Source organism: Phyllostomus discolor, chromosome 12 (assembly GCF_004126475.2).
Source record: "Phyllostomus discolor isolate MPI-MPIP mPhyDis1 chromosome 12, mPhyDis1.pri.v3, whole genome shotgun sequence".
Lineage (NCBI taxonomy): Eukaryota > Metazoa > Chordata > Mammalia > Chiroptera > Phyllostomidae > Phyllostomus > Phyllostomus discolor.
Window position 1 is genome coordinate 32,972,724 of NC_040914.2, and position 72,089 is coordinate 33,044,812.

A 72,089-nucleotide genomic window follows, 5' to 3' on the forward strand; every position below is an offset into this window, starting at 1 on the left:
CAGGCCATCAGTGGACATGCATGAAGGACAGTGGCTCAGGAAAACCCCTTCAGAGGGACATAATTTCGGGCAGCTCACCTCATCACTCACTTAGCGGGGAAGGATAATGACTAGATGCACCATCATGGGCTGGTTCACGGCTCTGGGCCTCAGTCTGTATCAGTGATGAGGCACCTGAGGGAAAGAGATACTGAGCATGAGGGCACTGAGCTATGGGGGCAGGTGGGTGGACAGGGCTCCTCAGTGGGCAGTTGGACCCCGAAGACCTTGTGTCTCAGGTGATGCTGGGACAGTGCAGCCTTGGAGAAGAAGACTTGATTTATCACATGGACAGGGGGTCATAGCCTGTCATTTCACTCAGTGTGGGCTATGGCACCAAAAGCCACCAAGATAATAAACAATCAAAAACACACTCACAGATACACACATGGAATGGAGGTGGTCAGAGGGGCAGGGAGTGGAGGAGCACAAAGAGGCAGGAGGCGAAATTCAACATAATGAAACAAGATAAGACTTTGGGGTGAGCTCACATTAGAGTATTAGAGTCAGAGTTGCATACATGCAGTTGCACACCTCAAATTTATGTTATTGACCAATGTAACCCCCCAAAATTTAATTTTAAAACTTACAAAGAAGTTACTGGGCCCCTGTTTTATTTAAGAAGACTGTAGACATGGGGTTGGGGTGAAGGAAAGGAACAAAAAAAAAAAGAAGCGACAAAAACTCACGGACAGGGACAATGCTGTGGGGACTGCCGGGAAGGAGTCGGGTGGTGGAGGTGGTTACGGGGGACGAATGGTGATGGACGGAGACCTGACTAGGGGAGGTGCGCACAGGGTACAGTGGACAGATGGTGGGCTGTAGAACTGTGCGCCTGAAACCTTGTAATTTTGTAACCAGTGTCACCCCAATAAATGCAATAAAAAGAAAAAAACACAAAAAAGAAAAGTGAAGACATTCTCCCTTCATCTAAATAACACAATACCATTTTTGTTTAGTTACCTTAGTTCACTAAATCCAGTGAAACATCTGTTGAATTTGGCTGTTCAGAATGTGTTTCGTGGTGTTTCCATCAGACTTTGAGTGAGGAACAATTTCTAGAAAAATAAAAAATATGAAGATTAACAGTTAAAAAACATTTTCTGATTCCAGAGGTCAGTCAAGGGGACTCTACATGTCGGGGTGAGGCATCATCAGAGGGTGCCGTGAGAACAGCGTGAGGATCCACTGTATTTCCTGGGGCGCAGTCCCCGCATCTGTGGGGAACACAGGGAGGTTCTAGAATGGCTGCATAGTCCCACAGCAGCACGAGTGGGGTCCATGGCCTGTAATCACAGGGGCCGATCTCCTCCAAGATTCCACCCAAGTGCCCAGATTCAGCTGGAAAAGCTTCAACAGCAGAGTGGGTTTAGTTCTCAGAGATCCCAACACACAAGGGAGGGAGGTGGAAGTTCATCTGGACAGCTGTACCACATCCTGGAAAAACTTAGAATAATGCAGGACCTTTCACAGCCTGGATGAATGTGCAAGAGGAATCACACCAGTGTCATAACATTAGTGACTTCTGAGCCAGCTGCCACCTTGACCACATTCCTGTCCCAGCTGGGCCCTAAAGCTGAGGGACCAAGAGTGAACACTGACCGAGTGTGCCCCACTCCCAAAGGACTTTGTGAGCCCCCGGTTCACACAAACAGGAACATAAGGAGCATGTGTGGGATGCTGCAGGGTGGGGGATGGGGGGTGAATACGACATTGGGGAAGCAGGCCTGACCAACGGGGCTCACTGAGCAGAGAGGCTGAGTGTCTGTCTGCATCTCAGCCCATTGGAAAGGGCTCCAACAGCATGCTGGCAGGTGTGGCTGAAACAAGATCCCAAGGACAGTGGGTCTAGTGCAAGTGACATGAAAGTGCCCACTGTCCCTTGGGTTAATGGAGAGGAAGGAATTCAAGACATTGGAGACGGTGACAAGTGAGGGTGAATCTGTCATTTAAGCCTACCTGACACTGGAAGCATGCTGAAGGGACACCTTCCCCCACGTATGCAGACACACAGTGGGGAAGGCTCACTGTGCATCTCTGAGGGGCCCGAGTCACTCTTCCTTGAAGACCAGAAGTGACAGCAGGGACTACAGCAGAGCAGGGAGGAAGCTGAGTGTACAGGGGGAACATGACCTGCATAAGAACTTATGTTCTCGGTGAGATGAACAATGGCGTGACCTGCCATAAATGTGCTGTGTCAGCCTGTGAACCATTTTCACACTGGAGTCCATTCACACCCCAAGACCCCTGGAATGAAAGGGAGATACCACATCCATGTGAGGAGGGGTCCCCGCACACTGCCGAAACACTGTGTGGTTTATCTCACTTCAAACCTGTCCCCAAGGGCCCCATAGCTTTATTCAGAAATGGCAGAACACTGGTTCTGCACTGGCATTGTTCATGGGAGACCCCACATGTCTCTGTGACCCCACTCTCAGAGCAGACGCTTCTGCGGGCCAGGTGATTATTGGAGTTTTAGCTCAGATCCATTTGGCAGTGGGTCCTAATGTCCCAGACCCATCCTGTCATTGTCCCCTAGTTCTAGAATGCACAACTGAAATGGATGTGGCAGCTGAAAGATCCCCACACTGGATCACTGGCAGTGAGGTGCTGGGGTGGGGAAGCCTGAAACAGAAGCTGGGAGAACTGCCCAGACCCAGGGAACCAGTGCATCAGAGGCTGCTCACACACCTGGGTGGACAGCAGAGGGGTGTACCACCGTCAGGGATGTGAAAGGTGCAGGGGTGCTGATTCCCACCACGTCTTCATCTATTCTTCCTCTGCTTGAGTAAAATGAATAAACAATAGCCAAGTGCTGGAAACAGCCTAAGTGCCCAACCATAAATGAGTTGATGGAAGAACTCTGGTACATTTACACAAGGAATACTACACAGCAGAACGACAGAAGGAACTCTTACCCTTCACCACAGCATGGATGGAACTGGAGAGCATTATGCGAAGTGAAATAAGCCAGGTGGTGAGGGACAAATACCGTATGATCTCACCTTTAAGTGGAACCTAATCAACAAAACTAACAAGCTAGCAAAACAGAACCAGAGACATGGAAATAAAGAACAAATTGACAGTGGCCAGAAAACAGTGAGGATGAGGATAACAGGGGAAAGAGGGGTAAGGGACAAATCAAGGAACATGTATAAAGGACCCATGGACAATGACAATGGCAGGGGGGGTTGAATATGACAGGCGGGGGTGGGTAGAGCAGAGAGAGTAATGGGAAAATGAGGGCAATGATAATTGAACAACAGTAAAAAAACGAATATATAAACTGACTCAGAGAGTGACCGTCAATGATCACATAGGTCACCCAACTCCCACTGCCGCACAGTGTGGACTGCTGGGGAGCACACTCCCACCTCACCTGACAACCATGTGCAGCCACTGACCTGGAAGCTGTCTTGTCCTGCACATGTATCCAAAGTCCACCAGGGCAGTTTCCTCTCAGGTCAAGGTGAGAAATGCACCCTTAGTCTCTCACCTCAGGGATATGCCCACCTCTCAGCCCCATGTCACTGTCTGCAGAGTCCTGGCTGCCTCTCCCCTGCACAGGCCACCCCGCCCACTGCTCAGTTACAAGCAGGTGGTCACCCTGCTGGCACCCAGCAGTGAGAACGGTACTGCTCTGCTCCACACTTGACGCCTGGCCATCAAGTGGACCAGATGACACATTCTGTCATTTCCCTTCTATAAAATGTATAAATAAAAACCACAAAAAACCACAGACATGCTCACAGACACACACAGTAGTATGGTTAGTTACAGAGAAGAAGGGGGTGAAGAAGGACGAAGAGACTAAAGGGGTCACACACCAGGTGACAGAGGAGATCAGACCCTGGAGAGTGAGCTCACACAGAGTGGGCCGATGTCACATTATGAATTGTACACGTCCAGTTTATATAACATTAACCAAAGGTACCCCAACAAATTTCATTTAAAAATATTAGCCCTGGCTACTGTGGCTCAGTGAATGAGCACTGCCTTCACCCAAAGGGTCACCAGTTCAGTTCCCAGTGAGGGCACATGCCTGAGTTGTGGGCCAGGTCAGGGCCCCCAGTTGGGGATGAGCAACAGGAAAACACACATTGATGTTTCTCTCTCTCTCTTTCCCCTTCCCTTCCCCTCTCTCTAAAAATAAATACATAAAATATTTTTTAAAATATTAAAGGACCCTGAATTGGGTCACCTCTGAATCAGGAGGAGAGCTGTTTTCTCTCTTTGAGTTACAGATTTATGCTTTTGTTATTTACCTCTTGTTCCCTAAGGATCGGGTGGATCATCGGTAGACACTCGGTAGTACAAGGTGTTCTGTATGGTGTCACTGCTCAGACAGATCATGAGGAACAGTGTCCTGTGAAAATAAAGAAAAGCAATCACAGAATTCAAAACCAATTTCTGCTTCCAGAGTCCAGTCAGTCAGGACAACATCTAGGTCCTCAGCCACAGTGTCACTTGATGCAGGAGCGATGCCAACTGGGGCAGCCCATGGGCTTCCTGCTCTCTCGTTCCAGTGTCCACAGTGACCCAGAGATGTGCTGAGCAGTTTCTGAGTGGCCAACAGCTGCGGACATGGATCTGCTCTTATAGTCACTTGGATGGTCTCCCTGATCATATCCAAGACTCTAGATTCAGCTTAAGAGCTTCAGGAAAAAGAGTGTGTGGGTTCTCAATGGTTCCAGCTTGGAATGGTAATGGTGAGATGTAAACTGTACTGGAGTACACCAGAATAATTCAGGACTTGTCAAGAATGGAAAAAGGGTCCAAGAGGAAACACACAAGGGTAAGAATGGTAGTGACCTCTCCTGAGCCTGTTTGATGCCTCGACTCAGGTCCCAGCAGGGCCCTAAAGGTGAGGACAAAGAGTGAAACCAGGAGGCAGGTCTGGCCAGATGGAGCAAGCCAGTTGCACTGTCCCCTTTCTGACCCCTCCCCCACAGACAGCACCACAACACAGCAAGGAGGGTTGCCCTGTCCTGGAGAATACCTAAGGCCCTGCTCTCTTACAACATAACAGGTGTGCAGAGGACACAGAAATATGCCCCAAATGAAAGAACAGAGCAAAACTCCAGAAAAGAGCTAAGTGACAAGGAGGTAGACAATTTATCTGATGCGAGTTCAAAGCACTAGCAGTTAGGATGCTCATGGAACGGATTGAGCTTCAGTCACAAGATGAAGGAACAAATGAAGATACCTGAAGTGAAATAAAGCAAAATGATCACAGTGAATTAAGAAAACAGTACTCAAATCAGAGACCCTAGATCAAAGGAAGAAACAACCTTCCAACCAGAACAGAATGAAGCAACAAGAATTCAAACAAATGAGCAGAGGCTCAGGAACCTATGGGACAGCTTTAAACATGCCAATTTCCAAATCATAGGGTGCCGAAAAGAGAAGAGGAAGAGCAAGAAATTAAAAACTTATTTGAACAAATAATGGAGGAAAACCTCCCCATCTGGTGAAGGAAATAGACTTCCAGGAAGTCCAGGAAGCCCAGAGAGTGCCAAAGAAACTGGACCCAAGAACGAAGAGCACACCAAGGCACATCATCATTACATTACCCAAGATTAAGATAAGGGGAGAATCTTAAAAGCAGCAAGACAAAAGGAGACAGTTGCCTACAAAGGAGTGCACATAGGGCTATCAGCTGATTTCTCAAAACAAAGCTTACAGGGAAGAAGGGGCTGGATGAAATACTCAAAGTCATGAAGCAAGGACTACATCCAACATTACTCTATCCAGCAAAGTATTATGTAGAATGGAAGGGCAGATGAAGTGCTTCCCACATAAGGTCAACTTAGAGGAGTTCATCAACACCAAGCCCTTAGTATATGAAGTGATAAAGAGACTTATTTCAGAAATTAAAGAAGATCAAAAATTATGAACAGTAATGTGACAACAAACTCACAACTATCAATTACTGAACCTAAAAGAATAAGAAAAAACAATGAAAGCAAAAACTAAGTGAACAACTAGAACAGGAACAGAATCAGAGAAATGGAGATCACATGGAGGGATTTCAGTGGGGAGGGGAAGGGGAATACCATGGGAGGGACGGTACAGGAAGAAGAAGCTATTGGTAGTCATAAAATACATGGGGAGAGGTTACAATGGTATAGGAACAGAGATTTCAAAGAACTTATATGCACAACCCATGTACATGAACTAAGGAGCAGAATATTGGAGGGTTGGGGTTACAGAGCAGAGGGGATAAGGGGGTACATTGGGAAAGTGTAATAGCATAATCAATACAATATATTTTTAAAAACAAGAGTGAACCATGACCAATGAGGAGTGTGCCACTAGAAGACAACCTGTGTTTTGAAATACACACGTAAAAAATATGCAAAATGTCTGCAAATAATGATGGATAATAGTGTTAACAAGAAACATAATTTTGGTTTAAATGTTGATTAATTAGGGCCAATGAGGCAGAGATTCTGCATTTATATCTGTAGTTTGGGCAAACAACACAAGGCTCCGAATATTAGGGGACGGTTGACTCAAGAATGCATTCGGTGACGGCCCAGGAACTGTGACGTGGACAAGCTACTGCTCCTTCCTTTGATGTGGAGGTGGGAATCCAAGAGCTTAGGGACAGAGGAATGATGGAGAGGGTTTTTCTTTTAAGTCCTGTTTTGTAATCTGGGAGTGTCCAAATGACATACATTCCACCAGCACATTCAGGAGTACATTTTAGAGAAAAAAAACCAAAATATTTGAAGGCTTCCGTGTTCACTCTTCTCTCAAGGCCACACCTGACATGGGAAACTGACGCCTCTCAATGATACAATCTAATGTGACAGGGAGAGAGCAGGCTCACAGCTGTGGAGAAGGGACGGGGGACAGCAAAATGTACCCCAAAATGTACAGATGTTGTAAAATTCTGCACTGAAACCTGTATCATTTTGTTAAATAGTGTCACCATAATAAATTCAACAAAAGGGAAATAATCATCTTGGGATATATTGGGTCTCGGGGTATAGGGGGTTAGTGGGTCTTGTCTAATCACTAAACACTCAGTAGATCTGATCACCTCAGAGACAGCTACTCAAAGTCGCAGGAAATGAGTCTGCCTGGAACTGAGCTGCAGGGTTGGCTCACTAATCCTGAGGCTCCTGGAAGTGAACACTGCAAGCCCCCTGCATTCCTCCGTGATCTGTGTGACCATAAACATCCAGGCTGCAGTGAACGGTGGTGTATCTGGAACCATAAAGACACTCAGGCTGTGCCTTCATCAATAACCTGTCCTGAAACAGTTACATTTTTGGAATTCTCCAGTGAAGGAAAGACCAGATCCTCTGGACAAATCCCTAACATGGCATAGAACATTTCTACTGTCAACCTTCCTTCATGCCTTACTCCATAGCCAAGAAGATGAGAGTGTTCACCAGGGTCACTGTGTAGTGGAGAGAAAGCAGAGAAACACATAATCCACAGACCACAGGACCCTGGTTCTGAACTGCGCTTGGACAAGGAATCCAAAGTGTCACCGTGACCCTGCACTAACACTAGGAGCTTTTAGGGGACCTGACCAATGCAATTTTAGATCAGGACCATTTGGGAGTGGGTACAAAGTGGCCTGACCCAACTTGTCACTGTCCCTCAATCCAGAGTGCATGAGAGAACAGATGTAGCAGCTGACAGATTCTCCCACACCTGTTCACTGGGCAATGAGGATCATATAGTGGGAAAGTCTAAACAAAAGCCGTTAGAACTGTCCCCACTGAGGAAACTAGTGAGTCAGAATCTGTACTCACACCTGGGTGGACTGCAGAGGTGTGTGCTCTAAACACAAGGATTTAGAACATGCAGGGGTGCTGATTCCCCCCACATCAACATGTCACTTCTAATTAGACTTGTGCAAAATCAAATAAAAGGATGAAGTAGGAGGAGGAGGAGAAGAGAACAGAAAGAATAAGGAGGAAAGGGGATAAAAAACCCCTTGAAAATGACAGAAATTGAGGAGAAAAACTGTACCTATACATGACTCTAACTACTGCTGCGGCAGCCACCTGGTTACCCTGGATGAGTAACCTCAGTTCAGGCATCTCCTGGTACCCGCATCTCCTGGTACCTGTATCTATGGGTACCTGCATCTCCTGGTACCTGCATCCCCTGGTAACCTCATGAACTCAGTGATCTGGCCAATGCCTTTCCAGTCATGTGAACCAAAGGTCACTAAAGTTGTTTTCAGTCAGCTGGCAGGCCTGCACGTCCTTCCCGGTCCCACCTTTGGGCACGTCCCGTGTCCCCACGTAGTCTGCAGAGGTCCTGTTTTGTTTCCATCCACGACTGTCCCTCCCGCTGTTCCAGGGGAGAATGATGTGACGCTGCCTAGTACCAGTGAGTGGGCACAGTGCTGGTAGGACTTCCTGACAGACTCTGAGGGTCAAAATTTCAGAATAAAATAGACTCAAATTCAGGGGGCTTCTCACTCAGTGAAATATTTACAGTTCAGTGATACTGAGCAGAACAGGTAAAGGCTGCAAGGTAAGTAGTGATCTGTGGAATGAGGCCCCTCCTGAAACACAAGAGGAAGAGGCCCAGTGCTCAGGGGCCTCTGATGCCAGCACATTCCTCAGCTGTGCCGGGGTCTCCAGCCCAGGTGTGGGGGGAGCGGAGAAGATGCTCAGTTGGACACGGGCCCCAAAACCCAGAGGGATCTGTGACAGGGGCAGCCTGCTGTGCCAGCTGCCCTGTGACCTGGGCCACATGTTGCTTCAGACTTGATGGTCCTACAAGTGTCACTGGTGGACAGAGGTTCTGTTTGCAGCCCGAGGAAGACCTGGGGCTGAATCCCAGGGTGGATACTCAGACTTTTGACCAGATCTTGATATCACACAAAATAATTATGGTCCTCTTGAGTAAACACACTTGGCCTTATTTTTTTTCGGTCAAAATGGCAAACAGGATTCATGTCTGAAAATGTAGCAACAGGACTGGTACAACTACTGTCCTTTCCTCCCCCTCCAAAATCTTCTCCAGCCACAGAAAAGAATCTAAGGCTCCCCATCCTCTGTCCCTTGTGTCATGACTGAGAAAGAGACTGGAGGTCGGACCACAGGGCTGCAAACCCTCTGAGACGTCCTCACCTCTGACTCACAGAGAAAGAGCAAAACTGGACCCAGATGCTGTGGAAAGGAAAACTCGGGCATCACTGGGCTGTGGAGACCTGGGCAGGAATCTATATCCACAGGGGTCCCATCTCCACAGGATCCTGCCCATAGGGACCTGTGGGGAGGCAGGGCTTCCGGGCTCTGGCTGAGTCCATTGGGACAATCACAGGTGGGCTCATCCCCTCTGAAGACCAAAGCAGTACAAGCTGAAAAGAGCAGAAGATTCAGGGAAAGGCACATCCATTGCCCCTCAAAATGGTAGTGTGTTTTGCCCCAAAGGCTGTCCTTGGTTTCAAAGAAAGAATGTTTTGTCACAGGTCACCAGGGTACCATGGATCCCGAGCTTGTCCATTATGACCTGGGAGTGATGTCACAACAAAGGAAGACTATGATATCCAGTTAAAGTGATACACACATACAGGATTTCCGGTGATGAAGGCAGCTTAGCAGACGTGTACAATCACACTGTAGAGATGCAACTGAGACTGAGGTCAACCAGTGTAGTTCAGGACTGGGTCACAGACTGGAAACTGTGCAAGAGGAAACACACAAGGCTAAGAATGGAGTGACCTCTCCTGTGGCTGTTGCCACCTTTGACAGAGGTCCCTGCAGGGCCCTAAAGGTGAGGGACAGAGAGGGAACCATGAGGAAATGTGCTCCACTAGAAGACAACCTGCATTTTGAATCATATACAAAAAGAAAAATATGCAGTATGTGTGTGAATAATGAAGGGTGGATAATAATGTTAAAAAGAAACATAATTTTAGTTTAAATGAATTGATGAATGTGGGCCCACAAGGCAGAGATTCAGCAGTTATATCTGTACCAACGGAAAAGGCTCTGAATGTTTAGGGGATGGTGGCTCAAGAAAGCATTCAGTGAGGATCCAGAAACTGTGACAGAGCAAAGGTACTGGTCTTCCTTTGATGTGGAGTAGGAATTCAGGAGCTTAGGGCACAGGAATGATGGAGAGGGTTTTTCTTTTAAGTCCTGTTGTGTAATCTGGGAGTGTCCAAATGGCATACATTCCACCAGCACATTGATAAATACATTTTAGAGAAAAAACGAAATATTTGAGGGCCTTCGTGATCACTCTTCTCTCAAGACCACACCTGGCATGGGAAACTGACGCCTCTCAATGATAAAATCTAATCTGACAGGGAGAGAGGAATGTGAAGGATGGCGGGGGGGGGGGGGGAGGGGTTTGAGGTTGAGCAAAAAAGAGGGAAAGATTCATAGACACAGAGACATTTTGGCGACTGTTGGGGAAATCGGAAGGAGGGCAAAGGAGAGGCCTAGGGGTGATAAGTGGTGAAAACGAAGACTTGACTTAAAGTGGTAAATGCACAATAAAATGTATGAATGAATAACTGTGCACCGAAACCTGGTATCATTTCGTTAACTAGTGTTACCCCAATAAATTCAATAAAAAGCAAATAATCATCGTGGGTCCCACGGTGGTAGGGACCAAAAGACCTTGTCCTATCACTAAACACTCTGTACTTCTGATCACAGAAGACACAGCAAATCAAAGTACCAGGAAATGAGTCTGACTGGAACTGAGCTGCAGGCTTGGTAATTAAACCTGGGGCTCCCGAATGTGAAGACAGCAAGCCTCCCCGCATGACCTGTACAAGCAGAAACATGCTGGGTGCAGTGATCAGTGGTGTAGGTGGAATCATAAACACACTCAGTCTGTCCTTTAACCAATACACTGTCTTGAGACAGTTACACTTTTAGAACTCTTCGGTTCTTTAATGACCTGCCCCTCCTGACAAAATCCCAACAGAAAACAGAACATTTCTACTGTCACCCTTCCCTCATGCCCTACTTCATCCCTAGGAAAATGAGAGCCCTCACCAGGGTCACTGTGTACTGGAGAGAAAGCAGAGAAACAGATAATCCACAGAGTACGGGCCCCCTGGTTCTGAAACTGCACTTGGACTAGGAATCCAGAGTGTCACCGTGACCCTGCACTAACACTAGGAGGTTCTGAGGGCAAGCTACCTATGGAATTTTAGCTCAGGACCATTTGGAAGTGCGTCCAAATGTGGTCCGACCCAACTTGTCACTGTCCCCTCAATCTAGAAGGCACAAGAGAAATAGATGTAGCAGTTGAAATAATGTCCAAAGTTGTTCACTGGGCAGTGAGGGTCATGTGGTGGGAAATTCTAAACAGAAGCCATGACAACTGCCTGTATCCAGGAAACTGGTGACTCAGAAGCTGGACACACACCTGGGTGGACGACAGAGGTTTGTTGTCTACACACAAGGATTAAGAACATGCAGGAGTACTGATTCCCAACACATGGACATTCCACTTCTAAGTAGACTTTGACAAATAAAAGGAGGAGGAGGAAGAGGACAAGCAGAGGAACACGAAGAATGAGAAGAAGAAACTTAGAAAATGACAGTAAATTGAGGCAAACTTTAACTGCACGTGATCCAACTGCTGTGGCAGTCACTTGGTCACCCTGGTTGAGCAACCTCAGTTCAGGCATCCCCTGGTACCCCCAGCAACTACTGAGCTGGTAAATGCCTTTCCAGTCACGTGGACCATAGGTCACCACAGGTACTTTCATGGGTCCAGCAGGCCTGCACATCCCTTCACTGTCCCACCTTGCAGCATGTCCCCCTACAGCTGTGTGTCACCTCCTAGTCAGCAGAGGTCCTGCTGCCTTTTCCATCCACAGCACGTCCCTCCCGCTGTTCCAGGAGGAGGAGGACGTGATGATGCCTGGACCAGTGAGTGGGCACAGTGCTGCTAGGTCTCACTGACAGACTCTGAATTTCACAATGAATCTGACTCAAATTCAGGAGCTTCTCACTCAGTGAAATATTTACAGTCCAATGATACTGAGCAGGACAGGGAACAGCTGCAAGCTAAGCAATAATTTTGGAATGCGGCCCCTCCTACAACACAAGAGGAAGAGGCCCAGTGTCCAGGGGGCCTCTGATGCTGGAGGCAGCACATTCCTCAGCTGCGCTGGGGTCTGCAGCCCAGGTGTGGAGGGAGCTGAGATGTTCAGTTGGAGACGGGCCCAGAAACCCAGAGGGCTCTGTGACAGGGGCAGCCTGCTGTGCCAGCTGCTCAGTGACCTGGGCCATGTGTTGCTGCAGACTTGGTGGTCCTACAAGTGTCACTGATTGATAGAAGTTCTATTTGCAGCCTGAGGAAGACCTGGGACTGAATCCCAGGGTACATACTCACAACATTCAGCCAGATGTGAATATCACATATAAATTACTGTCCCCTTGAGTAAAAACAGGTGGCCTTATCTTTTGAGTCAAGTTGGGAAACATACTCAAGAATGCACTCAGTGACAGCGCAGAAAGCGTGACATGGAAAAGCTACAGCTCCTTCCTTTGATGTGGAGGTGGGAATCCAAGAGCTTAGAGGGACAGGAATGATGCAGTGGGTTAGTCTTTTAAGTCCTGCTTTGCAATCTGGGAGTGTACTCATGGCATACATTCAACCAGCACAATGAGAAACACATGTTAGAGAAAAAAGAAAAGAGTGAACAAGGCCTCTGGGTTCACTCTTCTCTCAAGGCCACACCTGGCATGGGAAACTGAGCCTCACAATAATAAAGTCTAACCTGACAGGTAGAGAGCAGGTTCACAGGTATGGGAAAGGGTTCCATGGATGGCTGAAGGTGGTGGGGTATGAGATTGAGCAAAAAAGAGAGAGAAAGGTCCACAGATACAGACATTTTGGTGACTGCTGGGAAAATGGGAAGGAGGGTGGAGGAGGAGGGCATAGGGGTGAAACTGGTGAAAATGAAGACTTGACTTAATGTAGTAAATACACAATAAAATGTACAAATGATGTAAAATTGTACACTGAAAACTGTTAAATTTTCTTAATCCTCGTGACCCCAATAAGTTCAATAAAAATCAATTAATTGTCTGGGAATAAATTGGGTCCTGAGCTATCAGGGTTCAAAGGGCCTTGTCCAACCACCGAACACTCAGTACATCTGATCACCTAAGAGACAGCAGATCAAAGCATCAGGAAATGAGTCAGATGGGAACCGAGCTGCAGGGTTTGTAATTAACCCCGGTCACTCCTGGATGTGAAATCAGCAAGCCCCGCACATTTCTACATGATCTGTGTGAGCAGAAACATCCGGGGTGCAGTGAACAGGGGTGTTGCTGGAACCATAAAAATGTTCAGTCTGTCCCTTAACCAATACCCTGTCCTGAGACAGTTACATTTTCATGAATTCATTAGTCAAGGATGACCTGATCCTCTGGACAAAACCCCGACACAGAAAGAACATTTCTACTGTCATTGTACCTTCATCCTGAAGAAAATGACAACCTTCACCAAGGTAACTGTGTACTGGAGAAAAATCAGAGGAACAGATAACCCACAGACTACAGGACCCTGGCTCTGAACTGCACTTGGACTAGGAATCCAGAGTGTCATTGTGACCCTGCACTAACACTAGGAGCTTCTGAGGGCAAGTTAGCAATGGAATTCTAACTCAGGACCATTTGGACGTGGGTCCAAATGTCATCGGGCCCATCCTGCCATTCTCCCCTCATTCTAGAATGCACAAGAGAAATACACACAACAGCTGTGTACAGTGAGTAAGGTTATATGGTGGGAAAGTCTAAACAGCAGCCATGAGAACTGCCTGCACCCGGGAAACTAGTGAATCAGAAACAGAGGTGTGTGCTATAAACACAAGGATTTTGAAGATGCAGGAGTGCTGATTCCCACCATATGGACATTCCACTTCTAATTAGACTTGTGCAAGAAAAAGGAAGAAGAAGGAGGATGAGAAGAAGAGGAACAGGAAGAATAAGTCGGAAAAGAAGGAGAAGAAACTTAGAAAATGACAGTAAATTAAGGAAAATTGTAACTACAGATGATTCTCACTACTGCAGCAACCACGTGGTTACCCTGGTTGAGTAACTTCAGTTCAGGCATCCCTTGTACCTGAATCCCCTAGTACCTACATCTCCTGGTACCCGTGTGCACCTACTGATCTGCAAATGCCCTTCCAGTCATGTGGACCAAAGGTCAACACAGCTATTTTTACTGAGCCCGCAGGCCTGCACATCCCTTCTTGGTCCCACCTTGGGGCAGGTTCCCCTGCAGCCCTGTGTCCCTACGTAATCTGCAGAGGAACTGACTGCCTTTTCCATCCACAGCACGTCCCTCCTGCTGTTCCAGAAGGAGGAGGAGGACGTAACCCTGCCTGGACCAGTGAGTGGGCAGAGTACTGCTAGGACTTCCTGACAGACTCTGAGGGTCAGAATTTCAGAATAAATCTCACACAAATTCAGGGGGCTTCTCACTCAGTGAAATATTTACAGTCCAGTGATACTGAGCAGGACAGGTGCCTGGTACAAGGTAAGTAGTGATCTGTGGAATGTGGCCCCTCCTGCAACACAAGAGGAAGAGGCCCAGCACCCAGGGGCCTCTGATGCTGGAGGCAGCACATTCCTCAGCTGCACTGGGGTCTCCAGCCCAGGTGTGGGGGGAGCTAAGAAGCTGCTCAGTTTGATGTGGGCCCAGAAACACAGAGGGCTCTGTGACAGGGGGTGACCTGGGCCATGTGTTGCCATAGACTTGATGGTCCTACAAGTGTCACTGGTGGGTAGAGGTTCTGTTTCCTGCCTGAGGAAGACCTGGGGCTGAATCCCAGGGTGGACACTGAGGATGTTCAGCCAGATGTTGATTTCTCACATAAATTACTGTCCCCTTGAGTAAAAACAGGAGGCCTTATCTTTTCAGTCCAGTTGGCAAACATACTCAAGAATGCACTCAGTGAGAGTGCAGAAAGCGTGACATGGAAAAGCTACAGCTCCTTCCTTTGATGTGGAGGTGGGAATCCAAGAGCTTGGAGGGACAGGAATGACGGAGGGGGTTTGTCTTTTACGTCCTGCTTTGCAATCTGGGACTGTCCATAGGCATACATTCCATTAGCACATTGAGAAATACATTTTAGAGAAAAACATAAAATATTAGAAAGTCTCTATGTTCAGTTTTCTCTCAAGGCCACACCTGACATGGGAAACTGAAGCCTCTCAATCCTAAAACGTGATGAGACAGGGAGAGAGCAGGTTCAGAGCTGAGGGGGAGGGCTTGATGGACAGTGGGGGGTTGAGGGGTATATGATTGGAAAAAAAGAGAGAAAAAGATTCACAGACACAGAAAACATTTGGTGACTGCTGGGGGAATGGGAAGGAGGGTGAAGGAGGAGGGCATAGGGGTGATAAATGGTGAAAACGAAGACTTGACTTGGGGTAGCAAATGGACAATAAAGTGTACAGATGTAAAATTGTACCTCAAAAAAACTTTTTCATTTTGTTAACCAGTGTCACCCTGATAAATCAAATAAAAACCAAAAAATTTTGATGGCAAAAATTGGGTCCTGGACTAGCAGGTACTAAAGTGCCTTGTCCTATCACTAAACACTCAGTAGAACTAATTGCCTAAGAGACAACAAATCAAAACCTCCCAAAAAGGCTACCAGGTATTGAGCTGTGGGCTTTGCTGATTAATTTGGGGCTCCTGGAAGTAGAGAGAGCAAGCCCCCCACATGCCTAGGTGACCCGTACAAGCAGAAACATCCCGGGTGCAGTGAACACTGGTGTAGCTGGGATCATAGACACTCAGTCTGTGCTTTACAAATAATCTGTCCTGAGCCAGTGACATTTCTGAATTCTTCAGTGAAGGAAAGACCAGATTCTCCTGACAAAACCCCAATAGAAAACAGAACATTCATACTACCAATCTGTGTTCATGCCTTCCCTCATCCCCAAGAAAATGAGAGCCTTCACCAGGGTCACTGTGTAGTGGAAGGAAAGCAGAGAAACAGATAATCCACAGACCACAGGACCCTGGTTCTGAACTGCACTTGGACTAGGAATCCAGAGTGTCACCGTGACCCTGCACTAACACTAGGAGGTTCTGAGGGCAAGCTACCTATGGAATTTTAGCTCAGGACCATTTGGAAGTGCGTTCACATGCCATCAGGCCCATCCTGTCATTGTCCCCTCATTCTAGAATGCACAAGAGAAACAGACATAGCAGCTGTGTACAGTGAGTGAGGTTATATAGTGGGAAAGTCTACACAGCAGCCAGGACAACTGCCTGAACCCAGGAAACCAATGAGTCAGAAGCTGGACACACACCTGGGTGGACGGCAGAGGTGTGTGTTCTACACACAAGGATTTAGAACATGCAGGGGTGCTGATTCCCACCACATCAACATTCCATGTCTAATTAGACTTGTGAAAAAAATTAAGAAGGGGAAGGACAGGAACAGGAAGAATAAAAAGGACAAGGAAGAGATAAAACTAAGCAAATGACAGTAAATTGAGGCAAACTGTAACTATGCGTAACTCTAACTGCTGTTGAGGCAACCACGTGGTTACCCTGGTTGAGGGACTTCAGTTCAGGCATCCCCTGGTCCCCTCATGCACCTACTGATCTGCAAATGCCTTTCCAGTCATGTGAACCAAAGGTAACCCAAGTTGTTTTTACTAAGCCAGCAAGACCCGAATAACCAGAACCCTAATCCTACCTCAGAGACACATTCCTCTGCATCTCTGTGTCCCCACCTAGTCTGCAGAGGAACTGACTGCCTTTTCCATCCACAGCACGTCCCTCCTGCTGTTCCAGGAGGAGGATGACGTGAGACTGCCTGGACCAGTGAGTGGGCACAGTGCTGCTAGGACTTCCTGACAGACTCTGAGGGTCAGAATTTCACAACAAAATAGACTCAAATTCAGGGGGTTTCTCACTCAGTGAAATATTTACAGTTCAGTGATACTGAGCAGGACAGGTACCTGGTACAAGGTAAATAGTAATCTGTGGAATGCGGCCCCTCCTGCAACACAAGAGGAAGAGGCCCAGCACCCAGGGGCTTCTGATGCTGGAGGAAGCACATTCCTCAGCTATTCTGGGATCTCCAGCCCAGGTGTGGAGGGAGCTGAGAAGGTGCTCAAGTGGAGACGGGCCCCAAAACCCAGAAGGATCTGTGACAGGGGCAGCCTGCTGTGCCAGCTGCTCTGTGGCCTGGGCCATGTGTTGCTGTAGACATGATGGTCCTATAAGTTTCAGGGGCAGATACATATTCGGTTTGGAATCCCAGAAGGTCCTGGGGGTGAATTTTAGGGTAGATGCTCAGGAATTTTAGCCAAGGTCTTGGTATCATACACCAATCAATACTGTCCTCTGGAGTAAAAACACTTGGCCTTATTTTCTGAGTTAAAATGCCCCAAAATTCTTCATCTGTGAATAGGCAGCAATGTGAGTGGGGCAACCACCTGGTTTTACCCACAAATCCTTTCCACCCAGAAAAGAAGAACCTAAGTGCCCGAATCCTCTGTTCCCTGTGTAATGACTGAGAAAGAGTGTGGAGGATGGACCACAGGGCTGCAAGCCCTCTGAGATGTCCTTACCTCTGAGTCTCAGAGAAAGAGCAGAAACTGGACCCAGACACTGGGGAAGCTGATACTGATGGGTCACTGGGCTGTGGAGACCTGGGCAGGATCTGGATCTGTAGGGTCTGGTCTCTGTAGGACCCTGGCCACAGGAGCCTGTGGGGAGGCAGGGCTTCCAGGCTCTGGCTGAGTCCATCGGGGCATCACAGGTGGGTTCATCCCCTCTGAGTTTCCAAAGCAGTTGGAGTTGAAAAGAGCAAACATTTAAAAGGTACTCCCATTTCACTCCAGTTGGATTATGATTTCCCCAAAGGTGAAAATGGTTTGAGAGGAGGAATGTTTGGTCACAGGTCACCAGGTTACCATGGAACCTGAGGTGTCCATGGTGACCTGGTGTGATGTCACCCACAGAGTCATACAGAGGGCACTCACAGGACGAACCCAGCACCCACTCACAGTGGTCCCCACAGGACGCCACCTGGGCAGACCCTGCAGGGGGAAGTAGCTGTGTCACCAGTGGCCCCAATGCCCTTGGAATCCACGCTGCACAGTGTGTGTGTCTCTTGGCCTTGGCCCTGTGGGGGCCCCCAGTGCTCTGTCCATGGAGGATAGAAAATCATGGCTGGTTTCTAGGTCCTTTTGCAGGATGTGGACAAAAGAGCAGGAAGGGGACAGTGGCAGCATGACAGGCCATCTGTGGACAACCATGAAGGACAATGATTCAGGGAAACTCTCCCAAGGGATATAATTTGGGTAGTTGACCTCATCACTCACTTAGCTGGGAAGGATAATGCTTGATGTACCATCAGATGCTGGTTCACTGCTTGGGCCGCAGTCTGTACCAGTGAGTAGGGACCTGAGGGAATGAGATACTGAGTATGTGGGCACTGAGATATGGGGGCAGGGGGGTACACAGGGCTCCTCAATGGGCAGTAGGACCCTGAAGACCTTGTGTCTCAAGTGATGCTGAGACAGTGTGGCCTTGGAGAGGAAGACCTGAGTTATCATGTGGACAGGGAGACACAGTCTGTCATTTCACCCAGATGTGGGATATGACACCAAAAGTCATAAAGGAAGAAACAGAGACAAAAACCACACCCATAGATACACACATGGGATGGTGGTTACCAGAGGGGAAGGGAATGGAGGAGCATAAGGAGGGTAGGGGCTCATATACAACATAATGAAACAACTTAAGACTTTTCTGAAGTGACCGCACAATAGAGTATGAAAGTGTTGTATATGGGAAGTTGTAGACCTCGAATTTACGTAATGTTATTTACCAATGTTACCCCCTTAAATTTAATGTTAAAAACTTAAAAAGAATCTACTGAGCCCTTGTTTTGTTGAAGAAGAGTGGAGACATGGGGTGGCATGAAAGAAAAGAGAGAGAAACTCATGGACACAGACAACAGGGTGGTCATTGCTGGGGACAGCGTAGAGGTGGGTGGTGAAGGTTGCTACGGGGGATGGATGGTGATGGAAGGAGACCTGACTACGGGTGGTGAGCTCTCAGCAGTGTACACATGGTGGGTTGTAGAACTGTGCACCTGAAACCTGTGTAATTTTGTTAACCAGTGGCATACCAATGAATTCAATAAAAAGAAAAAACACAACAAAGAACGCAAAGCGAAGACAATCTAAACAACACAAGACTATGTTTGTTTCATTACTTTAGTTCACTAGGGGTCTGATGAAACATCTGCTGACTTATGCAGCTCACAATGTGTTGTGTGGCGTATGCATCAGACATTTAGTGTGGAAGAGTTTCTATGAAAATAAAAAAATATAACATGTAACGGCTAAAAAGCAATTTCTGATTCCAGATGTCAGACAGTCGAGAAGACTCTAAATATCGGGGTGGGGCATCATCAGATGGGGGTGTGAGGACAGTGTGAGGATCCACTGTATTTCCTGGGGCGCAGTCTCAGTGGGGCAGGCAGGGATGCTGTAGAATCTCTGCTTGGCACACAGAGCGGCAGCATGTGGTCTGTGAGCCGCAATCACAGGTGCAGATCTTGGGGAAGAGGCCATCCAAGTGTCCGGATTCAACTAGAAAAGCTTCAGTAACAGAGTGGGTTTAGTTCTCAGTAATTCCAACAAACACGAGAGAAAAGTGGAAGAGTTAATTTGAAGAGCTGTAATCACATCCTGGAAAAAACTAGAATAATTCAGGACCTTTCACAGCCTGGAAGAATGTGCAAGGGGAATCACACCAGTGTCATAACAGTAGTGACTTCTGAGCTGGCTGCCACCTTGACCACATTCCTGTCCCAGCAGGGCCCTAAAGCCGAGGGACCAAGAGTGAACACACACCAAATGTGCCCCACTCCCAAAGGACTTTCTGAGTTCCCGGTTCACACAAACAGGAACATAAGGAGCATGTGTGGGATGCTGCAGGGTGCAGAGGTGGGTGAACATGATGTTGGGGAAGCAGGACTGACTGAAGGGGCTCACAGAGCAGAGCGGCTGCGTGTCTATCTGCACCTCAGCCCATTGGAAAGGGCTCCAAGGGCATGCTCGCAGGTGTGGCTGAAACAAGATCCCAAGGACAGTGGGTCCACTATGAGTGACATGAAAGTACCCCCTGTCCCTTGGCTTAATGGAGAAGAATTCAAGGGGTTAGAGATGGTGACAAGTGAGGGTGGATCTGTCATGTAAGCCTACCTGACACTCTGGGAACGTGCTGAAGGGACACCTTTCCCCCACGTATGCAGACACACACTGGGGAGGGCTCACTGCGCATCTCTGAGGGGCCCCGAGATCACTCTTCCTTGAAGACCAGACGTGACTGTGGGGACTACAGCCGAGCAGGGAGGAAGCTGAGTGTGATGGAGTGAGTGTATTCTGGGGTGCCAGGGGCCCAGGGCTGCCCCCCACTCACTCATCTCTGGCAGGTCTGGTTTCTCCCACAGACAGGGAGTCACAGCAGCATCAGACCAGCCTGACCCGCAGTGGCCTGTCATGTGGACCTATCATCACAGGGCTCCTGGACGAGAAAAGCACAGGCAGCCCTGTTCATTCTTCCGTGACGTGCATAAGTAGAAATGTTCTCGGTGAGATGAACAGTGGTGTGACCTGCCATAAATGTGCTGCATCAGCCTGTGAACATTCTCAGACCTGACCCTGTTCACATCACCAGAGCCCTTGGAATGCAGGGGAGACACCACACCCACTTGGAAGGACCGCAGCACACTGCCAAAAAATTCTGTTGTTTGTCTCACTTCAAGCCTGTTCCCAAGGGCCCCATAGCTTCATTCAGAAACACTGGTTCTGCACTGGCATTGTTCATGGGAGACCCAACATGTCACTTTGACACTGGACTCAGAGTAGGGGCTTCTTCAGGTCAGGTGATCATCAGCATTAGCTCAGGCCCATTTGGAAGTGGGTACTAATGTCTCTGAACCATCTTGTCATTGTCCCCTAGTTCTAGAACGCACAACTGAAATAGCTGCAGTAGCTGAAAAACCCCCACACTGGTTTGCTGGGCAGTGAGGTGCTGGGTGGGAAAGTCCGAACAGAAGCCGGGAGAAGTGCCCACACCCAGGAAATCAGTGCATCAGAAGCTGCTCCCACTCCTGAGTGGATGGCAGAGGTGTGCACCACTGTCAAGGGTGTGAAAGGTGCAGGGGCACTGATTCCCACCTCGTCTTCATCTATTCCTCATCTTCTTGAGCAAAAAATGAATAAACAATAGCCAAGTGCTGGAAACAGCCTAAGTGCCCATCCACAAATGAGTTGATGGAAGAACTCTGGGACATTTACACAAGGAATACCACACAGCAGAACGACAGAAGGAACTCTTACCCTGCGCCACAGCATGGATGGAACTGGAATGCTTTAGGCTAACTGAAATAATCCAGGCGGTAAGGGACAAATACCATACAATCTCACCCTTAACTGGAACCTAATCAACAAAGCTAACAAGTGAGCAAAATAGAACCAGAAACATGGAAATTAAAAACAAACTGATAGTGACCAGAGGGGAGAGGGCAGGGGAATAACAGGAAACAGAGGGGTAAGGGACAATTCAAAGAACATGTAGAAAGGACCCATGGACAGTGACAATGGCAGATGTTTCAATATGAGAGGTGGGGGTGGGTAGGAAAGGGAGAGCAACAGGGGAAAATGGGGACAATGGTAACTGAACAACAGTGAGAAAGGAATAAACAAACAACCTTGGAGAATGACGGTCGATGACCACACATTTCACACACAGGTCACCCACCTCCCGCTGCCGTACAACGTGGACTGCTGGGGAGCACACTCACACCTCACCTGACAACCGTGTGCAGCCACTGACCTGGAAACTGTGTTCCCCTGCACACATATCCAAAGTCCACCAGGGCAGTTTCCTCTCAGGTCAAGGCGGGAAATGCACCCTCAGTCTCTCACCTCAGGGGCACGTTGCCCCTCAGCCCCATGTCACTCTTTGTCTGCAGAGTCCTGGCTGCCTCTCACCTGCACAGGCCACCCCACCTGCTGCTCAGTTACAAGCAGGTGGTCAGGCTGTGGGCACCCAGCTGTGAGAACGGTACTGCTCTGCTCTACATTTGACGCCTGCCCATCAAGTGGACAAGATGACACATTCTGTCGTTTCCCTTCTATAAAACGTATAAATAAAAACCACAAAAAACCACAGACATGCTCACAGACATACACAGTAGTATGGTTGGTTACGGAGAAGAAGGGGGTGAAGATGGATGAAGGGACTAAAGGGGTCACACACCAGGTGACAGCGGAGATCAGACCCTGGAGAGTGAGCTCACACAGAGTGGGCAGATGTCACCTTACAAATTGTACACCTGAGTTTATATAACATTAACCAAAGGTACCCGAACAGTTTCATTCTAAAATTATGAGCCCTGGCTGGTGTGGTTCAGTGGATTGAGCACTGGCCTTCGAAACAAAGGGTCACTGGTTGCATTCCCAGTCAGGGCACACGCCTGAGTTATGGCCCAGGTCAGGGCCCCCATTTGGGGATGAGCAATAGGCAACCAGACATTGATGTTTCTCTCCTTTTCTTCCCCCCCCTTCCCCTCTCTCTAAAAATAAATACATAAAATATTGAAAAAAATATATTAAAAGACCCTTAATTGGTCACCTCTGAATCAGGAGGAGAGCTGTTTTCTCTCTTTGAGTAACAGGTTTATGTTTTTTTTTTTATTTACCTCTTGTTCCCTAAGGATTGGGTGGATCATCGGTAGACACTTGGTAGTAGAAGGTGTTCTGTATGGTGTCAGTGCTCAGACAGATCATGAAGAACAGTGTCTGTGAAAACAAAATAAAATAAATCAATAGAGTTCAAAACCAATTTCTGCTTCCAGAGTCCAGACAGTTAAGACACTTGCTGTGTCCCGGGCCACAGCACAACTTCATGCAGGAGCGAGGCCCGCTGGGGCCACCCCATGGGCTTCCTGGTCTCTCGTTCCAGTGTCTGCAGTGACGGCAGACATGTGCTGAGGAGTTTCTCCGTGGTCATAGCTGCGGACACAGGGTAGCTCTTTACAGCCACTGGGGACGGTCTCCCTCATCATATCCAAGACTCCAGATTCAGTTGGAAGAGCTTCAGCAAGAGTTGTGTTAGTTGTCAAGAGTTCCAAGCCATATGGGAGAAACTTGGAATGGTTCATTGTTGAGATGTAACTGATACTGAAGTACACCAGAAGAATTCAGGACTTGTCAAAGAATGGAAAAAGGAGCAAGAGGAAACACACAAGGGTAAGAATGGTAGTGACCTCTCCTGTGCCCAATAATGCCTTGACTCAGGTCCCAGCAGGGCCCTAAAGGTGAGGGACAAAGAGTGAAGCAGGTGGCAGGTCTGGCCAGACAGAGTAAGCGAGCTTCATGGTTCCCTCTCTGACCCCTCCCCCACAGACAGCACCACAATGCAGCAAGGAGGGTTGCCCTGCCCTGGGGAATACCTAAGGCCCTGCTCTCTTACAACATAACAGGTGTGAGAGACAAAGAAGTATGGCCCAAATGAAAGAACAGAGCAAAACTCCAGAAAAAGAGCTAAGTGACAAGGAGGTAGACAATTTATCTGATGCGGACTTCAAAGTACTAGTAGTCAGGATGCTCATGGAACTGACTGAGCTTGGTTCCAAATGAAGGAACAAATGAAAGATACCTGAAGTGAAATAAAGCAAAATGTACAGTGAAGTAAGAAAACAAAGAAAAGCAAACAATTAGAACAGGAACAGAATCAGAGAAATGGACACCACATGGAGAGTTTTCAGTGGAGGTGGGAGGGGAATAACATGGGGTACAGGAAGAAAAAGCCTAATTGGTAGGCATAAAACACATGGGGAGAGGTTACAATGGTATAGGAAACAGAGAATTCAAAGAACTTATATGCACAACCCATGTCCATGAACTAAGGAGCAGAATACTGGAGGGTTGGGGGTGCAGAGCAGAGGGGGATATGGGGGGTACACTGGGAAAACTGTAATAGCAAAATCAATACACTGTATTTTTGAAAACAAGAGTGAACCATGATCAATGAGGAAGTGTGCTCCACTAGAAGACAACCTGTGTTTTGAAATACATACGAAGAGAAATATACAATATGTCTGTGAATAATGAATGATGGATAATAGTGTTAACAAGAAACATAATTTTGGTTTAAATGTTGATTAATTAGGGCTAACGAGGCAGAGATTCTGCATTTACAGCTGTAGTTTGGGCAAACAACATAAGGCTCTGAATATTAGGGGACGGTTGACTCAAGAATGCATTCGGTGACGGCCCAGGAACTGTGACATGGGAAAGCTACTGCTCCTTCCTGTGATGTGGAGGTGGGAATCCAAGAGCTTAGGGGCACAGGAATGATGGAGAGGGCTTGTCTTTTACGTCCTGTTTTGTAATCTGGGAGTGTCCAAATGACATACATTCCACCAGCACATTCAGGAGTACATTTTAGAGAAAAAACAAAATATTTGAAGGCCTCCGTGTTCACTCTTCTCTCAAGGCCACACCTGGCATGGGAAACTGACGCCTCTCAATGATACAATCTAATGTGACAGGGAGAGAGCAAGCTCACAGCTGTGGGGAAGGGACGGGGGGACAGCAAAATGTACCCCAAAATGTACAGATGTTGTAAAATTCTGCACTGAAACCTGTATCATTTTGTTAAATAGTGTCACCATAATAAATTCAATAAAAGGCAAATAATCATCTTGGGATATATTGGGTCTCGGGGTATAGGGGGTCAGTGGGTCTTGTCTAATCACTGAACACTCAGTAGATCTGATCACCTCAGAGACAGCTACTCAAAGTCACAGGAAATGAGTCTGCCTGGAACTGAGCTGCGGGGTTGGCTCACTAATCCTGAGGCTCCTGGAAGTGAACACTGCAAGCCCCCTGCATTCCTCCGTGATCTGTGTGACCATAAACATCCAGGCTGCAATGAACGGTGGTGTATCTGGAACCATAAAGACACTCAGGCTGTGCCTTCATCAATAACCTGTCCTGAAACAGTTACATTTTTGGAATTCTCCAGTCAAGGAAAGACCAGATCGTCTGGACAAATCTCCAACAGACAACAGAACATTTCTATTGTCAACCTTCCTTCATGCCTTACTCCATAGCCAAGAAAAGGAGAGCTTTCATCAGGGTCACTGTGTATGTGAGAGAAAGCAGAGACACACATATTCACAGACCACAGGACCCTGGTTCTGAACTGCACTTGGACTAGGAATCCAGAGTGTCACTGTGGCCCTGCACTAATATTAGGAGCCTTTAGGGGAGCTGACCAATGGAGTATAAGCTCAGGACCATTTGGGAGTGGGTACAAATGTGGTCTGACCCAACTTGTCACTGTCCCCTAGATCTAGAATGCATAAGAGAAACAGACACAGCAACTGAAAGATTCTCCACACCTGTTCCCATGGCAGTCAGGGTTATATGGTGGGAAAGTCTAAACAGAAACTGTTAGAAATGCTCGCACCGAGGTAACTGGTGAATCAGAAGGCGGACACACCCCTGGCAGATGGCAGAGGTGTGTGCTCTACACACAAGGATTTAGAACATGCAGGGGTGCTGATTCCCACCCCATCAACATTCCAGTTCTAATTAGACTTGTGGAAAATAAAGAAAAAGATGAAGTAGGAGGAGGGGGAGAAGAGGATCAGAAACAATAAGCAGGAAAAGGGGAAGAAAAAACTTGAAAATGACATAAATTGAGGGAAACTGTACCTATACATGACTCTAACTGCTGCTGCGTCACCCTCGTGGTTACCCTGGATGAGTAACCTCAGTTCAGGCATCTCCTGGTACCCGCACCTCGTGGTATCCTCATGCACGTACTGATATTGCCAGTGCCTTTCCACCTGTGTGAACCAAAGTTCACTAAAGTTGTTTTAACTCAGCTGACAAGGACTGCACATCCCTTCACCGTCCCACCCAGGGGTGTCCCCTTTGCAGCCCTGTGTCCCCACCTAGTCTGTAGAGGTCCTGCTGCCTTTCCCACCCACAGCACACCCCTCCTGCTGTTCCAGGGGGAGGATGACGTGACACTGCTGGGACCAGGGAGTGGGCACAGTGCTGCTAGGACTTCCTGACACACTCTGAGGGTCAGAATTTCAGAATAAATCTCACGCAAATTCAGGGGGCTTCTCACTCAGTGAAATATTTACAGTCCAGTGATACTGAGCAGGACAGGTGCCTGGTACAAGGTAAGCAGTAATCTGTGGAATTCAGCCCCTCCTGAAACACAAGAGGAAGAGGCCCAGCGCCCAGGGGCCTCTGATGCTGGAGGCAGCACATTCCTCAACTGCACCGGAGTCTGCAGCCCAGATGTGGGGGGAGCAGAGAAGATGCTCAGTTGGAGATGGGCCCAGAAACACAGAGGGCTCTGTGACAGGGGCAGCCTGCTGTGCCAGCTGCCCTGTGACCTGGGCCATGTGTTGCTGTAGACTTGATGGTCGTAGAAGTGTCACTGGTGGTCAGATGTTCTGTTTGCAGCCTGAGGAAGACCTGGGGCTGGATCCCAGGGTAGACAGATACTCAAGACTTTCGACCAGATCTTGATATCACACAAAATAATTATGGTCCTCTTGAGTAAACACATTTGCCTTATTTTTTCAGTCAAAAATGGCAAACAGGATTCACATCTGAAAATGTAGGAGCAGGACTGGTACAACTACTGTCCTTTCCTCCCCCTCCAAAATCTTCTCCAGCCATAAAAAAGAATCTTGTGTCACGACTGAGAGAGAGGTTGGAGGTCGGACCACAGGGCTGCAAACCCTCTGAGACGTCCTCACCTCTGACTCACAGAGAAAGAGCAAAACTGGCCCCAGATGCTGTGGAAAGGAAAACTCGGGCGTCACTGGGCTGTGGAGACCTGCGCAGGCATCTGTATTCACAGGGGTCCCATCTCCATGGGATCCTGCCCACAGGCACCTGCAGGGAGGCAGAGCTTCCAGGCTCTGGCTGAGTCCTTCGGGACATCACAGGTGGGCTCATCCCCTCTGAAGACCAAAGCAGTACAAGCTGAATAAAGCAAAGATTCAGGGAAAGGCACATCCATTGCCCCTCAAAGTGGAGTGTGTTTTGTCCCGAAAGCTGTCTTTGGTTTCAGAGAAAGAATGTTTTGTCACAGGTCACCAGGGTACCATGGATCCTGAGCTGTCCATTATGACCTGGGAGTGATGTCACACAAAGGAAGACTATGATATCCAGTTAAAGTGATACACACATACAGGATTTCTGGTGATGAAGGCAGCTTAGCAGACATGTACAATCACACTGTAGAGATGCAACTGAGACTGAGTCAACCAGTGTAGTTCAGGACTGGTCACAGACTGGAAAATGTGCAAGAGGAAACACACAAGGCTAAGAATGGGAGTGACCTCTCCTGTGGCCATTGCCAGCTTGGCTCGGGTCCCTGCAGGGCCCTAAAGGTGAGGGACAGAGAGGGAACCACAAGGAAATGTGCTCCACTAGAAGACAACCTGCATTTTGAATCATGTACAAAAAGAAAAACATGCAGTATGTGTGTGAATAATGAAGGATGGATACTAATGTTAAAAAGAAACATAACTTGGTTTAAATGAACTTATGAATGTGGGCCCACAAGGCAGAGATTCTGCATTTAAATCTGCAGCTACATCTGGGCGAACAGGAAAGCCTCTGCATGTTTAGGGGACGGCTGACTCAGGAAAGCATTCAGTGAGGGCCCGGCAACTGTCACATGGAAAAGCTACAGCTGGTTCCTTTGATGCTGAGGGAGGATTTCAGGAGCTTAGGGGGACAGGAATGTTGGAGTGGGGTTATCATGTAAGTCCTATTTCGCAATCTGGAAGTGTTCCAATGGCATATGTTCCACCAGTACACTGAGAAATGCATTTCAGAGAAAAAAATATATAAAATACTTGAAGGCCTCCGTGGTCACTCTTCTCTCAAGATCCCACCTGGCATGGGAAACTGAAGGCTCTCAATAATAAAATCTGATGTCACAGGTAGAGACCAGGCTAAAAGCTCTGGGGAAGGGCTCGATGGATGGCAGGGGGAGGGGTATGAGTGAGCAGAAAATATGAAAGATAAACTCATAGACAGACAAAAAACCTTAGAGTTTGTGGCAGAAGAGGGGGGAGGAAGGAAGAATATAGGTTGATAAATGGTGAAAAAGAAGACTTAAGTGGGTAAACCCACAATAAATTGTACAGATGATGTGATTTAAAATTGTCCACCAAAAGCCTGTATTGCTTTGTACACCAGTGTCACCCCAGTAAATTCAATGAAAGTGCAGCCAAGCTGCACACACACCTGGGTGGACGGCAGAGGGGTGTGCTCTACACACAAGGATTTAGAAGATGCAGGAGTGCTGATACCCACCATAAGGACATTCCACTTCTAAGCAGATTTGCACAATGAAAAAGGAAGAAGAAGGAGGTGGGGAATAGGAACAGGAAGAAAAAGGAGGAAAAGAAGGAGAAGAAACTTAGAGAATGACAGTAAATTAAGGAAAACAGTTACTACATGTGACTCACTGTTGCAGCAGCTACGTGGTTAACCTGTTTGAGAAACCTCAGTTCAGGCATCTCCTGGCACCCGCATCCTTTGGTCCCTGCGTGCACGTACTGATCTGCAAATGCCTTCCAGTCATGTGAACCAATGGTCACTACAGCTATTTTTACTGAGCCAGCAGGCCTGCACACCCCTCACTATCCCACCTTGGGGCTGGTTCCCCTGCAGCCCTGTGTCTCCTCCCAGTCTGCAGAGGAACTGACTGCCTTTTCCATCCATAGCAGGTCCCTGGCACTGCTATGCAGGCATAGCAGGGCACTGCCTGGACCAGTGAGTGGGCACAGTGCTGCCAGGACTTCCTGACAGACTCTGAGGATCACAAGTTCACAATGAATGTGACTCAAATAGGGGGCTTCACACTCAGTGAAATATTTACAGTCCAGTGATACTGAGCAGACAGGGAACAGCTGCAAGGTAAATAGTGATCTGTGGAATGGGGCCCCTCCTGCAACACAAGAGGAAGAGGCCCAGCACCCAGGGGGCCTCTGATGCTGGAGGCAGCACATTCCTCAGCTGTGCGGGGGGTCTCCAGCCTACGTGTGGGGAAAGCTGAGAAGCTGCTCAGTTTGATGTGGGCCCAGAAACACAGAGAGCTCTGGGACAGGGGCAGCCTGCTGTGCCAGCAGACCTGTGACCTGGGCCCTGTGACCTGGGCCCTCTGTTGCTGTGGACTTGATGGCCCTACAAGTTTCTCTGTGGATAGAGGCTCCATTTAGAGACTTAGGAAGCCCTGCGGGTAAATCACAAGGCAGATGCTTAGTGTTTACAGCCAAGGTCTTGACATCACAGAGAAATAAAAACTGTTGGCCTTCTTCTCAGTCAAATTGGGCAAATACACTTCATCTCTGAAAAGGCATTAATGTGGGTAATTCAAGCACCAGCTTTTACTCAGAATCATTCCCACCCAGAAAACAAGAACCTAAGTGCCCGAATCTAAGAGTGGACATTGACCGAGTGTGCCCCACTCCCAAAAGACTTTCTGAGTTTCCAGTTTACACAAACAGGAACATAAGGAGCATGTGTGGGATGCTGCAGGGTGGGGAGGTGGATGCACATGACCCGGCCCACCTCGGCCCATGGGAAAGGGCTCCAACAGCATGCTGGCAGGTGTGGCTGAGACAAGATGGCAGGAACAGTGGGTCCATTGTGAGTGACATGACAGTGCCCACTGTCCCTTGGCTTAACGGGGAGGAAGGAATTCAAGAGGTTAGAGGCAGGGACATGTGAAGGTGGATCAGTCATTTAAGCCTACCTGACACTCTGGGAGCGTGCTGAAGGGACACCTTTCCCCCACGTATGCAGACACACACTGGGAGGCCGTACTGAGCATCTCTGAGGGGCCCCGAGATCACTATTCCTTGAAGACCAGACCTGACAACGGGGACTACAGCCGAGCAGGGGTGAAGCTGAGTGTGATGGAGTGAGTGCATTCTGGGGCTCAGGGGCCCAGCTTCTTTATTCACCTTTGGAAGGCCTGGTTTCTCCCACAGACAGGGAGTCAAAGCAGCATCAGACCAGCCTGACCCGCACTGGCCTGTCGTGTGGACCTATCATCACAGGGCTCCTAGACAAGAAAAGCACAGGCAGCCCTGTTCATTCTTCCGTGACGTGCATAAGCAGAAATGTTCTCGGTGAGATGAAGAATGGCGTGACCTGCCATAAATGTGCTGCATCAGCCTGTGCACCATTCTCAGACCTGACCCTGTTCACACCCCTAGAACCCGTGGAATGCACGGGAGACACCACACCCACTTAAGGAAGGACCCCAGCACACTGCTGAGAAACTGTGTTGTGTATCTGACTTCAAGCCTGTCCCCAAGGGCCCCAAAGCCTTATTCAGAAACACTGGTTCTGCACTGGCATTGTTCATGGGAGACCCAACATGTCAGTGTGAGCCTACTCTGAGAGCAGGGCTTTGAGGGTCCATTCATCATCAGAGTTTTAGCTCAGGACAGTTGGAAGTGGGTCCTAATGTCCTGGACCCATCCTGTCATTGTCCCCTAGTTTTAGAACGCACAAGTGAAACAGACATAGCAGCTGGAAGATCCCCACACTGGATCACTGGGCAGTGAGGTGCTGGGATGGGGAAGTCTGAGCAGAAGCTCGGAGAACTGCCCCCACCCAGGAATCAGTGCGTCAGAAGCTGCTCACACACCTGGGGGGACAGCAGAGGTGTGTGCCACCATCAGGGATGTGAAAGGTGCAGGGGTGCTGATTCCCACCACGTCTTCATCTATTCTTCCTCTGCTTGAGCAAAACATGAATAAACAAACTCGGAGAATGACCATCGATGATCACACATTTCACACACAGGTCACTCACCTCCCGCTGCCGTACAACGTGGACTGCTGGGGAGCACACTCACACCTCACCTGACAACCGTGTGCAGCCACTGACCTGAAAATGTCTTCCCCTGCACACGTATCCGAAGTCCACCAGGGCCATTTCCACTCCGGGTATAGCGGGAAATGCGGGGAAATGCACCCTCAGTCTCTCACCTCAGCGACACGTCCACCCCTCAGCCCCGTGTCACTATTAGTCTGAAAAATCCTGCTGCCTCTCCCCTGCACAGGCCACCCCCTCCCACTGCTCCATTACAAGGATGTGGTGATGCTGCCAGCACCTGGCAGTGAGAACGGTACTGCTCTGCTCTACACTTGATGCCCATAGAGTCAGAAGTTGTGGGAAATCCAACGAAAACTCTGGGGTCTTCTCCCTCAGGGAACATTTACAGTCCGGTGTACAGAGCAGGACAGGAAATGGCTTCAGGGCAAACAGTGACTCAGCCATCTACTCCGTCCTGCAACCAACATGGATCCCAGCGCCCAGCTGTCTCTGCGTGTCGGACACAGCACATTTCCCAGGACCACTTTCTGCACCACGTGTGTGGGGACCTGAGACTCTGCTCAGTTACAGTTGGACCCAGGGGAACACAGGGCTCTGTCACCTGTCCAGGCTGCATTGCCAGCTGCTCTGTGACCTGGGCCATGTGTTGTCACAGATGTGAGGGTCCTCCAGTGTCACTGGTGGACAGGGAGTCTGTTTGGGGCCTCAGGAGGACCTGGAGGTGGATCACAGAGAGGATGCACAGGACTTGAAATCGAGGACTTCAAAGGTGTGACAGCACCTTTGAGTAAAAAGTCAGCATTTTAACATCGGTCACATTTGGCAAACAGAGTTCCTTCATGAAAATGCAGCCCTGGGAGTGAAACCACCCCAGGCCTTCACTTAGCCTCCAAAATCTTTGCTTGGCAGAAATGAAGGATGCAAGAACCCTGATCCTCTGTCACTGCGGTGTCACGACTGAGAAAGCCGTGGAGGATGGACACAGGGCTACAGCCCCTGCAGGGGGCCTCACCTTTGGAGTCAGAGACACACAGCAGGGCCTGGGCCCAGATGCCGCCAAACCTCATCCTTGTGAGTCACTCGGTGCTGAGAGTGGAACAGACAGAAGTCCAATCCCAAAGCTCCAAGGGACCCTGGCTCTGTAGGGACCTGGAGGAGTCAGGGACCCTATACACAGGCTGAGGTCCATCTGGGCATCACGGTGCATTCATCCCTCTGAGGCCCAAAGCAGTCAGTCCCACCTCGGAAGGGCAGACAGTCAGGGGAAGGGGCTCTCATCACCCCTCAGAATAAGCAGTAATTTGTCCCACAGGGTTTCCTTGGTTTCAAAGAATAAACACTTGCCATGGATGACAAGCTGTCCATTATGACCTGGGCATGATGTCACCACAGGAAGACTACGACATCCATGTAAAGTGGTACATTCGCCATTTCCCCTTGGCAAACGGTAGTGCTCATCTAAGGTATGCAATGCAGTGGCCCAGATGACTTGGTCTGTAGTGGGTGTCCCTCTCTCAGCCTGCACCCGTGGGCATGTGGGGAGCTCCCAGACCTGTGGGCAGAGGAGGGACAGCCATGGCCTGTTTCCAGATCATTCAGCACCACAGGGAGGCACCACCAGGAAGTGGACAGCTGCAACGTGACAGACCATCCCGGGGACATTCGTGGAGGACAGAGGGTCATGAAAATCCTCCAATGGGAATAACATAGGGAGGTGGCCCTCATCATTAACTTTGATAGGGAACATGATCACCAGATATGCAAGTGTATGATTTCTCTCCTCTGGCCACTATTCTACTTCATTTTTATTATTATTTTCAAGAGAAAAGATAGACAGAGACAGAGACAGAACAACAGTGACTTGTCCCGTTAGTGACACATTCACTGCTTGATTCCTGCATGTGCCCTGAGGGGGGCTCAATCCACAACCTTGGCAAAACACAGAGTATCAGGAAGGTGCTCTCACCACCTGAGCTGCCAGGCCAAGGATGGCCAGTAATTTAAATCGATATTTAGAAACTTCATTAAAACATGTTAATATTGTTGAGAATAAAACTGGGGAGAAGGGATGCAGAAAATCTCTCTCCATGGGCAAAAACCCAGGAGACACTGGTCTGTCATGGGATTCCTTTCACAGGGTGACATCACACAGGAGAACACTGATAATCAAGTGGAGAAGATGGAACATTCTGTCCCTTCACTTCTATAAAGGGTAAAATGAAAACACAAACACACATGCTCACAGACAGACAGTAATATGGTTGGATACAGAGAAGAAGGGGGTGAAGCAGGACAAAGAGACTAAAGGGGTCACACACCAGGTGAGAGACGAGATCAGACCCTGGAGAGTGAGCTCACACAGAGTGGGCCGATGTACCTCACAAACTGTACACGTCTGGATTATATAACATTAACCAAAGGTACCCCAACAAATTTCACTCAAAATCTTAAAAGATCATTAACTGCTCACCACTCAACTAAGAGAACTGATGTTTTCCTTCTTTGATTAACATAAACATATTTTTGTTTACTTACCCTTTGTTCACTAATTATCAGGCCTATCACCGGTAGAGACTCAGTAGTAGAACCTGTGCTCTGTGGTGTTGGCCATCAGACAGTCTGTGAGCAACAGTGTCTGTGAAAATAAAAGAAAATTAATCAATAAGTATTAAAATACAATTTCTCCTTCCAGAGTGTAGCCTATCAAGGCAATGTCTAAGTCCTGGGCCACAGCGTCCCTTGATGCAGGGGTGACACCCACTGGGGCAGCCCCATGGGCTTCCTGCTCTCTCGTTCCAGTGTCTACGGTGACGGCAGAGACGTGCTGAGCAGCTTGTGAGGGGCCCACAGATGTGAACGTGGATGTGCTCTTCACACTCACTTGGTACGGTCTCCGTGATAATATCCAAGACTCCCGATTCAGCTTGAAGACCTTCAGGAAAAGAGCTTGTTAGTTCTCAATGGTACCAAACCAGAGGTGAGAAAAGTTGCAACGATTAATTATACAGATGTAAGTGATACTGAAGTAAACCAGAATAATTCAGGACTTGTCACAGAATGGAAAATGTGCAAGAGGAAACACACAAGGGTAAGAATGGTAGTGACCGTTCGAGGCCTGTGCTGCCTTGGCTCAGGTCCCAGCAGGGTCTTTAGGTGAGACACAATGAGGGAACGATGAGGAAGTGTGGTTAATTTGGAAGAACTGTGTGACTTATCCACATACACAAAAAGAAAAATGTGCAATATGTCTGCGAGTAATGAATGGTGAACAACAGTGTTAAAAGTAACACAAATTGATATAAATGAAGTTTATTAATCCAGGCCCACCAGGCAGAGATTCTGCAGTTATATCTGCAGCTGTGTCTGGGCCAACAGGAAAGCCTGTGCATGTTTAGGGGACCGTTGACTCTGGAGAGCAAAGGAAGGAGCTACAGGTCCTTCCTTTGATGTGGAGGTAGGAACTCAAGCGCTTAGGGGGACAGGAGTGATGGAGTGGGTATGTCTTTTGAGTCCTGTTTTGCAATCTGGGAGTGTTCAAATGACATACATTCCACCAGCACATTGAGAAATACATTTTACAGAAAAAAACATAAAATATTTGAGGGCCTCCAGATCACTCTTCTCTCAAGGCCACACCTGGCATGGGAAACTGAAGCCTCGTAATTATCAAGTCTGATGTGACAGGTAGAGAACAGGTTCACAGCTGTGGGGAAGGGCTCAATGGATGGCAGAGGGTGGACGAGTATGAAATTGAGCAAAAAAAGAGAGAAAAAGCCATAGACACAAAAACATTTGGTGATTGTTGGGGGAATGAGAAGGAGGGTGGAGGAGGAAGGCATAGGGGTGATAAATGGTGAAAATGAAAACTTCACTCAAGGTAGTAAACCTACACCAAAATGTATAGATGTTGAAAGATTGAGCAATGAAACTGGTATCATTTTATTAAATAGTGTCACCATAATAAATTCAATAGAAATCAAATAACCATCTTGGGATATATTGGGTAATGAGGTAAAAAGGGTCAATGGGCCTTGTCTAATCACTAAACACTCAGTAGATCTGATCACCTAAAAAACAGTTACTCAAAGCGGCAAGAAATGAATATGGCCAGATCTGAGCTGGGGGTTGGCTAATTAATCCCGGGGCTCCTGGACATGAAGGCACCAAGGCCCCCCTGCATCCCTATAGGATATGTAGAAGCAGAAACATCCCGGGGGAAGAGAACAGTTGGTGTAGCTGGAATCATAAGGGCACTCCATGTGTCCCTTAACCAATACCCTGTCCTAAGCCAGTTACATGTTTGAATTTTCCAGTGAAGGAAAGACCAGATCCTCTGGGCAAGGCCCCAACAGACAACAGAACATTTCTACTGTCACCCATCCTTCATCCCCAGGAAAATGAGAGCCTTCACCAGGGTAACCCTGTAGTGGAGAGAAGGTGGAGATAAAGATCTTCCACAGACTACAGGACCCTGACCTTGAACTGGACTTGGACTGGGAATCGAAACTGTCATGGTGTCCCTGCACTAAGAGTAGGAGGTTTTGAGGACAGGTGGCCAATGGAATTTTAGCTCAGGACCATTAGGAAGTGGGTCCAAATGTCATCAGGCCCATCCTCTCATCTCCCCTCATTCCAGAATGCACAGCAGCAGTAGATGGTGGGTAAAGTTATACGGTGGGGAAGTCTAAACAGAAGCCATGAGAATGCCCAAGTGCAGGAAACTACGGAGTCAGAAGCTGTACACACACCTGCGTGGATGGCACAGGTTTGGGCTCCACAACTAAGGATTTACAAGGTGCAGAGGTGCTTATTCTGACCACATCAACATTTCATTTCTAATTAGAGTTGTACAAAAAAAAAAGTCAGAATAAGGAATGGAAGGAGGAGAAAAACTTAGAAAAGGACAGTAAATTGAGGCAAACTGTAACTACACGTGACTCTAACTGCAGCTGCAGCTGCCACGTTTTACCCTGGTTGAGCAACCTCACTTCAGGCATCTCCTGGAATCCACCTTCCCTGGTCCCCGCATCCCCTAGTACCCATAGCACCTACTGATCTGCAAATGCCCTTCCACTCATGTGAACCAAGCTCACCAAAGTGGTTTCCACTCAGCCTGTAGGGCCTGCACATCCCTTAACTGTACCAGCCCTGTGCAGCCCTGTATCTCCTCCTAGTCTGCAGAGGAACTGACTGCCTTCTCCATCCACAGCACGTCCCTCCTGCTGTTCCAGGAGAAGGAGGACGTGATGCTGCCTGGACCAGTGAGTGGGCACAGTGCTGCTAGGACTTCCTGACAGATTCTGAGGGGAAGAAGTTCAGAATGAATCTGACTCAAACTCAGGGGGCTTCTCAGTCAAATATTTACGGTCCAGTGATACTGAGCAGGACAGGGAAGAGCTGCAAGGTAAGTAGTAATGTCTGGAATCCAGTCCCTCCTGCAACACAAGATGAAGAAGCCCACCACACAGGGGGCCTGTGATGCTGGAGGCAGGACATTCATCAGCTGCACCAGGGTCTCCAGCCCAGGTGTGGAGGGAGCTGAGAAGCTGCTCAGTTGGAGACGGTCCCAGAAACACAGAGGGATCAGGGACCTGGGCCATGTGTTACTCTAGACCTGATGGTCCTACAAGTGTCACTGGTGGACAGAGGCTGTGTTTGCAGCCTGAGGAAGTCCAGGGGCTGAATCCCTGGGGTACTCAGTATTCTCAGTCAAGGTCTCCATGTCACACACAAATAACTGTTGTCCTTATGAATAAGAAGGCTTGGCCTTATTTTGTGAGTCAACATTGGCAAATATACTTCATGTGTGGAAGTGCAGGAATGCAAATGGAACAAAATGGGACCTTCCTGGCCTTCCAAAATATTCCCCAGCCACAAAACGAGAGTCTAAGGGTCCCCATCCTCAAAGGAAACAAGTGTCCCTTGTGTCATGACTGAGAAAGTGTGTGGAGGTCTGGACCACAGGGCTGCAAGCCATCACAGATGTCCTTACCTCTCAATCACAGACCAAAGGCAAAATAGGATCCAGACACTGAGGAAGCTGGCACTCAGGGGTCACTGGGCTGTGGAGACCTGGACAGGAATTTGTATTCGCAGGGGTCCCATCTTCACAGGAAACAGCCCACAGGGCCCTGGAGGGAGGCAGGGCTTCTAGGCTCTTCCTGAGGGGCCTCTTGCATCACAGGTAATTTCTATCCCCTCAAAGCCCCAAAAAGTCATAGGTGAAAAGAACAAAAATTCAGGGAAAGGCACTGTCATTGCGCTTCGAAACAGACTGTGATTTATCCCAAAGGCTTTCCTTGGTTTCAAGGAAAGAATGTTTTGATGCAGGTCACCAGGTTACCATGGATGATGAGCTGTCCATTATGACCTGGGTGTGATGTCACACAAAGGAAGCCTAGGACATTCATTTAAAGAGGTACTCATTGGACTTCCAGTAACCATGGCAGCTGAGTCAACATGGCCCACCTCTTCATACAACCACATCAAAATTACAGCTAAAATATACAGCAACCATCACTCTGAACCATCAGAAATAAATTGAAATGATGTCTAACAACTACCGAGTTAAAGAAACCACAGCCATCCAGACTGGTAGCAGGGGTACAAACATGGTCGGGCGGGTCCCATATCCCTGTGTGGTGGATAAAATCGGGAGGGATATCTCATGAGGAAGGAGTCTAAGTCTCAACTCAGAACACACAGCCCACGGTTCCAGTTCCAGGAAATAAGTCCCCACAACTTCTGGCTGCAAAAAGAAGTTGGAAAGAGTCAGTGGAAGAAACTTCTGGAGCCTCAAGGAGTTCCTCTTAAAGAACTCACATATGGACTCACCTACTCAGATTCATTCCCTCTGAGCTCCAGCACCAGGGCAGCACCTGGAAAGGCACCAGTGCTATACGGGAAGAAACTGAAGTGTCTGGCATCAAGGCGAGCAGAGGCTATTGTCCCTTTTCTAAACCCTCCCTCAACAGAGCTGGCAAGCTGCTGCCATATCTGAGACTCCATCCTCTGGGTAACTCTCTTTGACCAGAGGCTCTGCCCCACCCAACTTATGGACCCACCCAAGATGCTTTTCCACAAGAATAGCTGGCCTGGCACATGCTTCACAACATCCTAAATCCTATCAGACCAGCAGCAGCAGAACTCAGTGACCCCAGGCTTGGCTCTAGCAGCAGCCAGCCTAGATTCACAGCTTGTTCCCCTGGGACTCTCCAAGGCCAGCACAATAGCAGCCACCTGAGATTGCTTTATAGCTTAGCCAAGGTGTTCTGGGAGAAACTCAGGTGGGGGCTGACCTTGGCCTACACCACCCCAGATACTCCAAAGCCTGCGCACCCAGGGGACAGCTACAGGCAACATCCTAGCACCATTACCCTTCCCCTGCACAGCTGATCCTCCACAGAGGGCTGAGGTGGGTGGTCAGTGGTCACAGCCATTCCTTATAGTTGACTGGCCTGGTAAATCCCTCCCATTGACCTGTCAACAAAAAGCAAGGCTCAACTATAAGAGGAAGGTGTACTCAGACCACATGAAGGATACACTGGGAGCACCCACCTTGGGATATAGGGGAGGCTGTGCCACTGGACTCTACAGGACTCCTACTACATGAGGCCACACTACCAAGACACAAAATCAAGCAGGTCTACCAAGTACACAGAAACAAAAATGGGAGACTGTCAAAATGAAAAGACAAAAAAACATGGCCCGAATGAAAGAACAGATGAATCTCCAGAAAAAGAGGTACATGATATGGAGATAAGGAATCTATCACATACAGAGTTCAAAAACACTGGTGATACAGATGCTCAAGGAATCTAGTGAAGACCTGAACAGCATACAAAAGATGCAATCAGAAATGAAGGATACACTAATTGAAATAAATTACAGGGAGACTACCTGTATTTTGATGAAGTGTAGAATCCAATCAATGATTTGGAACATGAGGAACCAAAAACCAGCCAATGAAAACAACAAGAAGAAAAAAGAATCCAACAAATGAGGGTAGTGTAAGCAGCTTCTGGGACAACTTCAAGAAGTCCAACATTTGCATCATAGGGGTGCCAAGGAGAGGGGAAAGAGCAAGACACTGGAAATTGATCTGAAGAAATAATGAAAGAAAACCTCCCTAATCTGGTGAATGAAATAGACATGTGGGTCCAGGAAGCACAGAGAGTCCCAAACAAGATGGATGCAGAGAGGCCCACTCCCAGAAACATCATAATTAAAATGTCAAAGGTTAAAGATACAGAGAGAATCTTAAGGGCAGCAAAGGAAAAGAAGTTACCCACAGGAGAGTTCCCAATTGGATTGTCCTGTGGGAGAGTTCCCACAGGATTGTCTGCTGATTTCTGAAAACAGACTTTGAAGGCAAGAGTTGACTGGCAAGAAATCTTCAAACTCATGAAAGCAGGGAAGTACAGCCAAGACTGCTCTACCCAGCAAAGCTATCACTTACATGAAAAGCCGATGCAGAGCTTATGTGACAAGGAAAAACTAAAGGAGTTCATCATCACCAAGCCAGAATTACATGAAATGTTAAAAGGACTTATTTAAGAAAAAGAAGATCAAAATAATGAACAGTTAAATGGCAAAAAATACCTATCTATCAATAACTGAATTTAAAAAACCAACTAAGCAAACCAGAACAGAGACAGAATCATGGTTATGGAGCATGTTTTGATGGCTGCCAGATGGAAATGGGCTGTGGGCAATGGATGAAGAGGTGAGAGAATAAAGAAGCACCAATTGGGCACTGGCTGGTGTAGCTCAGTGGATTAAGCACGAGCAGCGAACCAGAGTGTCACCAGTTCAATTCCTAGTCAGGGCACATGCCTAGGTTGCTGGCCAGGTCTCCATTATGCGGAGTGTGAGAGGCAGCTACACTTGGATATTTCTGTCCTTCTCTTCACCTCTTTCTAAAAATGAATAAATAGTCTTAAAAAAAAAAGAAGGTCCAAAAAGTAGATACTGAATGGCCATGGGGATGGAAAGAACAGTCTAGGAAATGGAGCAGCCAAAGAACTAATACACATGACCCAGGGACATGAACAATGGTGGGGGATGGCCTGAAGACCTAGGGAGTGTGGGAGGAAAAATGGGGAGAGATCATGACAACTGTAACAGAATAATCAATAAAATATCATGGTATTGATATTTTACAATGAAACATCATGAAAAAGTGGTATATATGTCATTTCACCTGGGCCAATATTTAGGACACATGTCACTTACTGCATTTTGCTGTGTATACTGTGCACTTATTTGCCCAAATTTTTGAGGGAAAAATAAGGAGGCACATTATACATGGGTAGTACTGAAATAGTAGTATCTCTTCTTGTGTTTTCTAATTATGTTATATAAAATTTCTTATATTGTATGCTTTCAAAACAAATAAAAATCCTTTATAATTTATAAATGCAAGAATCTAAATATAAATAAATAAAAACTGAATTAAATCATTAAAATGGAAGAGTTTCCTCATAAATGTTTTGGCCAAATTATGGGTGTGTGTTATACGTGGCAAAATATCATGTATAAAGACGTGTCCCAAATGACTTGGTCTGTAGTGCGTGTCCCTCTCTCAGCCTGCACCCGTGGACACATGGGAGCTCCCAGACCTGTGGGCAGAGGAGGGAAAGCCGTGGCCTGGTTTCCAGATCAGTAAGCACCACAGAGAGGCACCACCAGGAAGTGGACAGCTGCAACACTCCAGACCACCTCGGGGACATTCGTGGAGGACACAGGGTGGCCCTCATCGTTAACTTTGATAGGGAACATGATTACCACATATGCAAGTGTATGATTTCTCTACTCTGGCCACTATTTTATTTCATTTGTATTATTGTTTTAAACAATGTATTGATTTTAAAGAGAAAAGATAGACAGACACAGAGACAGACAAACAGCGACTTGTCCCTTTAGTGACACATTCACTGCTCGATTCCTGATTGTGCCCTGAGGGGGAATTGATCCATACCCTTGGCAACAGGCAGAGTATCAGGAAGGTGCTCTCACCACCTGAGCTGCTGGGCCAGGGATGGCCAGTATTTTAAATCAATATTTAGAAACTTCAATGAGACAAATTAATTTTGTTGACAATCAAACTGGGGAGCAGGTATGCAGAAAGATCTCTCTCTCCATGAGCAAAAACCCAGGAGACACTGGTCTGTCATGTGATTCCTGTCACAGGGTGACCTCACACAGGAGACACTGATAATCAAGTGGAGAAGATGGAACATTCTGTCCTTCCACGTGTATAAAAGATACAAATGAAAACACAAAGAAACAGACATTCTCACACACTGAGACATAGTATGGTTGGTTACAGAGAAGAAGGGGGTGAAGAAGGATGAAGAGACTAAAGGGGTCAAACCCCAGGTGACAGAGGAGGTCAGACCCTGGAGAGTGAGCTCACACAGAGTGGGCAGATGTCACCTTACAAATTGTACGCCTCCAGTTCATATAACATTAATCAATTGTATCCCAATAAATTTCACTGTAAAAAAATTTAAAAGACCTTTAGTTGATCACCTGTAAATAAGGAGAAGAGATATTTTCTTTCTTTGAGTAACAGAAATATGGCTTTGTTCTCTTACCTTTTGTTCACTAAGGATCAGGTGGATTTAGACTCAGTAGTAGAAGCTGTGCTGTATGGTGTCAGCCATCAGACAGATTATGAGCATAAGTGCCTGTGAAAATAAAAGAAAATTAATTCATATGTATTAAAACCCATTTTGTCTTGCAAAGTCCAGCCAATCAGGACATCATCTAAGTCCTGGGTCACAGCATCACTCGATGCAGGAGTGAGGCCCGCTGGCGCAGCCCCATGGGCTTCCTGCTCCCTAGTTCCAGTGTCTGCGGGACGGCAGAGATGTGCTCAGGATTTTCTGCCTCACCCACAGATGTGAACGTGGACACGTTCTTTATAGTCACTTGCGATGCTCTGGTGATTATATCTAAGTCCTCAAATTCAGCTGCAGGAAAGAGCTTCAGGAAAAGGGCCGTGTTAGTTCTCAATGGTCGGAAATGGTTCATTGTAGAGGTGACTGATACTGAAGTCAACTAGAATAATTCAAGACTTGTCACAGACTGGACAAATGTGCAGAGGAAACACACAGAGAGAAGAATGGTAGTGACCTCTTCTGTAGTCATTGTCACCTTAGCTAAGGTCCCTGAAGGGCCCTACAAGTGAGGGACAGGGAGGGAACCATGAGGAAGTTTGCTCCACTAGAAGACAACCTGGGTTTTGAAATACAAACAAAGAGAGAAATATGTAATATGTCTGTGAATAATGAATGGGAATAATAATGTTAAAAAGAAACATAACTTTGGTTTAAATGAATTTATTAATTCGGGCCCACAGGGCAGAGATTCTGCTTTTTCCAGATATTTGCTGCTATGTGTGGGCCAACAGAAAAGGCTCCGAATGTTGATGGGGTAGTTGGCTCAAGGATACATTTGGGGATGGCTCAGAGACTGTGACATGGAAAAGCTACAGCTCCTTCCTTTGATGTGCAGGTAGGAATCCAATAGCTTAGAAAAACAGGAGAGATGGAGTGGGTTTGTCTTTATATTCTGTTTGGCAATCTGGGAGTGTCCAAAAGACACATTCCACCAGCACATTGAGAAATACAATTTAGAGAAAAAACATAAAATATTTCAGGGCTCCCATGTTCACTCTTCTCTCAAGGCCACACCTGGCATGGGACACTGAAGACTCTCAATCATAAAATCTAGTGTGACAGGGAGAGAGCAGGCTCACAGCTGTGGGGAAGGGCTCTATGGACAGCAGAGGGAGGGGTATGATTGAGCAGAAAATATGAAACACAAACTCATAGACACAGAAAACACTTTAGTGTTTGTTGGGGAAGAAGGAGGAGGGGCAAATAAGGGTATAGGTTGGTACATGGTGAAAAAGAAGACTTGACTTAAGTGGGTAAACCCACAATAAATCATAGAGAAGATGTGATTTAAAACTGTCCTAGCAAAACCCTTTATCATTGTGTTAACCAGGGTCACTCCAATAAATTCAATTAGAGCCAATATAATCATCTGCAGATAAACTGGGTTCCAGGGTAGCAGGGGGCAAAGGGCCCTATCACATCACTAGACACTCAGTAGACCTGATCACTTAAAACACAGCAGATCAAAGTATCATCAAATGAATGCAACCACTAGTGAGCTGTGGGCTTGGGTGACTAATCCCGGGTGTCCTGGACATGAAGGAAGCAACGCTCTCACATTCGATGTGATCTATACAAGCAGAAACATCCCGGGTGCAGTAAACAAGGGTGTAGCTGGATCATACAGACACTCAGTCTGTGCCTTAACCAATACCCTGGTCTGAAACAGTTACATTTTTAGAATTCTCCAGTGAAGGAAAGACGAGATCCTCTGAACAAATCCGTAAGAGACAACAGAAGATTTCTACTGTCAACCTTCGTTCATACCTAAGAAAATGAGAACATTCACGAGGGTCACTGTGTATGGGAGAGAAAGCAGAGAAACAGATAATCCAGATCCTACAGGACCCTGGTTATGAACTGCACTTGGACTAGAAATCCAGAGTGTCACCGTGACCCTGAACTAACACTAGCAGCTCTTACAGAAGCTGAACAATGGAACTTTAGACCAGGACCATATTGAAGTGTGTCCAAGTGTCATCACAACCAACTTGTCATTGTCCCCATAATCTAGAGTGCACAAGAGAAATACACGTAGCAGCTGAAAGATTCTCTAACCTTATGCACTGGGCAGTGAGGGTTACATGGTGGGAAAGTCTAAACAGAAGCCAGGACAACTGTTCGTATTCAGGAAACTAATGAGGTAGAAGCTGGACATACACCTGGGTGGACGGCAGAGGTGTGTGCTCTACACACACGGATTTAGAAGATGCAGGAATCCTCATTCCCCCACATCCACATTCCACTTCTAAGTAGATGGGTGCAAAAAAAAGGAGAAAGAAGGAGGAGGAAAAGAAGAGGAACTGAAAGAATAAGGAGAAAAAGAAACTTAGAAAACAACAGTAAATTAAGGAAAACTGTAACTACATGTGACTCTCACTGCTGTGGTACCCACATGGTTAACCTGGATGAGTAACCTCAGTTCAGGCATCCACTGGTACCCTAATCTCCTGGAACCTGCATCCCCTGGTACCTGCGTGCACTGACTGATCTGGCAAATGCCTTTCCAGTCATATGGACCAAAGGTCAACACAGTTATTTTTACTGAGCCAGCAGGCCTACAAATTCCTTCACGGTCCCATTTTGGGGCATGTCCCCCTGCAGCCCTGTGTCTCCTCCTAGTCTGCAGAGGAACTGACTGCCTTTTCCATCCATAGCACATCCTTCCCGCTGTTCCAGAGGGATAATGAACTGATGCTGCCTGGACCAGTGAGTGGGCACAGTGCTGCTAGGACTGCCTCACAGATCCTGAGGGTCAGAAGTTCGCAATGAATGTGGCTCAAATTGAGGGGCTTCTCACTCAGTCAAATCTTTACAGTCCAGTGATACTGAGCAGGACACACAATAGTTGCCAGGTAAATAGTAATCTGTGGAATATGGCCCCTGCTGCAACACAAGATAAATAGGCCCAGTACCCAGGGGGCCCCTGATGCTGGAGGCAGCACATTCCTCAGCTGTGCTAGGGTCTCCAGCCCAGGTGTGGGGGGAGCTGAGAACATGCTCAGTTGGAGACAGGCCCACAAACACAGAGGGCTTTGGGACAGCAGCAGCCTGCTGTGTCAGCTGTCCTGTGACCTGGGCCATGTGTTGCTGTAGACCGGATGGTCCTATAAATGTCACTGGTGGATAGAGTTTTTGTTTAGAGACTTAGGAAGCCTGAGGGTGAATCCCAGGGCTGATGCTCAGTGTTTACAGCCAAGGTCTTGACATCACACACAGATAAGTGCTGTCCTTTTGAGGAAGAACAGTTGGCCTTATTTTTGAGTCAATTGGCAAATATACTTCATCTCTAAAAAGGCATCAATGTAAGTGGTTTAACCACCAGCTTTTACTCAGAAATCTTTTCCACTCAGAAAATAACATCTAAGTGGGTGAATCCTCTGTCCCTTGTGTCATTACTGAAGAAGAGTGTGGAGGGCAGAATGCAGGGGTGCAAGCCCTCATAGATGTCCTTACCTCTGAGTCTCAGAGAAAGAGCAGAAATTGGACCCAGATGCTGGGGAAGCTGACACTGATGGTTCACTGGGCTGTGGAGACCTGGGCAGGATCTGGATCTGCAGGGTCTGATCTCCGCAGGCTCCTGGCCACAGGGACTTGTGGGGAGGCTGGGCTTCCAGACTCTGGCTGAGGTCCATGGGGGCATCACAGGTGGGTTCATTCTCTGTGAGGTCCAAAGCTGTTGTACATAAAAGAGCAAGAATTCAGGGAAAGGTACTGCCATTGCTCCTCAAAATGGACTGTGATTTGCCCCAAAGGCTTTTCTTGGTTTCAGAGGAAGAATGTTTAACCGAGGGTCACTAGGTTACCATGGAATCTAAGCACATTATGACCTGGGTGTGATGTCATGCACAGGAAGACTACGACATCCATTAAAGTGGTACATACGCCATTGCACCTGGGCTAACACTTAGGGCACAGGCAAAGTATTCAATGAGGTGGCCCAGATGCCTTGGTCTTTAGAGTATCTTTCCATCAGCCTGTACCTGTCGGCACAGTAGAAGCTCTAATGACCTTGGGTAGAGGAGGGAAAACCGTGGCCTGGTTTCCAGGTCATTTAGCAAAATCGGGAGGCACCACCAGGAAGTGGATGGCTCCAAAGTGACAGGACAGCTATGGGACATTCGTGAAGGACAGAGGGTCAAGAAGTACATCCCATGGGAACAAGTGCCCCTCACCATGAACTTCGATAGGGAGCATAAAGGGCCAGATACGCAAGTACTTGATTTCTCTCCTCTGGCCAACATTTTACTTAATATTTAATATTGTTTTAAAGTATGTCTTGATTTTTAGAGAGAGAGACAGGACAGACAGAGACAGAAAGACAAACATCAACTCGTTGTTCCATTTAGTGACACATTCAATTAGTTGATTCCTGCATGTGCCCTGGCAGGGCAATTAATATGCAACCTTGGCCTATTGGGAAGATGCTCTCAGCATCTGAGCTGCCCGACCAGGGATGGCCAGAATTTCAAATCAATATTTAGAAACTCCATTAAAACATGTCATTTTAAAAGGAAAAGAGGCTCAGAAAGAATGAAAAGAAATTAAGGGAAAGGCAGGACAATGTGAAATGTAATAATATCCATATAGTAGGGATACCAGAAGGAGAAGAACAACAAGGGATAAAAAACCTGTTTGAAAAAGTAATGATGGAAAACTTCCCTAATTTGATGAGAGAAAAAGTCACACAAATCCAGGAAACACAGAGAGTCCCAGTCAAGAGGACATACATTCCACCAGCACACTGAGAAATACATTTTAGAGAAAAACAAAATATTTGAGGGCCTCCATGTTCACTCTTCTCTCGAGGCCACACCTGACATAGGAAATCGGAACCTCTTAATGAGAAAATCTAATGGGACAGGTAGTGAGCAGGTTCACAGCTGTGGGGAAGGGCTTGATGGATGGCATGGGCTCAAGGGATATGATATTGAGCAAAAAAAAGAGAAAGGTCCATATACACAGATACATTTTGGTGACTGTTGGGGGAGTGGTAATGAGGGTGCAGGATGACAGCATAGGGGTGTTAAGATATGAAAATGATGACTTGACTTAAAGTTGTAAATGGACAATAAAATGTACAAATGAATAACTGTGCACCGAAAAATGGTGTCATTTTGTTAACTAGTGTCACCCCAGTAAGTTCAATAAAAAGCAAATAATCATCTGGGGATAAATTGGGTCCCAGGGTACCAGGGACCAAAAGGCCTTGTGCTATCACTAAACACTCAGTAGATCTGATCACCATAGAGACAGCAAATCAAAGCACCAGGAAATGAGTCTGACCGGAACTGAGCTGCGGGCTTGGTAATTAATCCAGGGGCTCCTAGATGTGAAGACAGCAAGCCCCCCGCATTCCTACGTGATCTGTACAAGCGAACAGGGGTGTAGCTGGGATCATAACGACACTCAGTCTATCCCTTAACCAATACACTGTCCTGGGATAGTTACAGTTTTAGAATGCTTTGGTGATTTGACGACCTGCTCCTCCAGACAAATCCCAACACACTACAGAACATTTCTACTGTCAGCCTTCCCCCATGCCTTGCTTCATCCCTGGGAAAATGAGAGCCTTCACCAGGGTCACTGTGTACTGGAGAGACAGCAGAGAAACAGATAATCCACAGATGACAGGACCTGGTTCTGAACTGAATTGGACTAGGAATCCAGAGTGTCACTGTGACTGCACTAACAGTAGGAGTTTCAGGGGACCTTACCAATGGAATTTTCCATTGGGACCATTGGGATGTCAGTCCAAATGTTGTCTGACCCATTTTGTCATTGTCCCCTCAACTTAGAATGCATAAGAGAAATGGATGTAGCAGCTGAAAGATTCTCTCTACTTGTTCACTGGGCAGTGAGGGTTATATGGTGGGAAATTCTAATCAGAAGCCATGAGAAGTGTCTGTATACAGGAAAGTAGTGACTCAGAAGCTGTGCTCACACCTGGGTAGAAGTCAGCAGTTTGTTCTCTACACACAAGAATTTAGAAGATGCAGGAGAGCTGATTCCCACATCAACATTCCTCTTCTAATTAGACATGGGGAAAAAGAGGAGGAGGAGAAGCAGATGAAAGAAAGAATCAAAGACAGACCAGGAGGAGAAGAAACTTAGAAAATGACAGTAAATTGATGCAAGCTTCAAGTGCATGTGATTCAACTATTGAGGCAGCCTCGTGGTCACTGTGGTTTTACAACCTCAGTTCAGGCATCTCCTGGTCCCTGCACCCCTGGTACCCGCCTGCACCTACTGATCTGCAAATGCCTTTCCAGTCATGTGAACCAAAGGTAACCCAAGTTGTTTTTACTAAGCCAGCAAGGCCCGAACAACCAAAACCCTAATCCTACCTCAGAGACACATTCCCCTGCATCCCTATGTCCCCACCTAGTCTGCAGAGGAACTGACTGCCTTTTCCATCCACAGCACGTCCCTCCTGCTGTTCCAGGGGGAGGATGACATGACACTGCCTGGACCAGTGAGTGGGCACAGTGCTGCTAGGACTTCCTGACACACTCTGAGGGTCAGAATTTCAGGATAAATCTCATGCAAATTCAGGGGGCTTCTCACTCAGTGAAATATTTACAGTCCAGTGATACTGAGCAGGACAGGTGCCTGGTACAAGGTAAGCAGTAATCTGTGGAATGCGGCCCCTCCTGCAACACAAGGGGAAGAGGACCAGCACCCAGGGGGCCTCTGATGCTGGAGGCAGCACATTCCTCAACTGCACCAGGGTCTGCAGCCCAGATGTGGAAAGAGCTGAGAAGCTGCTCAGTTGGAGACGGGCCCAGAAACACAGAGGGCTCTGTGACAGGGGCAGCCTGCTATGCCAGCAGCCCTGTGACCAGGGCCATGTGTTGCTGTAGGCTTGATGGTCGTAGAAGTGTCACTCTTGGTCAGAGGTTTTGTTTGCAGCCTGAGAAAGACCTGGGGCTGAATCCCAGGGTAGATAGATACTTAAGACTTTCGACCAGATCTTGATATCACACAAAATAAATATGGTCCTCTTGAGTAAACACATTTGCCTTATTTGTTCAGTCAAAGATGGCAAAGAGGATTCATGTCTGAAAATGTAGGAGCAAGACAGTACAACTACTGTCCTTTCCTCCCCCTCCAAAATCTTCTCCAGCCATAAAAAAGAATCTTGTGTCATGACTGAGAAAGAGATTGGAGGTCTGACCACAGGGCTGCAAACCCTTAGACGTCCTCCAGGGCTTCCAGGCTCTGGCTGAGTCCATCGGGACATCACAGGTGGGTTCATCCCCTCTGAAGACCAAAGCAGTACAAGCTGAATAAAGCAAAGATTCAGGGAAAGGCACATCCATTGCCCCTCAAAGTTGTGTGTGTTTTGCCCCGAAGGCTGTCCTTGGTTTCAGAGAAAGAATGTTTTGTCACAGGTCACCAGGGTACCATGGATCCTGAGCTGTCCATTATGACCTGGGAGTGATGTCACACAAAGGAAGACTATGATATCCAGTTAAAGTGATACACACATACAGGATTTCCGGTGATGAAGGCAGCTTAGCAGACGTGTACAATCACACTGTAGAGATGCAACTGAGACTGAGTCAACCAGTGTAGTTCAGGACTGGTCACAGACTGGAAAATGTGCAAGAGGAAACACACAAGGCTAAGAATGGGAGTGACCTCTCCTGTGGCCATTGCCAGCTTGGCTCAGGTCCCTGCAGGGCCCTAAAGGTGAGGGACAGAGAGGGAACCACAAGGAAGTGTGCTCCACTAGAAGACAACCTGCATTTTGAATCATGTACAAAAAGAAAAACATGCAGTATGTGTGTGAATAATGAAGGATGGATACTAATGTTAAAAAGAAACATAACTTGGTTTAAATGAACTTATGAATGTTGGCCCACAAGGCAGAGATTCTGCATTTAAATCTGCAGCTACATCTGGGCGAACAGCAAAGCGTCAGCATGTTTAGGGGACGGCTGACTCAGGAAAGCATTCAGTGAGGGCCCGGCAACTGTCACATGGAAAAGCTACAGCTGGTTCCTTTGATGCTGAGGGAGGATTTCAGGAGCTTAGAGGGACAGGAATGTTGGAGTGGGGTTATCATGTAAGTCCTATTTCGCAATCTGGAAGTGTTCCAATGGCATATGTTCCACCAGTACACTGAGAAATGCATTTCAGAGAAAAAAAATATAAAATACTTGAAGGCCTCCATGGTCACTCTTCTCTCAAGATCCCACCTGGCATGGGAAACTGAAGGCTCTCAATAATAAAATCTGATGTGACGGGTAGAGACCAGGCTAAAAGCTCTGGGGAAGGGCTCGATGGATGGCAGGGGGAGGGGTATGAGTGAGCAGAAAATATGAAAGATAAACTCATAGACAGACAAAAAACCTTAGAGTTTGTGGCAGAAGAGGGGGGAGGAAGGAAGAATATAGGTTGATAAATGGTGAAAAAGAAGACTTGACCTAAGTGGGTAAACCCACAATAAATTGTACAGATGATGTGATTTAAAATTGTCCACCAAAAGCCTGTATTGCTTTGTACACCAGTGTCACCCCAGTAAATTCAATGAAAGTGCAGCCAAGCTGCACACACACCTGGGTGGACGGCAGAGGGGTGTGCTCTACACACAAGGAGATGCAGGGGTGCTGATACCCACCACAAGGACATTCCAATTCTAAGCAGATTTGTGCAATGAAAAAGGAAGAAGAAGGAGGTGGGGAATAGGAACAGGAAGAAAAAGGAGGAAAAGAAGGAGAAGAAACTTAGAGAATGACAGTAAATTAAGGAAAACAGTTACTACATGTGACTCACTGTTGCAGCAGCTACGTGGTTAACCTGTTTGAGAAACCTCAGTTCAGGCATCTCCTGGCACCCGCATCCTTTGGTCCCTGCATGCACCTACTGATCTGCAAATGCCTTCCAGTCATGTGAACCAATGGTCACTACAGCTATTTTTACTGAGCCAGCAGGCCTGCACACCCCTCACTGTCCCACCTTGGGGCCGGTTCCCCTGCAGCCCTGTGTCTCCTCCCAGTCTGCAGAGGAACTGACTGCCATTTCCATCCACAGTATGTCCCTCCCGCTGTTCCAGGGGGAGGATGACATGACTGTCTGGATCAGTGGGTGGGCACAGTGCTGCTAGGGCTTCCTGACAGACTCTGAGGCTCAGAAGTTCACAATGAATGTGACTCAAATAGGGGGCTTCTCACTCAGTGAAATATTTACAGTCCAATGATACTGAGCAGGACAGGGAACAGCTGCAAGGTAAATAGTGATCTGTGGAATGGGGTCCCTCCTGCAACACAAGAGGAAGAGGCCCAGCACCCAAGGGGCCTCTGATGCTGGAGGGAGCACATTCCTCAGGTGTGCTGGGGTCTCCAACCCAGGGGTGGAGGGAACGGAGAAGATGCTCAGTTGGAGATGGGCCCAGAAACCCAGAGGGCTCTGGGAAAGGGGCAGCCTGCTGGGCCAGTGGACCTGTGACCTGGGCCCTGTGACCTGGGCCCTCTGTTGCTGTGGACTTGATGGCCCTACAAGTTTCTCTGTGGATAGAGGCTCCATTTAGAGACTTAGGAAGCCCTGGGGGTAAATCACAAGGCAGATGCTCAGTGTTTACAGCCAAGGTCTTGACATCACAGAGAAATAACTGCTGCCTTTTTGAGAAAAAACTGTTGGCCTTCTTTTCAGTCAAAATTGGCAAATATACTTCATCTCTGAAAAGGCATTAATGTGGGTGGTTCAACCACCTGCTTTTACTGAGAATCATTCCCACCCAGAAAACAAGAATCTAAGTGCCCGAATCCTCTGTCCCTTGTGTCATGACTGAGAAAGAGTGTGGAGGACAGACCACAGGGCTGCAAACCCTCCGAGATGTCCTTACCTCTGAGTCTCAGAGAAGGAGCAGAAACTGGACCCAGACGCTGGGGAAGCTGATACTGATGGGTCACTGGGCTGTGGAGTCCTGGGCAGGATCAGGATCTGCAGGGTCTGATCTCTGCAGGCACTGGCCACAGGGAGCTGCAGGGAGGCCGGGCTTCCAGGCTCTGGCTGAGGTTCTTCTGGGCATTACAGGTGGGTTCATCCCCTCTGAAGTCCAAAGCAGTTCTAGATAAAAACAGCAAGAATTCAGGGAAGGTACTGCCATTGCCCTTCAAAATGGACTATGACTTGCCCCAAAGGTTTCCTTGTTTCCAGAGGAAGAAAGTTTAACCACGGGTTACCATGTTATATGGAACCTGAGCTGTCCATTGTGATCTGGTGTGATGTCACCCACAGAGTCATACAGAAGACATGCACAGGGAGACCCCAGCACCCACTCACTGTGGTCCCCACAGGATGCCACCTGGGCAGACCCTGCAGGAGGAAGCAGCTGTGTCACCAGTGGCCCCAACACCCTTGGAACCCATGCTGTACAGTGTGTGTATCTCTCGGCCTCGGCCTCGAGGGAGCCCTGAGAATCGGGGCTGGTTTCTAGGTACTTTCACAGAATATGGACAAGTGGCAGAAAAGGACAGCAGCAGCAGGACAGACCACCAGCGGACATCCATGAAGGACAGCGACTCAAGGAAACCCCTCCAGAGGGACATGATTCAGGCACTTCCCCTCACTATTCACTTAGCAGGGAAGGATAATGCCCAGATGCACCATCATAGGCTGCTTCAGGGCTCCTGGCTGCAGTCTGTACCAGTGATCAGGGACCTGAGGGAACATGATACTCTGAGCACGGGGACACTGAACTCTGGGGGACAGGTGAGTGGGCAGGGCTCCTCAATGGGCTGTCAGACCCTGAAGACCAGGTGATGCTGGGATGGCAGGACATAGGCCCCGGCACCCAGTGGTTTCTGGATGTTGGACACAGCGCATTGCTCAACAGCAAGTTTCTCCGTCCTGTTACAGGGGGACCTGACGGAGGGGCAGACGGAGGAGGTTACGGCGAGATAAATGGCTACAGCGGTGGTGAGCACAGTGTACTGAGGAGGTGTGTAGAATTGTGCTCCTGAAACCTACATAATTTTCTCAACTGACATTAACCAATACATCAATAAACAGAAAAAACACAACAAAGAAAAAATATGAAGACATTCTCCTTTCATCTAAGTAACACAAGACTACGTTTGTTTAGTTACCTTAGTTCACTAAGGATCCGGTGAAACATCTGTTGAATTTGGCTGTTCAGAATGTGTTTTGTGGTGTTTCCGTCAGACTTTTAGTAAGGACAAGTTTCTAGAAAAATAAAAAATATGAAGATTAATAGTTCAAAAGAAATTTCTGATTCCAGAGGTCAGTCAAGGGGACTCTCCATGTCATGGTGAGGCATCATCAGAGGGTGCCGCGAGAACAGCGTGAGGATCCACTGTATTTCCTGGGGCGCAGTCTCCGCATCTGTGGGGAAAACAGGGAGGTTCTAGAATCGCTGCGTGGTCCCACAGCAGCAGGCGTGGGGTCTGTGATCCATAATCACAGGGGCCGATCTCCTCCAAAATTCCACCCAAGTGCCCAGATTCAGCTGGAAAAGCTTCAACAGCAGAGTGGGTTTAGTTCTCTGAGATGCCAACACACAAGAGAGGGAGGTGAAAGTTCATCTGGACAGCTGTACCACATCCTGGAAAAACTTAGAATAATTCAGGACCTTTCACAGCCTGGAAGAATGTGCAAGAGGAATCACACCAGTGTCCTGACACGAGTGACTTCTGAGCCAGCTGCCACCTTGACAAAATCCCTGTCCCAGCAAGGCCGTAAAGCTGAGGGACTAAGAGTGGACACTGACCAAGTGTGCCCCACTCCCAAAGGACTTTCTAAGTTCCCGGTTCACACAAACAGGAACATGAGGAGCATGTGTGGGACGCTCCAGGGTGGGGAGGTGGGTGAACATGACCCGGCCCACCTCAGCCCATTGGAAAGGGCTCCAAGTGTAAGTTGGCAGGTGTGGCTGAAACAAGATAGCAGGGACAGTGGGTCCACTGTGAGTGACATGAAAGTGCTCACTGTCCCTTGGCTTAACGGGGAGGAAGGAATTCAAGAGGTTAGAGACAGGGACATATGAAGGTGGATCAGTCATTTAAGCCTACCTGACACTCTGGGAGCATGCTGAAGGGACACCTTTCCCCCACGTATGCAGACACATACTGGGAGGCCGCACTGAGCATCTCTGAGGGGCCCCGAGATCACTCTTCCTTGAAGACCAGACCTGACAACGGGGACTACAGCCAAGCAGGGGGGAAGCTGAGTGTGATGGAGTGAGTGCATTTTGGGGCCCAGGGGCCCAGCTCCTTTATTCACCTTTGGAAGGTCTGGTTTCTCCCACAGACAGGGAGTCAAAGCAGCATCAGACCAGCCTGACCCACACTGGCCTGTCGTGTGGACTGATCATCACAGGGCTCCTGGACGAGAGAAGCACAGACAGCCCTGTTCATTCTTCCGTGCCCTGCATAAGCAGAAATGTTCTCAGTGAGATGAACAATGGCGTGACCTGCCATAAATGTGCTGCATCAGCCTGTGTACCATTCTAAGACCTGACCCTGTTCACACCCCCAGAACCCGTGGAATGCACGGGAGACACCACACCCACTTGAGGAAGGACCCCAGCACACTGCTGAGAAACTGTGTTGTGTATCTGACTTCAAGCCTGTCCCCAAGGGCCCCAAAGCCTTATTCAGAAACACTGGTTCTGCACTGGCATTGTTCATGGGAGACCCAACATGTCACTGTGAGCCTACTCTGAGAGCAGGGGCTCGAGGGTCCACTGATCATTAGAGTGTTACCTGAGGACATTTGGAAGTGGGTCCTAATGTTCTGGACCCATCCTGTCATTGTCCCCTAGTTTTAGAACACACAACTTAAACAGACATAGCAGCTGCAAGATACCCACACTGGATCACTGGGCAGTGAGGTGCTGGGGTGGGGAAGTCTGAACAGAAGTGGAGAGAACTGCCTGAACCCAGGAATCAGTGCGTCAGAAGCTGCTCACACAGCTGGGGGGACAGCAGAGGTGTGCACTACCGTCAGGGATGTGAAAGGTGCAGGGGTGCTGATTCCCATGACGTCTTCCTCTATTCTTCCTCTGCTTGAGCAAAAAATGAAGAAACAAACAAATTCGGAGAATGGCCATCGATGATCACACATTTCACACACAGGTCACCCACCTCCCGCTGCCGTACAACGTGGACTGCTGGGGAGCACACCCACACCTCACCTGAGAACCGTGTGCGGCCACTGACCTGGAAATGTCTTCTCCTGCACATGTATCCAAAGTCTACCAGGGCAGTTTCCTCTCAAGTCATGGTGGGAAATGCACCCTCAGTCTCTCACCTCAGGGACACGTCCACCCCTCAGCCCCATGTCACTCTTTGTCTGCAGAGTCCTGGCTGCCTCTCCCTGCACAGGCCACCCTGCCCACTGCTCCATCACAAGGATGTGGTGATGCTCCCAGCACCCAGCAGTGAGAACAGTACTTGCTCTGCTCACACTGGACACCCAAAGAAATCCGACTAAAACTCGGGGGTCTTCTCCCTCAGGGAACATTTACAGTCCGGTGTATGGAGCAGGACAGGAAATGGCTTCACAGCAAACAGTGACTCATGCCATCTGCTCCCTCCTGCAACCAACATGGATCCCAGCGCCCAGCTGTCTCTGGGTGTTGGATGCAGCACATTTCCCAGGACCACTTTCTGCACCACGTGTGTGGGGACCTGAGATGCTGTCAGTTACAGTTGGACCCAGGGGAACACAGGTTCTGCCACTGGTCCAGGCTGCTGTGCCAGCTGCTCTGTGACCTGGGTTATGTGTTGTCAGGGATGAGGCAGTCTTCCAGTGTCACTGGTGGACAGGGAGTCTGTTTGGGGCCTCAGGAGGACATGGAGGTGGATCACAGAGAGGATGCACAGGACTTGGAATCGAGGGCTTGTTGTCACAGAAAAACAGTGACAGCACCTTTGAGTAACAAGTCAGCATTTTAACGTCAGTCACATTTGGCAGTCACATTTCTTTCATGAAAATGCAGCCCTGGGAGTGAAACCACCCCAGGCCTTCACTCAGCCTCCAAAATCTTTGCCCAGCAGAAATGAAGGATGCAAGAACCCTGATCCTCTGTCACTGTGGTGTCACGACTGAGAAAGTCTGTGGAGGACGGACACAGGGCTGCAGCCCCTGCAGGGGGCCTCATCTTTGGAGTCAGAGACAGACAGCAGGGCCTGGGCCCAGATGCCACCAAACCTCATATTTGTGGGTCACTCGGTTCTGAGAGTGGAACAGACAGAAGTCCAATCCCAAAGCTCCAAGGGACCCTGGCTGTGCAGGGACCTGGGTGGGGCAGTGGCCCTATACGCAGGCTGAGGTCCATCTGGGCATCACGGTGCCTTCATCCCTTTGAGGCCCAAAGCAGTCAGTCCCACCTCGGAGGGGCAGACACTCAGGGGAAGGGGCTCTCATCACCCCTCGGAATAAGCAGTAATTTGTCCCACAGGTTTCCTTGGTTTCAAAGAATAAACAATGGACCATGGCCACCAAGTTGCCATGGATCTCGAGCTGTCCATTATGACATGGGTGTGATGTCACTACAGGAAGACTACGACATCCATGTAAAGTGGTACATTCGCCATTTCCCCTGGGCAAACAGTGGTGCTCACCTAAGGAATGCAATGCAGTGGCCCAGATGACTTGGTCTGTAGTGCATGTCCCTCTCTCAGCCTGCACCCGTGGGCATGTGGGGAGCTCCGAGACCTGTGGGAAGAGGAGAGAAAGCTGTGTCCTGGTTTCCAGATCATTCAGCACCACAGGGAGGACCCACCAGGAAGTGGACAGCTGCAACACAAGAGACCATCTTGGGGACATTTGTGGAGGATAGAGGGTCATGAAAAACCTCCAGTGGGAACAACTTAGGGACATGGCCCTCATTGTTAACTTTGATAGGGAACATGATCACCAGATATGCAAGTGTATAATTTCTCTCCTCTGGCTACTATTTCATTTTATTTTTATTATTATTTTTAAAAATGTATTCATTTTAAAGAGAAAAGATAGACAGAGACAGAGACAGACAAACAAGGACTTGTTCCTTTAGTGACACACTCACTGCTTGATTCTTGAATGTGCCCTGAGGGGGGCTCAATCCACAACCTTGGCAACAGGCAGAGTATCAGGAAGGTGCTCTTACCACCTGAGCTGTCTCGTCAGGGATGGCCAGTATTTAAAATCAATATTTAGAAACTTCATTAAAACGTGTTAATATTGTTGAAAATAAAACTGGGGAGGAAGTATGCAGAAAATCTCTCTCCATGGGGAAAAACCCAGGAGACACTGGTGTGTCATGGGACTCATATCCCAGGGTGACCTCACAGAGGAGGACACTGATAATCAAGTGGACAAGATGACACATTCTGTCCTTTCACTTCTATTAAACATGTAAATAAAAACCACAAACAACAGACGTGCTCACAGACACAGACAGTAGTATGGTTGGTTACAGACAAGAAGGGGTGAAGCAGGACAAAGAGACTAAAGGGGTCACACACCAGGTGATAGAGGAGACCAGACCCTGGAGAGTGAGCTCACACAGAGTGGGCAGATGTCACCTTACAAACTGTACACGTCCAGGTTATATAACGTTAACCAAAGGCACCCCAACAAATTTCACTCTAAAAACACTTAAAAGATCATTAACTGGTCACCAATTAATTAAGAGAATGGGTGTTTTCTTTCTTTGATTAACATAAACATATTTTTGTTTACTTACCCTTTGTTCACTAATTATCAGGCCTATCACTAGTAGAGACTCAGTAGTAGAAAGTGGGCTCTGTGGTGTCAGCCATCAGACAATCTGTGAGCAACACTGTCTGTGAAAATAAAAGAAAATCAGTAAGTGAGCATTAAAATACAATTTCTCCTTCCAGAGTCTAGCCTATCAAGGCAATGTCTAAGTCCTGGGCCACAGTCCCTTGATGCAGGAGTGACACCCACTGGGGCAGCCCCATGGGCATCCTGCTCTCTCGTTCCAGTGTCTGCAGTGATGGCAGAGATGTGCTGAGCAGTTTCTGAGTGGCCCACAGATGTGAACGTGGATGTGCTCTTTACACTCACTTGGTATGGTCTCCGTGATCATATCCAAGACTCCTGATTCAGCTTGAAGACCTTCAAGAAAAGAGCTGTGTTAGTTCTCAGTGGTACCACACCAGAGGTGAGAAAAGTTGCAATGATTAATTATACAGATGTGATACTGAAGTAAACCAGAATAATTCAGGCCTTGTCACAGAATGGAAAATGTGCAAGAGGAAACACACAAGGGTAAGAATGGTAGTGACCATTCGAGGCCTTTGCCGCCTTGGTTCACGTCCCACCAGGATCTTTAAGGTGAGAATGAGGGAACCATGAGGAAGTGTGGTTAATTTGGAAGAACTGTGTGACTTATCCACATATAGAAAAAGAAAAATGTGCAATATGTCTGCGAATAATGAATGTTGAACAACAGTGTTAAAAGTAACATAAACTGATATAAATGCAGTTTATTAATTTGGGCCCACCAGGCAGATTCTGGAGTTCTATCTGTAGCAATGTCTGGGCCAACAGAAAAGCCCGTGCAGTTGCAGGCCATAATCCCCAGCAACCACACATTGATGTCTCTCTCTGTCTCCCTCTTCCAACTCTAAAAATAAAGTAAATAAAATCTTAAAAAAAAAAGAAAAAGAAAAAAGAAAAGCCCGTGCATGTTTAGGTGACCATTCACTGTGGAGAGCATTCGTTGACAGCCCAGAAACTGTCAGATGGAAAAGTTACAGGTCCTTCCTTTGATGTGGAGGTAGGAACTCAAGAGCTTAGGGGGACAGGAATGATGGAGTGGGTTTGTCTTTTGAGTCCTATTTTGCAATCTGGGAGTGTTCAAATGACATACATTCCACCAGCACATTGAGAAATACATTTTAGAGAATAAAACTTCAAATATTTGAGGGCCTCCAGATCACTCTTCTCTTAAGGCCACACCTGGCATGTGAAACTGAAGCCTCGCAATTATCAAGTCTAATGTGACAGGTAGACAGCTGTAGGGAAGGGCTCAATGGATGGCAGAGGGTGGATGAGTATGAAATTGAGCAAAAAAAAGAGAGAAAGACCCATAGACACAAAAACATTTTGGTGACTGTTGGGGGAATGGGAAGGAAGGTGGAGGAAGAAGGTATAGGGGTGGTGATAAATGGTGAAAACTAAAACTTGACTAAAGGTAGTAAACGTACACCAAAATGTACAGATGTAAGATTGTGCAATGAAACCTGTATCATTTTATTAAATAGTGTCACCATAATAAATTCAATAAAAATCAAATAGCCATTTTAGGATATATTGGGTATCAAGGTAAAAGGGGTCAGTGGGCCTTGTCTAATCACTAAACACTCAGTAGATCTGATCAACTAAAACACAGCTACTCAAAGCAGCAAGAAATGAATATGGCCGTATCTGAGCTGGGGGTTGGCTAATTAATCCCGGGGCTCCTGGACGTGAAGGCACCAAACCCCCCTGCATCCCTATAGGATCTGTACAAGCAAAAACATCCTGGGGGAAGAGAACAGTTGGTGTAGCTGGAATCATAAAGACACTAAGGCTGTCCCTTAACCAATATCCTGTCCTGAAACACTTAGTTGTAGAATTCTCCAGTGAAGGAAAGAAGAGATTCTCTGGAGAAAAGCCCAACAGACAAGAGAACATTTCTACCAACTTTCCTTCATCCCCAAGAAAATGAGAGCCTTCACCAGGGTCACTGTGTAGTGGAGAGAAAGCAGAGAAACAGATAATCCACAGACTACAGGGCCCTGGTCCTGAACTGCACTTGGACTAGGAATCCAGAGCGTCACCGTGTCCCTGCACTAACACTACGAGCTTTTAGGGGAGCTGACCAATGCAATTTTAGATCAGGAACATTTGAACATGTGTAGAAATGTGGACTGATGCAAGTTGTCCCCGTCCGTTTGTTCTAGAATGCATAAGAAAAATACATGTAGCAGCTAGAAGATTCTCTACCCCTGTTCACTGGGCAGTGACAGTTATGTGGTGGGAAAGTCTAAACAGAAGCCATCAGAATTGCTGGCACCCAGGAAACTGGTGAGTGAGAAACTGTACTCATATCTGGGTGGATGACAGAGGTGTGTGTTCTACACAAAAGGATTTAGGACAGCTGATTCCCACCACATGGACATTTAACTTCTAATTAGACTTGTGCAAAAGAAAATGAAGAAGGAGAAGCAGAGGAACAGGAAGAATAAGGAGGAGGAGGAGGAGATAAAACTTCGAAAATGACAGCAAATTGAGCTAAATTGTAACTACACGTAACTCTAAATGCTGTTGTGGTAGCCAAGTGGTCACCTTGGTTGAGTAACCTCAGTCCAGGCATCCCCTCGTACCTGCATCTCCAGGTAACCACATGTACCTACTGGTCTGGCAAATGCCTTTCCAGTCATGTGGACCAAAGGTCACCACAGTTGTTATTACTGAGCCAGCAGGCCTGGTCATCCCTTCATGGTCCCACCTTGGGGCCATCCCCCTAGAGCCCTGAGTCTCCTCATAGTGTGCAGAGGAACTGACTGCCTTTTCCATCCACAGCACGTCCCTCCCGCTGTTCCAGGAAAAGGAGGATCATGTAACTCTGCCTTGCCTAGTGAGTGGGCACAGTGCTGATAAGACTTCCTGAGAGACTCTGAGGGTCAGAATTTCAGAATGAATCTGATTCAAATTCAGGGCCTTCTCAATCAGTGAAATATGTACAGTCCCTGGTTACTGAGCAGGACACGGAACAGCTGCAAGGTAAGTAGTGATCTGTGGAATGTGGCCCCTCCTGCAAAACAAGATAAAGAGGCCCAGCACCCAGGGGGCCTCTGATGCTGGAGACAGCATGTTCATCAGCTGCATCAGGGTCTCCAGCCCAGGTCCTGGGGGAGCTAGGAAGCTGCTCAGTTTGAGACGGGCCTAGAAACCCAGGGAGCTCTGGGACAGGGGCAGCCTGCTGGGTCAGCAGCCCTGTGACCTGGGCCATGTGTTCCTGTAGACTTGATGGTGCCACAAGTTTCGCTGGCATTGAGGTTCTGTTTGCAGCCTGAGGATGACCTAGGGCTGAATCCCGGGGTAGATACTCAGGATATTTGGCCAGATCTCAGTATCTCACACAAATAATTACTGTCCTCTTCAGTAAAAACACTTGGCCTATTTTTTGAGGCAAAATTGGCAAACATACTTCATCTCTGAAGTATGCATCAACATGAACTGAGCACCTACCGTCTTTTCCTCACCCTCCAAAATATTCTCCAGCCACAAAACAAGAATCTAAGGGTCCCCATCCTCTGTCCCTTCTGTCATGAGTGAAAAACCGACTGGAGGTCAGACCACAGGGCTGCAAGCCCTCTGAGATGTCCTTACCTCTGAGTCACAGAACAAGGGCAAAACTGGACCTACATGCTGGGGAAGCTGATATTCATTGGTCACTGGTGGTAGACACCTGGGCAGGAATTTGTATTCACAGGGGTTGCACCTCTGCAGGATGTTGCCCACAGGAACCTGCAGGGAGGCAGGACTTCCAGGCTCTGTCTGAAGGCCACTGGGGTATGACAGCTGGTATACACCCCCTCTGACGACCAAAGGAGTAGGAGATGAGAAGAGCAAAGATTTAGGGAAAGGCACTCATTGCTGCTGAAAATGGAGTGTGTTTTGCCCAAAAGGCTGTCCTTCATTTGAAAGAAAGAATGTTTGGCGACAGGACACCAGGGTACCATGGAACCTGAGCTGTCCATTATGACCTGGGAGTGATGTCACACAAAGGAAGACTATGATATCCATTTAAAGAGGTATGTACAGGATTTCCAGTGATGAAGGCAGCTTACTAGACATGAACAATCACATTGCAGAGATGTAATTGAGACTGAGTCAATGATATACTTCATGTGTTCACACAGACTGGAAAATATGCAAGAGGAAACAAGTGTAAGAATGGGAGGGACCTCTCCTGTGGCCATTGCCAGCTTGACTCAGGTCCCTGCAGGGCCCTAAAGGTGAGGGACAGAGATGGAACCACAAGGAAGTGTGCTCCACTAGAAGACAACCTGAGTTTTGATACATATGCAAAATAAAAAATATGCAGTATGTCTGTGAATAATAAATGGTGGATAATAATGTTAAAAAGAAATATAATTTTTGTTTAAATGAATTTATCAATTTGCGCCCACGAGACAGAGATTCTGTTTTTATAAATGCAGCTATAACTCGGCCAATAGAAAAACCTCTGAATGTTTAGGGGATGGTTGACTCTAGAAAGCATTCAGTGAGGGCCCAGAAACTGTCACATGAAAAAGTTATAGCTCCTTCCTTTGATGTGGAGGGAGGATTTCCAGAGCTTAGGGAGACAGGAATATCGCAGTGGGTTTATCATTTAAGTCCTATTTCGCAATCTGGGAGTGTTCCAATGGCATATGTTTCACTAGTACATTGAGAAGTACATTTTACAGGAAAAACATAAAATATTTGAAGGCCCCCCATGTTCACTCTTCTCTCAAGGCCACACCTGGCATGGGAAACTGAAGCCTCTCAATCCTAAAATCTAATGTGACAGAGAGAGAGCGGGCTCCCAGCTGTGGGGAAGGGCTCAATGGATGACAGGGGGAGAGATATGAGTGAGCAGAAAATATGAAAGACCAACTCATAGACAAAGGAAACACTTAAGTGTTTGTGGCAGAAGAGGGAGGAGGAGGAGAGAAGAAGGGTATAAGTTGGTAAATGGTGAAAAAGAAGACTTGACTTATGTGGGTAAACGCACAATAAATTGTACAGATGACGTGATGTAAAATTGTCCACCAAAACCGTGTATCATTTTGTCCACCAGTGTCACCCCAATATACAAGCAAATAATCATCTGAGAATCAACTCGTCCCTGGGGCAGTAGGGCCAATGGGCCTTGACCTATATCTAAACACATGGTAGATCTGATCACCTAAAAGATAGAAAATCAAAGTATTCTCAAATGAGTCTGACCAGAACTGAGCTGCAAGGTTGGCTCACTGATCCTGGGGTTCCTAGAACTAAAGACAGCAAGTCCCCCACATTTCTATGTGATCTGTGTAAGCAGAAACATCCCAAGAGAAGTGAACAGGGGTGTAGCTGGAATCATAAAGACACTCAGTGTGTCCCTTAACCAATACCCTGTCCTAAGCCAGTTACATGTTTGAATTTTTCAGTGAAGGAAAGACCAGATCCTCTGGACAAGACCCCAACAGACAACAGAACATTTCTACTGTCACCCTTCCTTCATTCCCAGGAAAATGAGAGCCTTCACCAGGGTAACTCTGTAGTGGAGAGAAAGCAGAGAAAAAGATCATCCACAGACTATAGGACCTGACCTTGAACTGGACTTGGACTAGGAATCCAAAATGTCACGGTGTCTTTGCACTAAGACTAGGAGGTTTTGAGGACAGGTGGCCAATGGAATTTTAGCTCAGGACCATTAGGAAATGGGTTCAAATGTTGTCGGGCCCATCCTGTCATCTCCCCTCATTCTAGAATGCACAAGAGAAATAGACACAGCAGCTGTAGACGGTGAATAAGGTTATATGGTGGGGAAATCGAAACAGAGGCCATGAGAACTGCCCACACACAACAAACTATGGAGTCAAAAGCTGTATACACACCTGGGTGGATGGCACAGGTTTGGGCTCCACAACTAAGGATTTACAAGGTGCAGAGGTGCTTATTCTGACCACATCAATATTACATTTTATAATTAGAGTTGTACAAACAAAAAAAAGGCAGAATGAGGAGGGGAAGGAGGAGAAAAACTTAGAAAAGGACAGGAAACTGTAACTACATGTGACTCTAACTGCTACTACACCTGCGACGTTTTATCCAGGGTGAGCAACCTGACTTCAGGCATCTCCTGGAATCCACCTTCCCTGGTCCCTGCATCTCCTGGTACCCATAGCACCTACTGGTCTGCTAATGCCCTTCCAGTCATGTGAAGCGAGGTCACCAAAGTGGTATTTACTCAGACTGCAAGGCCTGCACATCCCTTAACTGTACCACCCAGGGGCACGTCACATGTGCAGACCTCTGTCTCCCCCTAGTCGACTGCCTTTTCCATCCACGGCACGTCCCTCCCGCTGTTCCAGGGGGAGGATGACGTGATATGGCCTGGACCAGTGAGTGGGCACAGTGCTGCTAGGACTTCCTGACAGACTCTGAGGGTCAGAAATTTCACAATGAATCTGACTCAGATTCAGGGGGCTTCTCACTCCATCAAATATTTACAGTTCAGTGATACTGAGCAGGACAGGGAACAGCTGCAAGGTAAGTAGTAATGTGTGGAATGTGGCCCCTCCTGCAACACAAGAGGAAGAGGCCCAGCACCCAGGGGCCTCTGATGCTGGAGGAAGCACATTGCTCAGCTGCACCGGGGTCTCCAGCCCAGGTGTGGGGGGAGCTGAGAAGCTGCTCAGTTGGAGACGGGACCAGAAACACAGAGGGCTCTGTGACAGGGGCAGCCTGCTGTGCCAGTTGCTCTGTGACCTGGGGCATGTGTTGCTGTAGACTTGATGGTCCTAGAAGTGTCACTGGTACACAATTCTCTGTCTGCAGCCTGAGAAAGCCTGGGGGCAGAATCCCTGGAGTACTCAGTGTTCTCAGTCAAGCTCTCCATGTCACACACAAATAACTGTTGTCCTTATGAATAAAAAGGCTTGGCCTTATTTTGTGAGTCAACAGTGGTAAATATACTTCATGTGTGGAAGTGCAGGAATATAAATGGAAGAGAATGGGACATTCGATACCCTCTGAAATCTTCTGAAGCCAAAAAACTAGAGTCTAAGTGTCCACATCCTCAAGGGACACAAGTGTCCTCCTGTCATGTCTAAGAAAGTGTGTGGAGGACAGACCACAGTCTGCAAGTCCTCCAAGATGTCCTTACCCCTGAGTCTCAGAAAAGAGGCAGAAACTGGCCTCTGACCCTGGGGAAGCTGATACTCAGGGGTCACTGGGCTGTGGAGACCTGGACAGGAATTTGTATTCACAGTGGTCCCATTTTCACAGGAACAGCTCACAGGGACCTGGAAGGAGGCAGGGCTTCCAGGATCTTCCTGAGGGGCATCTTGCAACAAGTTGATTTCTATCCCCTCAAAGCCCCCAAAAGTCATTGGGAAAAAGAACAAAAATTCAGGAAAAGGCACTCTCATTGCCCTTTGAACTGGACTGTGATTCATCCCAAGGTTTTCCTTGGTTTCAAAGAGAGAATGTTTTGACACAGGTCACCAGGTTACCATGGATGACGAGCTGTCCATTATGAGCTGGGTGTGATGTCACACAAAAGAAGGCTGTGAAGTCCATTTTAAGTGGTACATATTTGACTTCCAGTGACGATGGCAGCTGAGTAAATATGGCCTACCTCTTCACACAAGCACATCAAAATTACAACTATAATATACAATAACCATCACTCTGAACCATCAGAAATAAATGGAAATGATGTCTAACAACTACCGAATTAAAGAAACCACAGCCATCCAGACTGGTAGCAGGGGTGCAGACATGGTTGGGCTGGCCATATATCCCTGTGTGGCAGATATAATTGGAAGGGATGTCTCAGGAGGAAGGAGTCTAAGTCTCAACCCAGAACACAGAGCCCATGGATCCAGTTCCAGGAAATAAGTCCCCACAACTTCTGGCTGCAAAAACAAGCTGGAAAGAGCCAGTGGAAGAAACTGCTGGAGCCCCAAGCAGTTCCTCTGAAGGAACCCACACATGGACTCACCTACTCAGATTCACTCCCTCTGAGCTCCAGCACCAGGGCAGTACCTGGAAAGGCACCAGTGTTATACGGGGAGAAACTGAAGTGTCTGGTGTCAAGGTGAGCAGAGGCTATTGTCCCTTTTCTAACCCTCCCCTGACAGAGCTGGCAAGCTGCTGCCATATCTGAGACTCCATCCTCTGGGTAACTCTCTTTGACCAAAGACTCTGCCCCACCCAACTTATGGACTCACCCAAGATGCTTTTCCACAGGAATAGCTGGCCTGGCATATGCTTCACAACATCCTAAATCCTATCACACCACCAGCAGCTGAACTCAGTGACCCAGGCTTGGCTCTAGCAGGAGCCAGCCTAGATTCACAGCTTGTTCCCCTGGGACTCTCCAAGCCCAGCACAATAGCAGCCACCTGAGATTGCTTTATAGCTTAGCCAAGGTGTTCTGGGAGAAACTCAGGAGGGGGGCTGACCTTGGCCTGCACCACCCAGGATACTCCAGAGCCTGCACACCAAGGAGATAGCTACAGGCAACATCCTACCACTGTCACCCTGCCCCTGCACAGCTGATCCTCCACAGAGGGCTGAGGTTCGTGGTCAGTGGTCACAGCCATTCCTTGCAGCTGGCTGGCCTGGTAAATCCCTCCCATTGACCTGCCAACAGCAACCAAGGCTCAACTATAAGAGGAAGGTGTACTCAGACCATATGAAGGGTACACTGGGAGCACCCACCTTGGGATATAGGGGAGGCCGTGCCACTGGACTCTACAGGACTCCTACTACATTAGGCCACACTACAAGACACAGAATCAAGCAGGTCTATCCAGTACATAGAAACAAAAATTGGGAGACCGTCAAAATGAAAAGACAAAGAAACATGGCCCAAATGAAAGAACAAATGAATCTCAAGAAAAAGAGGTACATGATATGGAGATAAGTGATCTATCACATGCAGAGTTCAAAAACACTGGTGATATGGATGCACAAGGAACCTAGTGAACCTCAAGAGCATAAAAATGATCCAATCAGAAATGAAGGATACAGTAATTGAAATAACAAATTACAGGGAGACTACCTGTAATTTTGATGAAGTGTAGAATCCAATCAATGATTTGGAACACGAGGAACTGAAAACCAGCCAATGCAAACAACAAGAAGAAAAAAGAATCCAACAAATGAGGGTAGTGTAAGCAGCTTCTGGGACAACTTCAAGAAGTCCAACATTTGCATCATAGGGGTGACAAGGAGAGGAGAAAGAGCAATACACTGGAAATTAATTTGAAGAAATAATGAAAGAAAACCTTCCTAATCTGGTGAAAGAAAGAGACATGCAGGTCCAGGAAGCACAGAGAGTCCCAAGCAAGATGGATGCAGAGAGGCCCACTCCCAGAAACATCATAATTAAAATGTCAAAGGTTAAAGGTACAGAGAGAATCTTAAGGGCAGCAAGGGAAAAGAAGTTACCCACAGGACAGTTCCCAAGGGACTGTCTGCTGATTTCTCAAAACAGACTTTGCAGGAAGAGGTGACTGCCAAGAAATCTTCAAAGTCATGAAAGCAGGGAAGTACAGCCAAGACTGCTCTACCCAGCAAAGCTATCACTTAAATGAAAAGCCGATGAAGAGCTTATGAGACAAGGAAAAACTAAAGGAGTTCATCATAACTAAGTCATAATTATATGAAATGTTAAAAGGACTTATTTAAGAAAAAGAAGATCAAAACAATGAACAGTAACATGGCAAAAAATATGTATCTATCAATAACTGAATCTAAAAAACCTACTAAGCAAACAAGAAGAACAGAGACAGAATCATGGTTATGGAGCATGTTTTGATGGCTGCCAGATGAAGGGAGCTGTGGGCCATGGGTGAAGAGGTGAGAGGATTAAGAAGCACCAATAGGGAACTGGCTGGTGTAGCTCAGTGGATTAAGCATGAGCAGCGAACCAGAGGGTCGTCGGCTCGATCCCCAGTGAGGGCACATGGCTGGGTTGCAGGCCAGGTCTCCATTATGCGGTGTGTGAGAGGCAACCACACTTGGATATTTCTGTCCTTCTCTTCACCTCTTTCTAAAAATGAATACATAAAGTCTTAAAAAAAAGAAGCACCAAAAGGTAGACACTGAATAGCCATGGGGATGTAATGAACAGTATAGGAAATGGAGCAGCCAAAGAACTAATATGCATGACCCAGGGACACAAACAATGGTGGGGGATTGCCTGAAGACCTAGGGAGTGTGGGAGGACTAAGGGGAGAGATCATGACAACTGTAATAGAATAATCAATAAAATATCATTTAAAATAGTGGTATATATGTCATTTCACCTGGGCCAATATTTAGGGCACACATCACTTACTGCATTTTGCTGTGTATACTGTGCACTTTTTTGCCCAAATTTTTGAGGGAAAAATAAGGAGGCACATTATACATGGGTAGTACTGAAATAGCTTGTATCTATTCTTGTGTTTTGTAATTATTTGTTACATAAAATTTCTTATATTGTATATGTTCAAAAGGAAATAAAAAACCTTCATAATACATAAATGCAAGAATCTAAATATAAATAAATAAAAACTGAATTAAATCATTAACATGGAAGATTTTCTTCATAAAGGTTTCGGGCAAAACATGGGTGTGTGTTATACGTGGCAAAATATCGTGTATAAAGATGTGGCCCAGATGACTTGGTCTGTAGCTCGTGTCTCTCAGCCTGCATCTGTGGGCATGTGGGGAGCTCCCAGACCTGTGGGCAGAGGAGGGAAAGCCATGGCCTGATTTCCAGATCATTCAGCATCACAGGGAGGACCCACCAGGAAGTGGACAGCTGCAACACGAGAGACCATCTTGGGGACATTCATGGAGGACAGAGGGTCATGAAAATCCTCCAGTGGGAGCAATTTAGGGAGGTGGCCCTCATCTTTAACTTTGATAGGGAACATGATTACCACATATGCAAGTGTATGATTTTTCTACTCTGGCCAATATTTTATTTATTTTTATTATTATTTTGAAAAATGTATTGATTTTAAAGAGAAAAGATAGACACAGAGACAGACAAACAGCAACTTGTCCATCTAGCGACACTTTCACTGCTTGATTCCTGCATGCGCCCTGAGGGGGGATCAATCCACACCCTTGGCAACACACAGAGTATCAGGAAGGTGCTCTCACCACCTGAGCTGCCTGGCCAGGATGGCCAGTATTTTAAATCAATATTTAGAAACTTCACTGAAACAAGTTAATTTTGTTGACAATAAACCTGGGGAGCAGGTATGCAGAAAGATCTCTCTCTCTCCATGGGCAAAAACCCAGGAGACACTGGTCTGTCATGGGAGTCCTATCACAGGGTGACCTCACACAGGAGGACACTGATAGTCAAGTGGAGAAGATGGAACATTCTGTCCTTTCACTTTTATAAAGGGTAAAATGAAAACACAAACACACATGCTCACAGACTCAGACAATAGTATGGTTGGTTACAGAGATGAAGGGGGTGAAGACAGATGAAGAGACTAAAGGGGTGAAACCCCAGGTGACAGAGGAGATCAGGCCCTGGAGAGTGAGCTCACACAGAGTGGGCAGATGTCACCTTACAAATTGTACACCTTCAGTTTATATAACATTAACTAATTGTATCCCAATAAATTTCACTCTAAAAAAATTAAAAGACCTTTAGTCGGTCACCTGTAAATCAGGAGAAGAGATGTTTTCTTTCTTTGAGTAACAGAAACATGGTTTTGGTCTCTTACCTTTTGTTCACTAAGGATCAGGTGGATTTAGACTCAGTAGTAGAAGCTGTGCTGTATGGTGTCAGCCATCAGACAGATTATGAGCATAAGTGCCTGTGAAAATAAAAGTACATTAATAATGGTTAAAACCCATTTCAGCTTGCAAAGTGCAGCCAATCAGGACATCATCTAAGTGCTGGGTCACAGCATCACTCGATGCAGGAGTCAGGCCTGCTGGGGCAGCCCCATGGGCTTCCTGCTCCCTAGTTCCAGTGTCTGCAGTGACGGCAGAGATGTGCTCAGGATTTTCTGCCTCGCCCACAGATGTGAACGTGGACATGTTCTTTATAGTCACTTGCGATGCTCTGGTGATTATATCTAAGTCCTCATAATCGGCTGAAGAAAAGAGCTTCAGGAAAAGAGCCGTGTTAGTTCTCAAGGGTTCCAAACCAGAGGTTGGAAATCTGGGAATGGTTCATTGTAGAGATGTGACTGATACTGAAGTCAACTAGAATAATTCAGGACTTGTCACAGACTGGACAAATGTGAAAAGGAAACACACAAAGACAAGAATGGTAGTGTCCTCTTCTGTAGTCATTGTCACCTTGGCTTAGGTCCCTGATGGGCCCTAAAAGAGAGGGACAGGGAGGGAACCATGAGGAAGTTTGCTCCACTAGAAGATAGCCTATGTTTTGAAATACATACAAAAAGAGAAATATGTAATATGTCTGTGAATAATGAATGGTGAATAATAATGTTAAAAAGAAACATAACTTTGGTTTAAATGAATTTATTAATTTGGGCCCACAAGGCAGAGATTCTGCTTTTTCCAGATATTTGCAGCTATATTTCGGGCCAACAGAAAAAGCTCTAAATGTTGATGGCATAGTTGTCTGCAAGAATACATTCAGGTAATGGCTCAGAGACTGTGACATGGAAAAGCTACTGCTCCTTCCTTTGATGTGACGGTAGGAATTCAAGAGCTTAGAAAAACAGGAAAGATGGAGTGGGTTTGTCTTTATATTCTGTTTTGCAATCTGGACATGTCTAAAAGACATACATTCCACCAGCACATTAAGAAATACCCTTAAGAGAAAAAATATAAAATATTTGAGGGCCCCCATGTTCACTCTTCTCTCAAGGCCACACCTGGGATGGGACAGTGAAGCCTCTCAATGATAAAAAGTAATGTGACAGAGAGATAGCAGGCTCACAGCTGTGGGAAAGGGTTTGATGCATGGCATGGGCTGCAGGGGTATGAATGAGCAGAAAACATGAATGATAAACTTATAGACACAGAAAAGGCTTTAGTGTTTGTGGGGGGAGAGGGAGGAGGGGTGAATAAGGGTTGGTAAATGGTGAAAGAGAAGACTTCACTTTAGTGGGTAAACACTCAATAAATCAGAGAGAAGATGTGATTTAAAACTGACCAACAAAAGCCTGTATCATTGTGTTAACCAGGGTCACCCCAATAAATTCAATTAGTGCCGATATAATTATCTGTGGATAAATGGGGTTCGAGAGTAGCAGCGGGCAAAAGGCCCTATCCCATCAGTAGACACTTGGTGGACTTGATCACCTAAAAGACAGCAGATCAAAGTATCATCAAATGAATCCAACCACTAGTGAGCTGCAGGCTTGGATGACTAATCCCGGGTGTCCTGGACATGAAGAAAGCAAGGCTCTTGCATTTGATGTGATCTGTACAAGCAGAAACATCCCATGTGCAGTGACAATGGTGTAGCTGGATCATAAAGACACTAAGTCTGTGCCTTAACCAATACCCTGTTCTGAAATGGTTACATTTTTAGAATTGTCCAGTAGGGAAAGACCAGATCCTCTGGACAAATCCCTAATGAAGAACAGAACATTTCTACTGTCAACCTTCATCCATACCTAACTAAATGAGAGCCTTCACAAGGGTAACTGTGTATGGGAGAGAAAGCAGAGAAACAGATAATCCACAGTCTACAGGACCCTGGTTATGAACTGCACTTGGACTAGAAATCGAGAGTGTCACTGTGACCCTGAACTAACACTAGAAGAGCTTACGGAAGCTGAACAATGGAATTTCAGATCAGGACCATATTGAAGTGGGTCCAAATGTCATCACAACCACCTTGTCATTGTCCCCTTGATCTAGAATGCACAAGAGAAATAGACATAGCTGCTGAAAGATTCTCTACCCTTGTGCCCTGGGCAGTGAGGGTTATATGGTGGGAACGTCTAAACAGAAGCCAGGACAACTGTCCGTATCCATTCACCTTCTACTTAGGTAGAAGCTGGACACACACCTGGGAGGACAGGAGAGGGTGTGTGCTCTACACACAAGGATTTAGAAGATGCAGGAATGCTCATTCCCACCACATCAACATTCCACTTCTAAGTAGATAGGTGCAAAAAAAAGGAGAAAGAAGGAGGAGGAAAAGAAGAGGAAAAGGAAAAATAAGGAGAAAAAGAAGAAGAAACTTAGAAAACAACAGTAAATTAAGGAAAACTGTAACTACATGTAACTATCACTGCTCTGGTACCCACATGGTTCACCTGGATGAGTAACCTCAGGTCAGGCATCCACTGGTACCCTAATCTCCTGGAACCTGCATCCCCTGGTACCTGTGTGCACCGACTGATCTGGCAAATGCCTTTCCAGTCATGTGGACCAAAGGTCAACACAGTTATTTTTACTGAGCCAGCAGGCCTGCAAATTCCTTTATGGTTCCATTTTGGGGCATGTTCCCTTGAAGCCCTGTGCCTCCTCCTAGTTTGCAGATGAATTGACTGCCTTTGCATCCACAGCACATCCTTCCCACTGTTCCAGGGGGAGAATGAGGTGATGCTGTCTGGCCCAGTGAGTGGGCACACTGCTTGCTAGGACTTCCTGACAGATCCTGAGGGTCAGAAATTAAGAATAAATGTGGCTCAAATTGAGGGGCTTCTCACTCAGTCAAATATTTACAGTCCAGTGATACTGAGCAGGAGAGGTAAAGCTGCAAGGTAATGTATGGAAT

General features: G+C 47.2%; 1 long non-coding RNA gene across 1 annotated transcript; it reads right to left on the bottom strand.

The window, feature by feature from the left end:
* Positions 1-33,555: 33,555 nt before the first annotated feature.
* Positions 33,556-51,940, bottom strand: LOC118497533. The gene is made up of 3 exons (XR_004900052.1): positions 51,926-51,940; positions 51,486-51,592; positions 33,556-33,585 (listed from the first exon to the last, which is right to left on the bottom strand). It is a non-coding gene; the product is annotated as an uncharacterized LOC118497533 (long non-coding RNA).
* Between the last annotated feature and the right edge of the window lie 20,149 nt (positions 51,941-72,089).